We start from the raw sequence: 72,089 nt of genomic DNA on the forward strand, positions 1-72,089 counted from the left end.
CTATTAAATGTTAAATGTCTACCTAGCTTCATTAAGAAAAGGTCATACCAAAATAACTTCATTTCCTTTTGTGACAAAGTTTCTAAGCTTATAGATAAGAGCAGTGTCATGGATCTGGTAGCATGCCTAAATTTCAGCAAAATGTCTAAGTCTGAGAGAAAAGGTAGAGAAACATGAGCTAAATGACAGCACAAGATCAGAATGAAAAACAAGTAGTCATTAATGGTTTGATGTTAACTGGGAGAGAGGTCTCTGGCGAAGTACCCCAGGAATCTATAATTGACCCTATATTGTCTAATATTTTTATCAGTGACTTAGATTACAACATAGATGTCACAATTATCAAATTTACAGATTACATAAAACTCAGTGGCAGAGTCAGCATGACTGGTTTAAGTAATACCCCTACCACATCCTGGCTTTGTGATCTAGACAAGACACTTAAACTTTTATTGCCAAGGGCAAGGATAAATTGTAGGGAAGATGCCAGCCTGCATCAGTAGAGGGTATTTCCTTCATTGAAGTTCCCTATACCAAAGGAATCAATGGTCCATTTCCTAGCCCTATGAAACTGGGAGCAATAATTAACTCATTGAATTACATAGTCAGAATACAAAAGGGCCTTGACAGAGTAGATTGAAGGGCCAGATCTCAAAAGATGAAATTTAACAGTGATAAAAATAAAGTCTTAAACCTGAGTTCAATAAGTCACAAATATTAGATGAGAGAATTGTTGCTAGAAAATATTTCATGTGCAAAAGATCTGGGAGTTTTCTTGGATTTCAAGCTCCATATAAGTCAATAGTATGACATGGAATAGTATGACAAGAAAAAAAAATATCTAATAGTGTCCTGAGAAGCATTACAGAAATGTAGGGTCCAGACCTTTGGAGATTATAGCCCTACTATACTCTACCTTGGTCTGACAACATCTAGAATAATGTTTTCTATTTGGGGAAATGCATTTTAGGAAGGGCCTTAACATGCTAGAGTATGTCAATAGGTGACTAATTAGGATGATTAACGGACTAGAGATAATGTCATGTGAGAATACTTTCAAGAAGTAGGTGGTGTTATGCCTTACAGTCTAATAAGGGGTGAAGAAGGAAATAGGTAAGCATGGCCTTGGCCATATATCTGTGAGCATCACCAAGGAGATCAGGATGCTAGAACTGATACCTACTAGTTTGAGGCAGAAATATCCCAGCATTCTCTTCAATCCTGAGCCAATATGACTCATAGGACACCCTTTGGTTTTGCAAGAAGACAATTAGTTGAGAAGGCAAAATCTGGGGAGACATGGCTGACATGAAAATGGCAGAAAAGCTACAGTTATGAGATGAGAAATGCCAGACTCTGAGTCCATGGCAGTACAGGTGAATCATACACAAGAAAAACTGGGGCAAATCTTACCTTGCTAAAAACCCATTCTGGTTACAAACCAAAGTCAATGATCCTTCATTTCTCTTTTCTTTTCCTCTCTTTCTTCTGAGAGGATATGGACCTGATGTCTCCCACCCAGAGGTTGGAAGTCCCCGTTGTTGGAACAATAGTAAGCCAAGGAGGTTTTACTATATTCTATTCTACAGATGATAAGGAATCATGGAAGTTTTTTTAAGCCTAGGAGTTAAATGATCAAATCTATGCATTGGGAAGATTATTCTGGCTGCTCTGAGAAGTATGAATAAACGTGGAGAGAGACCAGTGAAAGAACAATTTGGAGGTTTCACTAATCTAGGGAAGAGGTTCTGAGGGCTTTAACTATGTTATTGTCTAGGTGAGTACAGTGGTAAGAGATATTGAGGAAGTATAAATATTAGAAGCTGCAACTAATTGAATAAAGGGGTAAAAGAAATCTCAAAGATTATTATGAGGTTTCAACCCTGGGTGACTGACAAGTTGGTGGTACTTGCAACAGAAATAAAAAAAAATAGGAAAAGGATCTAATGTTAGAGGGAGATAATGAGTTAAGTTTTGGATCTATTGAATTTGAAGTGGTAATGAGACATCTAGATGAAAATAAATATCCTACAGACATTTGGAAATGAGGACTGGAACTTATTGGAGAAATAGGGGCTCTATTTCTATTATCTCTCTCTCTCTCTCTCTCTCTACGTATACACACACACACACATATATCATCTATAGCTAAATTAATATGTTTATAGCTACAATTATACAGGGTGTCCCAAAAAGCCTTCATGCAGTTTTAAGCTTTAATGTAGCTTAAATAGCTTTAAATTGTACGAAAACATTTGGGACACCCTGGATATTGGGGAAAAACCTATATAAATGGCATAATTGGAACCATGGAAGTCGATAAGAACATCAAGGCAAAGAGTATAGAAAGAGAGAAGAGGCCTAAATTGTTATGACATGTTCCTCAAAGTAAGTGTTGATAGTAGAGGGTGTGGAAAGAGAAAGAAAATCTCACTAAACCCTTGAAGAAGCTGGAATTGTAACAGGAAAAGACCAAAAATCAATAGCCGGGGGGAACAGAAAATGAACTTTATTTATTATTTCAGTACTTGGAGTTGTCTACACCAGGTTTGAGAAAGCTTAGATTGAGGACGATTATGTTGGGAAAAGATCTGAGAGTGCCTTCAAATTGGTGCCATCCTATTACCTCCCAAATTGTACATGTCCCTGCAGATGCTGAGAACATCACAGATTTGAAATTTACTTCCTGGCCTAAAACACAGAGGCTGTATTTTGCATTTTCTAAAAGCCTATGTACTATGATCTTTTGAACATTTTCTGGTCCTTCCTTAGGGAGATCACTTAACTACTAAGTCTACTCAGATACTCTATTCTTCACACATGAGTGGGAGATGCCTTCTTCCTTTTGTGTTATAGCCATTAGCAAGTGAATTTCATAGAAAGTTCAGGAAGGTTCATGCTCTGGAAAGTCAGGAGAAGGGGCAGGTACTGGTAGGCAGGCTGCAGCCAGGACCTTTCACCCTATACCCTGTGACTCGGCCTTGTTCATCTAGTTTCTTCAAGTCTGTGTTCTATCTTGTGGTCTTGCAATCACAAGACATTCTTTGGAGTAAGTAATTGTTGACTTCCACTATGGGCCACTGCCTCACCTGTATAGATGACTCATGCACGTTATCCCATTCAGTCCTTCAGCCCAAGCAGTAAGTGAAAGTGCTTTGCGGCCTCTAAGCACTGCATCAATTTCAATACTATTCTTTTTCATCTCTCTTAATTATTTACAATAAATGGATGTGTAATACCACTAATCATGGTTTTTTTTCCTTTCCCTGAACAGTCACAAAACTTTGTTTCTACTTCTCACGTATTTAACAGGTCCTATTTTCTTTCCATCAACATTCATTTATTAAGCACCTACCATAACATAGTAAGGAATATATAAATGTTTATTATTATTTATTATTATTATTATTGTTATTTACCAGACTCTGTGCTGGGGATACAAATACAAGAATGAAATAATCCGTAGAAGCATTCACAATTATAACTATATAATGAATAAATGTAAAAAGAATAAACAGAAATAAATAGAAGGTAGTTATGGTAAATATCAAGTAAGGTATAAAAAACATTATCCCTACGACATCCTTATGAAGAGAAAGCATTATCATTATCATCATTATCATTTTATAGGTGAAGGAATTGAGGTGCTAAGAGGTTAAGTATCCTGCCTTGTGAGCACACAGCTAGAAGCATCTGAGGCAGGTTTCAAACCCAGACTCCAGGTCCTCCTCTCTTTCCATTATATGACACATTCAGATATTCATCCTTATGTATTTTGCCTTACTGGATTCAAAACAAGGTGAGCCAATGAATGAATTAACACATGAATAAATGAATGAAAAACATTTATTAAGTATCTACTTTGTGCTAGATTTCAGTATCATTTAGTATTGAAGATACAAATACCAAGTGAGCCAGTCACCCTCAGAGAGCTTTCATTCTAATAGAGGAAGACAAAGCATATAGCACAGTGATGGCTTGAACAGGGAGTTTTGTTCTGGGAAGTCACAGGAATGGTAAGTGGAACCACAGGGCAGTCAATCATCATTCCCTTTCCAGCAGTAGTAGGGATAAAGAACAGGGGATAAATCTACTGATATAGGGGACTCCAAATAAGGAAATTCCCTTTACCAGTAATGGTTGGCACTTTTTCTGTAACTTAGAGTCTTAGAGCATTACCCAGACTTCTGAGGGGTTAAGTAACTTGCCTACAGTTGCACAGCCAGTGCAGGTCAGAGGTAGAACTTGAACCCAGGTGTTTCTGACTTAAAGAAGACTCCTTCTACTATGCCATGCTTCCTCTTCCCTGGTGAATGGTAGCATTTTTTATTGTTCTTTCTCGGAGTAAAAGGTGAAAAGGGGAGGGAGAACAGGGGAGGGGGAACAGGATAAGACCATGGTAGGATAAATGGCATGATGTTTGGAAAGGATGGACATGAAACTTGGGCTAAGACCAGGGAGATATAGTGCATTAGATGAATTTGCACTTGCTCATCTATCAGGATGATAAAACCAGGTGCACTGTGCCCAGACTCAAGTGGATTAACTTCTACAGGAAGGGGGTATGATCTTTGGAGGTTTGGCCCAAAGGAAACTGTTCCAAGTGGAGAGATGGTAGTAACCCCATGAAAGATGGCTAAGGATTAGGGATGAGGTTCTGTCTGCATTCCCCCTCAGCCACCCAGTACAGTAATTTAGGTATATTAGGCACTTCCTATGTATTTGGTGAACTGAACTAAATTGAATTGAATTTGGTTTTTCTCTATTCTGCCCCTGAATACTGTTTTTCTATCAAAGAGCTAAAAGAAATAGTGGTACTTTATCATTTTCTTTCCTTTCCCTCCTGATGATTATAGGGCAGTATGGCCTGAGGAACCACCATTTCAGCTGAAGATTCCTTCCAGGCAGCTTTCTGCAGTCAGGGTCCTGGAATCAGTTGGAACAAGAGGAAGTGCAGATATCTGTCAGGACCACGGGTCAATATGACCCTGTTTGTGTCACATGTAGACAGGGAACATCGTCTGTGTGTGCTGCTGGTTGACATTCTGTCATGCTTCTGGCCCAGCTCTGCTACAAATCAGACAGCAGCACTGAGGGTATAACAAATGAACATAATGGATGGCTTGCTTAAAGAAATTGGTGAGCAGATGAATTTCATAAACAATACTGCTTTACATAGTGTCTATCATAAAAAAAAAAACTGTGTTGAATATAATTAGGAAGGAAGACCAAAGTAATATATTTAAATCCTTTGAATACACTTCCATCAAAATTTACCAACTCCAGCAATAATGAGCAAATAATTACCTGTCTTATGCTTTTGGCTAGGCCCAAGGAAGGGCAAAGGAGGAACAAAGATATGGGAAAGTGTTATATTTTGAACATGTGTTTCATCAGCTATTATTTAAAAAAAGAAAGAAAGAAAACGAAATGGTCCTGAAGAGCAACCTGTACCTGCAGGTGGCCTCCTAGAGTCAGAGAACTCTGGCTAGAGGTGTGGTGGCTACTTCTCTTCTTCAATTTGGAGGAAGAAATCACATGATGGTCTTTCTGAGGTAGCTCATAATGATTAATGTTCTCTGCGTTCAGGCTCTCTGAGGCGATTTTCAGTGAGAGGATGTTTCTTTCTTTGTCTCAAAGGCAAGGCTGCCAAGGCAACAGCCAAGAGCAAAATAAAAATGGCACAGGCAAGTAAATGGAAGTCTAAACTAATTAATTTCCTCTGCATCCATGATGCATTTAAATCAGAGAATCAGAGGTTGTCAAAAAGACCTCTGAGTTCAAAGTGATTAACCCAGCTCTGACTATATGTGTGTGTGTGTATATATCTGTGTGTGTGTATCAACTTACATACATAAATAAGGACCCACACATGTATATGTATGTGTACACACACACATCTATTCAGTCTATCAACCTGTAAAATATGCAATCCCACAAACTAATTGAAATACATGCTGGTTGGATCTACATAGTTAGAATCATTCAGTTGCTTCATGAAAATCCTCCTTACTGTTTTACACTTCCTTTTGCCTCCCACTCTCCCTCCTGTCCTTTATCATTCTTATGCTTATCCCTCTGATTCCTTCTGTCCAAATCCTTTCTTTTACTTCCTGACTCATCTTTGTTTATTTCCTCTGTTCCTTGCTTGCTTCTCTCCTACATACCTAAACTTTAAACCAGTACCTTTGCTGACTGTTTTTGGTTTCAGTTCCCTCCTGTACAAAGTAGAAAAAATAATAGATTCAACAATTTCAATATAATTCAATTCAACAATATTATATGTATAGGGATACATATACATATATATGCACATCACACACAATATACATATATGTGACACATCTATTACATGTAACATACTACTATAGGTATGAAGGATAAAAATTAAGCACTCAACTCCCTCAAGGATCTAGGGAGACAGAGCCTGTACAGAAATAAATAACCATAATGCAATTTGAAGAGATCAAGTGTACTTGCAAGTGTAGGAATCATGGGAGTTTTCTCAGAAGAGAAGGAACATGAATAAAACCTTCAAGGAAGAAAAGGATCAACAAAGGCAAAATTGAGGACAGTGTGCATGAGATATGGCTTGTGAGAATGCACTATTGTAGGACATGGGACTTAAATTCTATAAGCAGTTAGTAATCCAGTCTGTTTGGAAGCTACCATGCATAAAAAGAAGAAATGTGAATGAGGCTATAAAATAATATTGGAACCAGATGAAAAGGGCCATTGAATGCCAAGTTATATTATAGCCTGGGGAGTTCGTTTAGACTTTGGATAAGTATATCACTTCTCTATCCCAGGGGTTTTCCAAGTGTGGTCTGGGGGTCCCTAATGCCTTTTCATTTGAGTCCATGAGGTCAAAATTATTTTAATAATAATGCCAATATGTTTAATTTTTAACATGTTAAATATAAACAGAAATAACCAACATAAAATTATTTGGGGGGACCTTCAATAATTTTTAAGAATATAGGGGGGCAGCTAGATGGCACAGTGGATAGAACACCAGCCCTCAAGTCAGAAGGACCTGAGTTCAAATCCAGCCTCAGACACTTGATATTTACTAGCTGTGTGAACCTGGGTAAGTCATTTACCCATTGCCCAGCCCCCCAAAAAATAATATAAAGGAGTCTTAAGACCAGAGATTTTGCAATCCATCCTCCCAACCTAGCTTCAAACTTTTTGTAACAAATACTTTCTAAAAGGATAATTAGGTAATATGTTTGCCCTCAAATTATTTTTCCTAGCAAGATTTCATGATTTAAGTTATTTACTTTAAGGTGCTATTTTTTTTAAGTTAAGTTCTAAAAGGGGCAGAAATACAAGGTGTTATGATTCTTCTAGGTACATCTAACATCTTGATATGGGTCTGTAGCTCAGGACCAAATCAACTATGTGGACCATTTAGCACCAACTTCCTCATATCAGTTTGTGGGATACAAAAGAAAAAAGATGGCTTCACAACATTTTCTTTATATACATACCATGTCAGCTTTCTGACATGTGTGAGGGTTGCCTCACCAGTTTCTTTTGCTTTCCAGGAGTTCAGAAGAAATTATTGGTGGGAAGGAAAAGCATTACCTGCTGCCTTTGGTTCCAAATCTTTAAGATCTTTGAGCATTGTAATTTGATAAAGGGGCAAAAGAGGAAAAAAAGGAAAGAGGGGTCATGGGAGAGTCCAGTTTGCTCCATGGCTAACTTTGTGAAAATATTGGCCCATCTCTCAAGCCTGAGCTGGCATCTGTGAAACTTTCTTAATTGTTGATTTCTTGAGTCAAGGAGCCCAACCTTCAACACAGGTGACCATTATCTATAGAACTATAGCTCACTGAAAACTTGGATAAGAAGCCTCATGTTTGATTCAATGCAAAATCAGCAAATCATATATGTGTGTGTATGTATATATATATATATACATACACATATACATATACACATACACACATGTGTGCATGTGTATATTTTATGTGTGTGCATATGTGTGTATATATGTGTGTATGTGTGTGTGTGTGTGTGTGTGTGTATATATGAGAGAGAGAGAGAGATTGTTCAATCATCTGAAGTTGTCTTTCTCAGGCCAGCCTCTAAATGTTAAAATATGAAATATTTGTGTATAGCAGGCAGATTAACATTCATGTGGGCTTTTATTCAATTTTTAATATATTAATATATCATGCAGTTATAAGATGGATCAGCAGGCAAGGATAGGAGGCTACAAAAATATTCCAGAACACATGTTTAGAAAGTGTGAGATGTAGTCTTAATTTCACAGATACGGTTTTCTATAGGATTAGAATAACATATTTTTTCCAAATGACTTTCTAAACTTAGAGTAAACTATAGTAATTTTGTGAGTTAACAATTTGTTAATCTTGTTAAAAAAAAGAAAATGGCGTTAGTCTGCATGACTTGTACTTGATGAAAATGTATTGGCTTTTGGTGATCAGGACTTAATTTCCTAGCTGTTCACTAAACATCTTTCTAATAATCCATTCTAAAATTTTCCCAGAAATGGAAGTCAAGCCCACCAATCAAGGCCACTGGCCTATAATCTGCAGACTCCATTCTCTTCTTTTATAGTTTTTTTTTAAATCAAAGTATTTGTCCTTCTTTAGTCTTATGGCATCCCTGCTGTTCTCCACAACCTTTCTGGAATTATGTTTGGCAGGACTTTCAATAACCTAAGCAGGGATTTTAAAACTAGGATTGTTGAACTTTACTTTTAAAAACATGTTTTGATAACTGTCTTTCAATATGATTCCTTTGCAATTTTATGTATCTTATGAATTTAACAAATATTCTGAGAACTACGTGGGCTTCACCTAGGTAAACTTTTTCCACTCATGACCCCTTTAGCACTTCTTAAACTGTGGGTCACAGCCCCATATGGGGTCACACAGGTCCAGGACAAAAAAAGGGTTAAGGACCTCTACCTAGGGTTTCATTCACCTGGGCCTGATGACTTTAATCAAAGAATGTCTTCTTAGTACTTTTCTCCCTATATATCTCAGGTGTCCATTCCTATAATCCATTTTTTGTTTTGTTGTTTCCAGTTCAAAGAACATTATTTTTGACAAGCAAGAGAAGTAAAATAAGCAGTTATTAAGCAGATAGCCTGCTCCCCAGAGTTGGTAATCACCAGTCCATCTTCCCTGAGCAGCAGTCCAATTCCTTCTTTGATCCTTTTCTGTTTACTTGCATAGTAAAACAAAGCCTTTTTACTATTCTTAGCTTCTCTAACCAGCCTTAGCTGATGCTGAATTTTAGCATTTCTGACATTGTTCTAACTGAACTGTATCAACACATTTATATTCACCCAACTTGTCTTTGCTTCTTCTTCTGTCCATTTTTTTAAAAATTCTGAGTTGTTTAATGAGTTCCATATTTATCCACACCAGTCTCTTTTAAGTAACTCTCTGCTTTTTCTCCTCCTCTGATTTATTTTTCATTGTGTCTTTACAATTTCATATTTAGGAACTTCTCATCTTTCCTAGGCTGACTTTCTTTGTAATCAATGCATCAATAAATGTTTTATAAAAACTTGCAATATACAATACACTTTGTTACTTCCAAAGAATACAAATGCTAAAGGGGAAGCCGTCTCCACCATCAAGAAGCTTACATTCTAACAGAAGACACTACATATACATATATAGGTGCATCTAAGACACATAAAGTAAATTCAATGTAACCTTGAATGGGAAAGTACCAGCAGCTGGAGATGGGGGAAGACTAATAAAAGTATCATTAAGAAGACTGCATTTGAACTGTGTCTTGAAGAAAACCAAGGATTTCATGATGAAACGGTAAGGAGGGAGGGCCTGGGGGGGGTGGAGTTCCAAGAGGGAGGTGTGGAAAACCAGTGTAAAGGCATGGTCAGAAGAAGCTATGATATAATTCTAGAGGTAATAAGGAACCATGGAAATTATACGAATGAATGAATGAAAAGCATTTACTAAGTACTTATTATGTGTGTGCCAAGCATTGTGCTAAATCCTGGGGACTAAAATATATAAACAGACAGTTTGTGCCCTCAAGGCATTTACATTCTAGTAGGGGAAGACAACTCACATCTAGGAGTGTTGGCCAGGGAAGAGATTGTGCTTTGACAATTTACAGGGATGGTGAAGAAGACATAAGGAAGTAGACTGACAAGCTATTTTCAGGAATTATGACAACAGTGATTCGATTATGGTTCCAGAACTGGAGAGGAAGGAGCAAAGAGGGGGAAAAGTATGAGCTACAGCAAGGAGGACATGACTGGAGAATGGAATGAAGCATGGCTGGAGACATTGGATGACTATGGGAACCACCATTCAAAGCCCAGTATGTGAGTTCAAGGAATCAAAGAGTTAGGTTCTTCAGGACATGGTTTATCATCTGTGTAAAATGTGCTCCATCGCTGTCGAGGAGTCATCATTCCTCTATTTTAGACTGGGGTCCAAAACTCATTCTCAGACACCATCTACTCAACCAACTGTTCACTCTCCAGATCTTCCTTTCTCTTCTGAAGCCCTTGTCTTTGATCACCCACAGTAAGGAGAACATGAAACTAAGGTCTTCAATTTCAAGTTCAATACTTAATAATCTAGATTTCTTCTGGCATCATCATTTTTGCACAAACAATATGAATTACCTGATGGATGGATGCCTTAGGAGGTTCACTTTAGGTTCCTGGATATATTCATGGAAATAACAGAAGATCTTTTCTATTTTCTCAGGTCAACAAAAAGCTGCCTCAGTGCTCCTCACCAAAAAGTCACGAACCCCTACCACTGATCTCTTCATCACTAACCCTTTGATAAAATCATTTACTTCAAGACATTTATGGATCCATACTGTCATCCCTTAAAGGACAAGTAGATGCTTTCCCCTCTGAGTGTTCAACTTCTTCCCCTGAGACAAAAAAATTCTGCCTTTTAACTTTGTGTTCATTGTTTTTTTTTCCCACTTCCCCTCTTTGTCACATTATTCTGCCCTTAAACCTTTTGACATTTATTAAGCAACTACTCCATGTCAGGAACTATACTGGACTTTGAGATACAAACACCCAAATGCAAGGAACACGCATTTTCTTGTAGTAAACACGTGTACATGTGTAGGTATATACAAATTAAATGCAGAGTAGGTTAGGGAGATGGGAGACTAGATGGTGGGTACAGGAATCAAAAAGATGGAAAAGATGGTATCTGAGCTGAATTTTAAAGGAATAGGCCTAATGGGAATAAGGGGTAGAAGAGGTAGAACAACATTAGATTATAATAAACAAATGAATCCTCACACACAAACCACAAAAACAAACAAGCAAACAAAAATACCAACCCTAGCATTTTAAAATGTTTGTAATGTATTCTAATGCTTGTAAACCACTTTTCCAGCTAGAACACCACCTTTTCCAAGAAGCATTTCTGGGTCTCTCTTAATACTGGCACTTTGCCTCTGTTATTTATCTCCAGTTTATCCCACATATAGCATATTTGTACAAAAAAGTTGCATGTTATCTTTTTCATTAGACTATAAGCTTGAGAATAGGAGCTGTCTTTTACCATTCTTTTTGTATCCCCAATTCTTAACATGGTTCCTGGCAAATAGATGCTTAATAAATCCTAGTTAACTTGACACTTCATTTCAAGACTAATTTGAGCATCCCAGCAACACTACTCACAGTGTTGTGATTAGTACTACAGGTATTATTAGTACCTATTTTACAAATGAGAAAACTAAGACTCAGAGAGGTTAAATGAGTCTACCAATAGCATCAGAGGAGGGTTTTGTACCAAGGTCTTTCTGAATCTAAGTCCAGCACTCTCACTGCTACCCCACACTGTGTAGGTAGGGTAGTTCTGAGTGGTAGTTAGATACAAGGTTAAGCTTCATCAGTTGGTAGTGGAAGTGCAATTGAGATAGAGATCATTAGAATGGAAGTTTGAGGAACTAGGAAGAAGAGGATATTCAAAGTTTCAACAATATGATTAAAGTGGAATGATAGATGTAGAAGACTATGAGTCAGGAACTGAAAGTTCATAAGGAAGTTGGGAAATACTCCATGCCCCTGAAAGTCAAGATTCTCTGATTCTACACCCACTTAAATTTTATTCTAACTCAAGTCCTACCTTGCCAGGACATAAGATCATTCCAGTTTTGACCCATTCCAGTTTTGATCCATTTCATGTTGTGACCTTAAAGCTAGATGAAACCTTGAAGATTAAGAAGCCAGACTCTGAGGATTCACAATAATCAATGCTGGTTCTGAAGAATACATGGTAAAATTCAGCATAGTCATTTGGGTGAGATGTGGGGTACTGTGACTGAGGAATATTATTTACACTGTCAAATGCAGTCATTGCACTCATTGATTTGCTGAAATGTGTTTTCATTGTTAAAATGGAGAGTTCAAATAGGATGAGGGGGCAAATCCTGAAATCACTTATTTAAATATTAAAGGCATAAATAAAATTTATTTTTCATTAGTGAAATGAATGAGTGGAATTATCAAGTAGAAATTAAGTACATTTTGCAAATACAAAGGGTAAACATAAGCATAAAGAGGTACAAAGAAAAGTCAAGGAAGAAAATGAGAACAAAATAGGAAAGGAAAAATAGCAATGATGCTGGAGAATTACATTAGTCAATGTAACTGGAACAATTTGACTACTTTGGCTAAAGAAAAGTCAAGAAAGAAAGAGGTGGAAGAAAATATGTTGACCTATGAGGGAGTAAGCAGGTATTAAATTCTAGAAAACTCTTGAATTTTATACTATTCACTTGTCAAAGGTTGTAAAACAAAAGGAAGAGGTCATCATCTACAATTAGGGGATAAGAGGAAGAGGGCAGAGTCATTGGCTGAGGGGGGAAAGAGAGGAAAAAATATAAGGTTCTATGTAGCTATTGGTTGCTTCAAGTTGTTAGAAGATGCCCATGGTCACTGAAGCTTCCTTGGCTATGCTGTTCCAAATTATAAAGAAAGCTGCTTGATGCTGAAAAACTCAACATCTTATAGAGCAGTCAAGTTATTCTGTGGTCCCCAGAGCATGAAGGGAAGGGGACCTCAACTAACACATAAAATATCAGTCAATAACATTTGTTCAGTGCCTACTATGTGCTGGCATTTTGCTAAGTGCTGGAGGCACTGTGCTAAGCTCTGGCACTTGTCATTTGGTCTAGACAATCCTATGAAGCAGATGGTATCCTCATTTCATAGATTAAGAAACTGACTTGCCCAAGTTCATCTAGTAAATGACTGAGAGAGAATTCAAAGTTGAACCTTCTGATTCTAAATCCTGTATTTTTCCACTAGTTAAAGGTCTGAACCAGTCATACTCCAAAAGAACTCTCTAATCAAAGAAATTTGCAAGCTAAATGACAGCTATCCCTTTAAAGATTTGGATCCTTTTACTCATGCTAAATAAAGCCAGTTTCATGACAGCAAATATTTCTTTTAATATCTCTTTAAATCACTTGTTCACATAACACATGATGTTAAACAAAGAATAATGTCATATATCTGGTTGATACCTTAACATTTTCAAAGTTCATTCATACACATGAAGTCATATGATCCTTATAAGATATTTATCCCCAGAGATGTCAGTATTTGAAACACAGTAGTATGTTTTCCATTCCACATGGTCCCATCATGACTTTATACATTTTTTCTCATCAAATAGCCTCACTTTTAGTGATCTAGGGAACTAATCAGAGGTGATATCCCATCAGGAATTTATCATGTCAACTGGGCAAACTACTTGCTTGTTAACTGTCATTCATAGCTAGAGACAGAATGACGTAAATGTTTCGCTTTCTTCCTGGACTATTTGTGGAAATGAATAAGTTAATACTTCTAAGAACTTTTTGAACAGAAGTATTCTGTCAAGCATGACTTAATTACTGCTATCCCTTTTCTTCATGACTGTGGTACAAAGGACATGAAGAAATAAAAGAGCTAGACTAAAAGAAAGAGAGGCTAAGATTTTGTCGAAACGTAACACTAGGTTATTTTTTAGTGAACATTTCTTGAACTATTACACCTAGACTTCTAGGTGGTACAGTAGACAGGGTTCTGGGGCTGGACTCAAAAAGACCTGAGTTCAAATGTGGCTTTAGAAAATTACTAGCTGTGTGACTCTGGGCAAATCACTTGGCCCCTATTTCTTTCAAGTTCCTTAACTGTAGAATAATAATAATAATAATAATAATAATAATAATAATAATATGATAATGATGATGATGATGATGATGATGACAATGATAACAATACCTTCTTTGCAGGGTTGTTGTAAGAATCAAATGACATAATATTTTTAAACTACTTAGCACCATGCCTGGCACTTTCTTTTTACAATTTGTACGGAGGACAGTACTAGAAATATAAAATAGTATGCTTACCCTCAAGGAACTTAAAGTCTATGTTATGATAAAACATTTTGCATGAAGACCATTGACCCATTTCAGGAGTGTAAAATGGCTTGCAATTAATTGGTGAAAGAACATAGAAGCTGGGACACTTACGGAAAGTATCGAACAGAAAAGAGGCGCAAATAAAAATGTATTTGGCATAGATGGAGGGGCTATATAGAAAAGTTCTGGGTATTAGTTTGTTTTGTGTTTTGTTTCATTTTTCTACACTCAGTTGACTGGTTGTTTTGACATTCAGTACATAGTGTAATCCTGGTGCTTGAGGCACAATTTTGATATAGAATCATATAAGTTTTTCAAATTAATCTCTATGTGCAACTTGATGTAAGATTATAGTGAATCAATATTATATGGTTTCTCTTTCCCAAAGTTCCCATTTGGTACATCTCCCATTTGAATTACTTTTTCAATCATTTCTCTTACCCCTCCTGGATCATGGAAATCAAAGGAAAATATTCCAGCTTTCTAATTCTTTGTCTATCCCCCAATTTCCCCTAGGACTGTTGAATGAGGTGATTAAAATTACCTCCAAGGTTACTTCAGGAAAGAACTTCAGAAGAATGAGAGAAGGGACATATCACCTGCATCAAAAGCTGATTCCTTTTCTAAGGAAAAGGAGATTCTGTAGTCTCAGTGCTGTATCAATAAACAAAAAAAAAAAAAACTATAACAAGGTCAGTTAAAGAGAAGGAGAAGGAAAAGAGAATCATCCTGGAAACAAAAAATACATGGATTTTATGACTCAAGTGAAGAGGGAGAAAATTCCAGGCATGGGTGTTGACCTGTACAAAGGCACAAAAAAGGAAAAGTGGAATGTTATATATAGAAAACAGTAGTTTAGCACAACAGTAGTATGTGGGAGACAGCTCCTATAGGTTCTGGTTGAAGAATTTTCAATATGAACATTTATTTACATCTCAGAGATGAGAAAATCTGGGCTTGATTTATTTTTTGTTGGTTGTCTAGCCTTAAGAAAGTGATGGAGAAAATGTTATTAAAATGTGGTTTTTATCTTTTTTTCTTTCAGAAAACCAATTGTTAAATATTTACCAACACACCTTTGGTTAAGTAAATGGACATGAGTATTGAAAAACATATTCTTCAGCAAGATTCTAAAAGGTTTTAAATGATTTTTTAAAAATAGTTTTTATCAGAGAGGCATTAGGAAGCCACTATAGCTTTTCAAGCAAAGGAGTGAGGTATACCCAAATATAGACTTTAGAAATGGTATTTGGGCAGCTGTGTGCTAGACAAATTGAAGAGGGGATAGGTTAGAAGCAGAAAGCAGGAAATGGGAAAATGTTTCAATAGTCTAAATGTTTCAATAGTCTAGACAAATTGAAGAGGGGATAGATTAGAAGCAGAAAGCAGGAAACAGGAAAACGTTTCAATAGTCTAAATGAAAGGTAATGGGGTTCTGAATGAGGGTAGTGGTTGTGTGGGAAGCAGAGAATGGTTATGAGAAGTTGTAGAAGAAGAATAGAAAACACTTGGCAATAGATTGCATATGGAGGTGAGGGAGATAGAAGAGCTGTGGATAACTGAGATTATGAACCAGAGTTGCTTGGATGATTTTGAAGATTTCAAATATTTAGAATATTTGGAGGGGGTATAGATTTAGGTGGAAAGATAAGCTTAAACATGTTGAGTTTGAGATGCCTACGGACCTGCTGACTAGACACATCCAGCAGGCAGCTAGTATTGATGTACTGAAACTCAGGAGCAAGATGAACCTTGGACATGTAAATTTGGTAGTTCTATACTATGACAAATGAACCCATGACAATTGATGAGATCATCATGAGAGAAAGTGTATGGTTGTCCCATTGTGTGGCTAAGGTAGGAAATGTTACAGATCATGACAGGTGAGGAGTCTGAGGAACAGGCCAGGGTATTTGAAGGGGTTTCAACAGGGATATCAAACTCCCCAAATACAAGGACAGAGGTTGGAGTGGAAGCTACTGACAAGAAACTAGATTCCTTGAGAAGGGGGTTGGCAACTGGGGGACCATTAGACAGCATTAACGAGGATCTAGATCTTCTTATAGGCAGATTGAGTGAATCTCAGAGAAGAAGAGGTTGCTAAATAATGATGATAGAGGGAGGGTCTGAAAGCAGCAGTGAGCTAGAAGTATGTGTACCTCTCTCTTTGGCCCACTGTATTGAGGGATGTCAGATAAGGTTATTTTAAAGCTAGGAATAAAGACTAGGATGTAGTGATTTCTGGGAGAGTCAGGTTTCCATGATTCTAAGATTGAAGGAAGATGAAGAAGCAAAGAGGTTTCTATTAAGGAGAGAGTGAGGGTTCCAGAGATCATAATTGAAGGGAAGTGTAGAGCAGATAGGGATATAAGTCCAATGGGAATTAGGTGGATGGGGATGACAGATTAAGAGGTGGTAGCAGGGAAAGAGAGATTTTACCTAGGCAACTTAGGACTGATTCACAGGAAATGGGATAGAAAGAGGAGGCAGGTTGTCGGCCATGTCTAGCACCATTACTAAAAAGCAATCCCAGCTCCTCTGGAGGGCTGAATCCTTGCTGCTTTTCTCATCCTATCCTGTAGTTAAAGCTCTGATCCAGGGCTGGGCCTGGGTAACTAGAGGCCTGGATAGCCTCTTGATTCCTTCTTTTCCTTAATTCTTTCCAAAAGTATTTTTTTTTCTATTTTACCATACTCATTACCATACCATGCTCATTATCTTGATTCTGCTTAGTTCCAGGAAGCCAACAACAAAATTTCTTCCATCCTGTGGCCTGTTATTGAGAGAAGACTTAGAAGTATTTGTTCTATTATTTGTAGCACTTAGAAGGGAAATAAATGCCCCCCCCCCCCCCCCGGAACATTTCTGAAAACAAAAGACAGCAGAAAGATGTCTAAGATGTATTGTTCATGTTGGCTCTATTATGTGGGGGTCTTGAGAGCTTATGAGACATTCCATCTGCAGTATATCTGCAGTCCTCCGCTGTCTGGGGCCCTGTAAAACTGAAATCCTATTTAACCACAACAATTTTTGAAATGCTCTTTGCACTAAAATTAATACCTGGGAATTAGAGGTTCTTGGGGAGTGATTCCAAATCAGGTTATGCCCCTATACTTTAGATTGGCCGCATATTTTTCAGCATGGCAGAGTCAATAATCTCCAGCTGGCAACATGACCAACCAACAAGGCACCTCGTATATGAAATTAAATAGTGGTATTTCATGTGTTCGGCCAGGACTAGCAATGTCGTATGGTCTCAGCAAGGGTTTGCAGAACCAGTGGTGAATTGTGTCCACCTGTTTGCTATTTCCAACTGCATAGCAAACTAACCCTCCCCTCCTATTAAAGATAAGATAGCAGAATTAATGCATACAAATGAGAATATTAAAATAATAACCTGAGAAGGAAGGAAAATTAAATATGTTCTCAAAAAGGAAATTAAATTGCTTTGTATCTATATGCTGTACTATGACTGTTTTAGGATACAAGTTTAGGAGGACAGTACTGGCATGTTTCATATAACCAGAGCTGGGACTAGAAGTAAGACATACAACATTCTAAAGTGCACAACATACAGGAAAGGCATGATAGGAGATAACTTTTAATATGTCGTGTTTTAAATCAGCCTATTTTTAGCGGCAGAAAATCCCCACTCACCCTGGCATGCAGGTATTTATTCTGTGAGAAATTCAGTCATATTTGTTACAGTGAAGGCACACAGTCTTCAGAGGGTAACACACATTTGAGAGTGGGTGGGTAGAATTGTCATTCTTTGACTAGGCTACGCAAACACTTCCCAGACATTGCTTCATTTCTCTAAATAACTCTCAACATCCCTTGCAGTGCCACAAATAATCCCAAATAGCAAACAATCACCAATTCACTTTTTCCCCCTAGGAGGCCACGTTCTATACTTGTATTTGAAAATGGGGATAGTCTGATGTTCTAAAGATTCATGAAACTTCAAACAAAGTATGGTTCTGTGCAGATCTGATTCAGGAAGACAGGAGTGGGGCAGTTTCTTAGTCAGACTTCTCCACTTCACTCTGAGGATGGATGAAGGCTCCTTGACAGCTACAGTGTACCAGCCTAAACACAGTTCACTATTTCCCCCCTAAGCTTCCATACTGTCTACCTTATACCTTCACTGAGAGCAAAGGAGGGAGTTAACAAGCGATGAGAATCTCAAATATTTATCTTTTTCTACCTTGAAGCTCCAAGTGGTATTTCAAACTGCTTGCCAAGACGATGTGAGTTCTGACTCTGCCTGACACATACTAGGTCTGTGACCATGTGTAATTTCCTTAATCTCTCAGTGCCCCCAGGCAATGAATTGCCCAAGGGGTTTCCTAAACTGATGACCTCATAGGTTAAGACCACAAAAAAAGATCACAGACAAACAAATGTGGTATTAACATAAATGAAATAATTAAGTGGTGGAAATGATCATAGCTCAAGGAAGCTGAAATAAGATTTTATATACATTTCTACAATATGAATAATGCAAATGACTGACATGGGAGGAACCTTGGAAATCATCTAGTCCAATTTCACAGATGAGGAAACTAATTAGTGGCACACAACTGGTTAGTGGCAGAGTTAGGACTAAAACCCAGATACCCAAAACCACTGAATATTAACAATAATTGTTATTTTAATGATTATTGACCCCTTCCTTTCCTGTAAGTTGATTATGTCAAGTTATGATATTTTACATGAAATAATGTATTTTCTGCCTATATTTATCAAGTGTGGAACTGAACAATGGATGCTGGTACTCTAACCTTCCTCTTTCTCACCTACCTTTAGTATTTGGGCTGCCACAGTAGACCATACAATAGTGGTCAGCAGCTAGAGTACATCCCTGCTCCCATGTTCTGAAAGTCCTTATTTTTTCTTGTCCCCTGACTTTTGATCTGATCATTCTTATATTTCCTTGTACACAGCTGGTTGCCATGTTGCACAGTACAATCCCTTCCTTATCCATACAACTTTTCCTCCCATCCTTTGTTAGGAATTGGAGGCCTGCAAAGAAAATTAACCAGAAACTTATTGGGATATAGAACCACCTCTTCTATATTCTGCTTGCAAAAATTATGGTTGTGTGCATTGTTAAATCTTCCACAGAGCCTTTTACTGACCTTGAGCAAATTGCTTCATCATTCAGTGACTTTGAATTTCCCATCCAAAAAATGGGACTAAAATTTCTCTACCCTTATCATAGGATATTGTGATGGTTATTAATGAGACATAGTCTTTAGAACATTCCATTCCTCAGAGAAAGACTATAAATAGATCCTTTTATTCTCTACTCAGGCTTTTCCTCTTGCTTAGTAGACAGAGCTTCTAATTATGATTTGTCCTACAAAAGACCACAAAGATACAGCTGCTCACTCCTCTCACCCCAGCCCCCTTTTCCTCCTAATCATTTAAGTGGCCATCATGTTCTCTTTCTATAGCTCATCTGTGACTGCTTTAAGGTGAGGCCAGGGTCAGTCTCAGCAAGATGACGAAGTAGGGAGAAGCTCTTTCCTTGATCCTCCAACTCACCTTTCTAGAATATTTTCTGGAACATTAGCAATCTAACATGCTGCCACCAACAAATGCCCACTGCTAACATGGGTCCATTCTGACCTTGAAGAAAGAATTAGATAGAATAATTCAAACAACCTATTGTTGCCCCTACCAAGAGTATTTGTATTTTGAAAGTGCAACCAACCAAGAATATAATTAATTGCTAATAGTTACATTTCAGATTACATGGATTTTTGTAGAGAGGGGGTCATGGGGCTCAATAGAGGGGAGAGGCTGCTCAGGGATCAGTTGATGTTGTCTGGCTACGACTGGGGTGAGTTATGGGACTCATCCATTGAGGCATTATGACCTAAGACTATATAATTCCACAACAAACATTCAATTTAACAACTATCATCGTCATTGTCAAACTATATATTAGTAAGACATAATATATTCCTGCTCTACTCAAACTATCATCTCTACCTCCTCTCTACTTGTAACCCAGATTTTGCTCCTAGTGTCCTCAGCTCTTCTAGATGAGTTTCTGTCTTACTTTGTCAGAGGCCAGGTCTCCATGCCATTTCCTGGCCTACTCTCTGCCATGCAGCCATCTATATGTCTCCTTTCCCCCTTGCAGCTCTACTATATGGGTTAAAATGTAAGCTCCTTGAGGACAAGGACTGACTGGATTGTTTGTATTTGTATCCTTAATTCTTAGCATAGTGCCAAGTGCATGCATGATAAGTGCTTAATAAACGCTTTTTGATTTATCTAATAATTATTAATGAACCACCTCTTCTAGGTTAGTGATAATTCATATATACATGTAGGGAATAAATCAGGGAAGTTCCCTCATCAATTCAATCAGCATAAAGGGTGGTGAGCCTTTGGGACTTTATATAGTATTTTCTTATGAAAATTGTGGATATGTCCCCTGGCACCTAATGGATGATGAGGATACCTACCTAATGGTGTTACATTGAGGATGGCATAATTAGCTTGGGCTGTTTCAGGCTGTTTTAGATGGAGCCTCTTTTTCTCTATAAAAAGAGGGATAGATTAGAGAGGCTCCTGGGGTGGGGAACCTGTGGCCTCAAGGCCCTTAATAAAAGAATTTGTTCAGTGATGTTTAGATTCAATCAAAGGGTGGCACTTGAGGACCTAGAGGGCCACATGTGGCCTCAAGCCACAGGTTCCCCACCCCTTGTGCCTTTTGCCTGGATTTTGGAGAGAGCCAGAAAGAATTGACCACAGGTCAGAAACTTGAAAGCAGATGTTTATATACCCTTAGGGACATCTGTGCATTGGCACAACCTTCTCAGTGACCATAATAGCAATAGCTAGCATTTATACAACCCTACGAGGTTTGCAAAGTGCTTTATAAATATTATCTCATTTGACCCTCAAAACAACTCTGTGAGGTAGCTGCTATCATTAATCTCATTTGTAAAATGAAGAAACTAAGGGCAGGCAGAGGTTGTGACTTGCCCAGAGTAACACAGCCAGGCTTCTAAAGATGAATTTGAACTCAAGTCATCCTGACTCCAGATCCAGATTTCTATCCACTGTGCCACCTGCTGAATAGGACCATTCCTACCCTTTATTTTCACTGTAATTGGTTTCCTTTAGTCAATAACATTCATTAAGCATTGACTATGTTCCAGGCAAGAAAAACAGTCCCTTCCCTCAAGGAGCTTACAATCTAATTAGGGAACACAATAAGAATTGTATTCAAAAAGGAACATAAAACAGGAGGTAGGGGAAGGTGGCCAGAGGTTACCCAAAGAAGGCATGAATTTCCTGGAGTCAAACCAAGCAGAATAGTTGATGCTGGAAAATTCTGATATTTCTACAAAGGAAAATTTGGGGAGGGGTTTATTGCTCCATCCTCCAGCCCTCTGATCAGAGGGGAGAGGCAACTGAGGGTGCTGAGAAGGTGTTGAGCATCAAAGATGAATCAATCTCCATGATGACGAAATTTCATTTTCATGATGCTATAAGGTTCCTGAAGTTGAAACCAAGCAGAGCAGATGATGGAATTTTATTTTTGCATTTAAAGACATTATTCTGAGGGGTCCATAGCTTCCCCACTCTGCCAAATGATCCATGATGCATAAAAGCATAAGAACCTCTATATTCTGCTATGCTGATCACATAGCTAAGTAGATGTTCATATTGCCATCTGGACCTACATCTCCAGGCATTCTTCTAAGCACCCACCACATACAAAACACTGTGCCAGGCACTTGGAGAGGTAAAAAGTCTAAAAGAACCTAGGTTTTCTACTTTAAGGAGTTTATAGCCTGGGGGTGAGGGGGGATTGGAAAATATAGTCTTTAAATGTATTAAAAATAATTGTTGATAGTAAATAAAAGGTATATAAACTAGGTGCCATTCAATTCAATGGAGCATTGGTTAGGCACTTACTACCTACTAAGCACTGTAGGATACAAAGACAATAGTGAAACAGACCCTTTCCTTAAGGAGCTTAAATTCTAACAAGGAGCCACTGAAGTTTCTTCACACTTCTTAGAGGGACAGGTTTGGACTGTTGCTTTAGGAATATTAGTTGGGCAATTGTATAGAGGAAGGACTGGAGAGAGGAGAGATTTGAGGCAGGGAGACCCATTAGAGACTATGGCTACAATCCAGATAAGACTTGATGAGGGTCTGAAGTAGGATGGTGATCATGTGAGGAAAGAGAAGGGGACAGATGGGAGAGATATTGTGCAGATAGAATTCAATGATGTTAGCAATTAAGTGGCTGACTATGTAGAATGAGGGAGAATGAAGAGGAGAGAATGTCACCTAAGTTGCAAGTTTAATTGACTGAAGGAATGGTAGTACTATGAACACAAACAGGAAATTAGAAGGAATAGGATTAAGGGAAAAGATCAAGAGTTCTGGTTTTGATGTGTTAAGTTTATGGTGCCTATAAGACATCTAGGTAGAATGTCCAGCAAGCAGTTGGAGATGCACACCATGTGCTCAGGAAAGAGAAAGGCCTGATTCCTTGATTTGGGAGTTATTTGCATAGAGATAATAGTTGAATCCATGAAATACTGATGAGATTACTAAGAGAAAGAACGTAGAGAGGAAAGAAGAGAGTCCAAGACAGAGCCCAGGGTGATATCCCCACATGGTGAAAATATTAAAGGGAGAAATGTCATTTTTGACTTGGAGATCAGGGAAGTTTTTGTTGAAGAAATGACATTTGAGTTGTGACAAAGAATGGGGGAGCAGGTAGCTAGATAGCAGTTTGTATAGAAAAACTCCTGGGAGTTTAGTAGATTACAACCTCAAAATGAGTAACAGTGTGATATCAGGTGTATTGCAATCTCAGTCTACATTAAAAGAGACAAATAGAGGCACAGAATCCAAGATCAGGGAGGTGATTGCCCTGGTCAACTCATATTGAATTTCTGATATCTAGTTTGGAGGTCACTTTTTTTTTTTTTTGGAACAACCATTGATAAGCAGGAGAGCATAGAGAGGAGGGCTTCTAGAAGAGTTAATGACATCAAGATCACAGCTTCCAAGGGACCTACTGAAAGCAATGGGATGTTTAACCTAGAGAAGAGATTAGGGAGGGGGAGTTCATAACTGACTTCAAGTATTCCAAGGGCAGTCATATGGAAGAAGACTTATATGGGAGAAGATTTCTTCCAGAGGGCAGAAGTTGCACACAAGGCTATTTGGCCTTGGTGTATGGAAAGGCTTTCTGACCACTATATGCAGCCAAAAGCCTTCCATAGGAGGTAGTGCTTTTTCTTTCACAAAAGATCTTCAAGAAAAGACTGATTATATTGTTTCTTTGAGGTGATGATAAAAATCAATATTCTTGCTTCGACACAGGTTAAACTCAGTGGCCTCAGAAGTCCCTTCCAACTCTGGGATTCCATGATACCATGGAATAATTTAATTAGGTAAAAATCATCTAACTTCTTTGAGCCTCAGTTTTCTCATTTACTAAAATGAGAACCTTTATTATCTACTTCATGGACTTGTAAAGAAATATATATTGGTATTAAATATAATAGTATTAAAAACCTTAAAGTACTGTAGAAATATGTTATTATTTTCTTAGTGGCTTTGTCTGTTATGATGGTTTCATTTTCTGATAAGGTGGAATATGCTTTTCAATATGTTCTTTCATGAAAGAGTATTAAAGTGGGTTGAGAAAATGCATAATTTAGGAGAGCTCCCCCATCCTCATATACATTTAAAAGAGGAAGGGGTCTAGAGGGAAGGAAGAACAAACAAATACAAGTTTAAAAAAAGAAAAAGCTCCCCCCCCCATCCACATCCCATGAAGTCCCTCTGAAACTGAGGCAATGAAAGTCCAAAGGGGATATTTATTTCTATGTTTAACCATGAAAAGTTAGCCTTGGTACCTGTCCTCCTTCCAATCTGAATGTCTCATCTTGGGATTATAGCAATGGCCAGCTGTTCCCAGTTTTGCCATTTATTTTTACAGTTTGATTTTTCCTCCATTTAAACCATTGGCCAGAGAGAATGAAAAAAGCTTGAGGGTCATCCTTTCTTGTTAACTGTGACTTACAATTAAAGTAGAAGTTAAAGTTCATAGATCTCAATAAATATTATTCAGTTTAGGACTCAAGAGGATAGAATCAGAATTAGAAGCAGCCTTCTTTCCATCAAAGGGCTGCGGGCTATGAATCATCAAGAAAGACTTCTTTCCTCTTTTCTTTCCTATAACCAGCAAACAGGAGAGCATGGGAGCTGTGTTTAACTAAGGATTATGGGAGGATAGAAGAATCTGTGAAGCAATAAACAGCTTTGTGAGACTGGGGAAATGCCAAAGCTAGGGCTGAGGTGTTTGATTGTGGCAAAAATCATTTCCTGAAATGCCTCAAATCATATTCCTAGCAGGCAAGAAGATAGCAGATCACTATATAGATAGGGATAGCAAGAAATCATTGTTTGTGGATGGCATCCAAAAATTGATAGGTTTGGGGAAATATGCATCGGGATTTCAATGCCAACATTATCTTGGAGATTATGTTGGACTGAAAGAAAGCAGAAGTGTACCCAACCCCACGCCTGACGATGTGGTGTAATGTTGGGAGATATCTGGGTCTTATTTGTTCCCTCGATAGGTAAGTATGTGGAAAATAATATTCCATGCCTATAAACAATTTGGGGAACACTTACAATAACTTATTTTCACTGTACCATTGAATCTGCTCCCAGAGGCAATCTCACAGATCAGTGTAATGCCTGTTTCTCTCTGTTTTACAGGATTTCAGTGATCTGTTACTTTCCATTGAGCCTAATAATTTAATAAGTTTTGATTAAGCATCAATTATGCGCAAGACAGCCCTGACATCAGGTCCTGGCACTGACACTTACTGGCCATGTGGACCTAGGCAAATCGTTTAACCTCTTAGTGCTCTAAGCATTGGTAGAGGGAATTTCCCCTTCAGAGAGTTCCCTATGCTAATGAAACCAGTTTCAGTCCCTATTCCTGTGTGTTTAGGCCTGTGAGTTCATACTACCTGGAACTCTAAGCCTTAGGTCTCAACAAAAAGCTAAAGCTTCCACAAACGCTCTTTTATGCTGAATTCACAGCAAAGAAAACAAAGCACTAGGAAATGTTTGGGTTATGGGGCCTTTTACTCAAACTGTGCTATCTGTGTTTATAGGCTCAGTATTCTTAGCCAAGAAAGTGTGATCTGATGTAAGCCCTAAAGGCAGATATGCTTGCTCTTCTGCTCTGGATATTGATTAAACTCCTTGGACCATTCATTCCAATCCTTGCTGGCCCCATCTTCAGTCAGAAAAATGTTAAACATGTCAGGAGTTTTACTATGCTTGAGTGTCTTCTTCTTGCATAATTGTTTTTAACAGTCCAGGAAAGCTATTAATCTGCAACTGTGCTGTAGGATGAGATTTTTAAAAATAATAAAAAAAACTTTCTTTTTAAAGATCACAATTGAGGCTATGCAGAATATGATATTAAAAAAATCACTAAACACTGTTTGTTCTTATCTCAGTGTAATTCCAATGTGCCTCATCTCATATCCTGTACAATCCGGGAGGCTCAGCAGCCCCACTGCAATAATGAACTCTGGAGCACTGCAGAGCAGGAGGATATGATAATACCAGAAAGAATATGAAAAGACTGTCATTTGAGGATATTTCCAAAATCAGTACACGAACAAAGAAAGGGACTTCCAAGGCAGTTTTCCTTGTTAGGAATTTTGTTGATATTTCATGTGTGGCTTTTATTTTTCCTATTTGACAAAAAAGGTATACTTTCAAAACAAAATTGATGTCACATTTTTACATTTAAAACTCTTGAACAATAAGATTCCTGATGTGACAATTTCAAACTATACCACTCATTTTAGTATGGTCTAAGAGGTACTATGTATTTGAGAATATTCCTTCTAGGGCTCCTATATAGCAGATAAATTGTGATTATTCAAGCAATTATATGGAGAGACTAAGGAGATTTGAATTTTAAAATGTATTCAATAGTTCACTTCAACAAGAATATATTATACGTTCACTATGTGCTAGGCATCTGCTAGGTGCTAAAGATACCTAACAGACCTGTGAGCTCAACAATGTGGCTGCTCCCTACAACGATATACATTATACCTCCCCCTTCTGTGAAACTCTTTGCTCCATCATTCCTTAAAGCCTCCTTGAGAGTCTACCTGAAACATGGTGGGGTGGGGAGGTAGGGAAGGATGTCCATCAGCTAACTACCAGGTATCCCTCTGCATCATTATATCACCCTTTCATCATTTTCCCTCTGAGTATTCATTTCTATGATGACATACACCAACATCAGAAGATGAAGATTAAGTTTGGTCCAGCCCTGTCATTTCCTTCAAGTAGGTGGTATGGAAATGGCCTCCACTGCAGATCAACAGCTTGTCTGAAGCTCACAGTCTTAAGAGAACTACCAGAACGTGGAAAAGTTAAGTGACTTGCACAAGGTCACATGGCTGTTTTTTTTGTTTGTTTGTTTTGTTTTTTTTTTTCAGAAATAGCACTGAAACTCAGATCTTCCCACATCTAAGACTGATTTTCTATCCACGCCCCCCTCACTACTCTTTTGCTAGAAAAATGCTGGGCCTTTCTTTCAGGGAAGACGTTAAGGTCATTAAAAGAATTTCCCAGTTTCCCAAAAGTAAACCAGCTATTCTTTTCCTCCTCTTCAATACTGAACCGAACTCATTGGCTATTTTCAGTGTCTGCCCTGGATAGATGTACTGTTAGATATCAGCTCTAAAGATTTTCAATTTAATTGCATATCATAGTGAGGAAGCAAGGAGAAGGAGGAAGAAGGCATTCTTCACTGGCTTGGATTTTCCTGTGTGGATAATTAGACCAAAATCTTTTGAGATCAAATCTTGACTCTGCCTCTTACAACCTATGTGTTCATTGGTAACAAAGTCACTTAATCCCTGTGGACCTCAGTTTCCTCATTTGTAAAATGAGTAGATTGGACTCTACTGTCTTTTCCAGATTCAAATCTAGGATCTTATTTAAGAAGCAGTGCTTCCTGAGGTTTGCTACAATTAGCACATCATCAGCAAATATTAGCATCTCCATAGAATCCCTTCCTCAAATTGGACTCTGTGCTACATCTCCATGACTGTGGAAAACACCTGTAGCAAATCTACATCTCCTAGTTTTATGCTTTGCTTGATGTTAATGATCAGATGTTTGTTGAACAAAACTCTTTCTCATATCTTTTAAGGAATCTTGTATAATTTTTTACATACAAGGGTGATGTTTTGATGTGTTAATTCAAATTCTGTTTTTATAATCAACAATATACACGATGAAATTTTGTACTCCCTACATGATTCAGTCATCTTTTAGTGGTAAAGATTTGGTCTGCTATAGAATACTGCTTGTGAAAAGCCTTTTTTTTTTCTTTTAATCCACTCTCAGTAATGCATGTATAGAATATTCTCTTAAAATGTTTATGCTGTCAGGAAAGTAGGCATATGGAGTAATAGTTATTGACATTCTCTTTTTCATCTTTATTTGGTAAACATAAATTCAAGTTTTTTTTCTATGTCTTACTTGTAGATACTTTGAAAATTGATGCCTCAATTCCCATGAGGATGATGATACTGATAGCTAATATTTACATAGTACTTTAAGGTTTGCCAAGTGCTTTACAAAAACTATCTCATTTTATCCTTACAACTTTAGGAGGTAGGTACTATTATTATCCCCATCTTATAGATGAAGAAACTGAGGCAGATAGAAGTTAAACGCCTTGCCCAGGGCCACCCAGCTGGTGTCTCAGCAGGATTTGAACTCAGGGCTTCCTGACTCCAGGGCTAGCATTATGCAGAATGTGCCACCTAGGTGCCCTGCATTTGCTCAAAGTTTTCACCTGTGTTTTCATCACTGCCATTTCTACTTCCTCTCCCCCAACACATCTGGGAATGTGATGATAGAGTCCAAATGTGGTGGTTCCATTGTCTTTTACAGTGCAAAGCATTTGTTACAAAAATGTTGGCTGATGGGTTCCTCCATTTGCTGTCCTTCCAACTTCATCCTTTAATGCCCTCAGGATATCTTTGCTTAGTTTGATTCCTTGCCAAGTTTTCTGCAAAATGATTTTCTCTCCACTGAATCTTGATATCTCATAAGTCAATATTGTTCATTATCAACCATTATCCTTTTCCATCAGATATTACAAAAGAGCTTATATTCTAAATCAGTATAGCCCTTGATTGCCATATCTCTCTACCTGGCAAGTTGGTCAAGTGCTTACTAAGATAGTTTTTAGGTTAATTTGATTTCAGTTGTGGTTATTGATTAATAGACATTAAATTTCTCTAAGAAATAATCATAATTGGTCTTGATGTCCCTTCCTCCATGCACTACTCATTATTTCAGCACTAATAGCTTATTTAGCTTTATCTTGGAATTATTTTAATTGCTCATTATATCCTTTTATCAGTTTTATTTTTTCTTCCAGTCTTGCCTTTGTTCTTTGCACTAACAAGTGATTGATCTGATTGGGCACTGAAAAGTGATTCATAAATGATTCCCACACTAATAACAAGGTGTTTCTAGCCTATTAAAATATAGTCAATTTCATTTTTTTGTAATTATATTTGGCACTTACCACTTCCAGTCCCTTAAAACTCTTTACTTGAAGAAAGAATTCATGAGGTATCTGTGCACTTTACAAGTTTTGAGCCTGGAGGTATAAAGAAAAAAAAGTCAAGGAGCTAACATCCTACTGAGGGGGATTATAATTATGAATTATAACAATACCTTACATTTATATAGCAGTTTTTTATACATAAAGGTGCTGTCCTATAACAAAAATGCATTTGTATTGCATTATTTGTCTTATAAATATGCACATTGAGTGGAACCTAAAATTAGCAAATTAGGAAGGAAATTGAAAGAGAGGTAAAAGTGGAAAGGATTTTTTTTCCGTCTTGGGAAATGTTGTGATTTGGTGCTAATAGCTATTCCAGCTGAGAGAAATTTCTTTTTGTAATCAATATTTGGCAGGATTAATGATTTGAAAAGGGTTTCTGTAGCTCTAAGAGGAAGAAAGAGAGGCGGAGAAGATGATGCAAATTGCCTTCTTCCCACAATAGTACAATAAGTAGAGTGCACAATTAAGATTATTAGCATTCTTTTTTTTTAAGGATTGTTTTTTCTTGTGTTAGAATTGACAGTTTTCTTCCCTGATGAATTCACTATTTGGGAATAAAATAGAGGTCTTACCTACCTCAGGCTCCTGGGTTTTAAGAAGGCCAAAAAAAAAAAATCCCTTGGAGACAAAGTTTTTTAAGAACTCTCTTCCAAAGAGGGGCTTTTGAAGAAATCAGCTGCTTAATCACCACCTATTGTCTAATGGACAATGATAGATATTGATAGCATAGTGTAGCACTTAAGTATAGCATTTGGAGTCAGGAAGACCTGGGTTCAAATCTTGCCTCAGGTATTCCTGATGTGTGTGACTAAGTAAGTCATTTAATTTATGATCCGAAGATCCTATGAGCAAGTTTAGCATGTCTTAGAGGCTTAGAGGCAGTTGAGGTGACAAAGTCATTGAGCTGAAGGGGACTTTTAAGATCAAGTCAAATCCCCTTATTTTTTTCAAGAGATTCTAGCAGCCTCTCTGCTTTGACTAGAAAAAGCAATTTCTTACTCCTGTCCTTTGCTTGATTTTGTTGTTAACCTGGGCTCTTTATTTTCTTTCACATAGCAGGCTTATGGGCTGAGCAGGAAGAAGAGAACAGTTTGTATTGCTTTGGGAATCTGTGAGATTTTTTTAATTAGTCCAAGCTTCTCCTTGAAATAAAGGCCTGTATTTTTAATACCATTGTTCTTCCAGAACAATGTGGTATGGCTGTGCATCATGGAATTGTATGGTCTCTGAACAACTGAAAATAAGGCTCACTAGTGTGGATCTGAGTAGGTCATATTATATTATAAACAAGGAATTGGGGAGGTAAAGCAGTGTAAAAGAATGTCATTGTATAATTGGGGATGGGGAAATTGAATTGAGTTATTATTTTTAATAATAATAAATTTTATTGTTGTTGTTGTACAGCACCTGTGGTTTTCTTTCTATAAGGGGCTTTCCCTGAGGAAACCCCTCTACCAAATGTATAACAGCAAACACCTTGCAAATTTTTGTCTTAAAGCTTTGTGTGGGGCATTGAGAGGTTAAATGATTTGCCCATAGCCAGTATGTATCAGAAGCAGGTTGTCCTTACTCTAAGACCACCTGTCCATGCACTAGGTATTTAAGTACCATACTTCAAAATATGTGGGCTGGTCCCATGGCAAGAAGGAAGAATAACTGCTAGATCATTTCTGTGTTCCATTGATATCCTTATGACATCAAGAGAAAGTGAAGGACACCATCAGAACTTTGGATGGACTTCTGCTCCTGAGTTTATAGGAGGACATGGATAAGGGGTACCCAAGACGGGCATACAGAAATGGTTTTCATCTGCATCACTGGAGAGATTCCCTGCATTCAATTCAATTTGATAAGCATTTCTGAAGTACTCACTATGTGCCAGATATGATACTACATGTTAAATATGCAACTGTTCCAAAAATGGAACAATTCCTGCCCAAGAGTAGCTAGCACTAAAGGGGTAGAAAAAAAGTTTAAGAAGCCCTGTACCTAGATCACTATAGAAAAGTTAGCAAGTAAGATGCTTTTAGAAAAACCTGGGAAGACTTACATGAATTGATGCAAAGTGAAGTGAGCAGAACCAGGAGAACATTTTACACAGTAACAGCAATATTTTGCTATGGTCAACTGTGAATGACTTAGCTATTCTCAGCAATAAAATGATCTAAGACAATTCTGAAAGACTTATGATGAAAAATGCTATCCACCTCCAGAGAAAGAACTGATGGAGTCTGAATACAGATCAAAGGTTGTTTTTTTAAAACTTTATTTTTCTTGGGATTGTTTTTGGTATTTTCATTGACACTATGACTAATATGGAAATATTTTTGCATGACTATACATGTATGACCTAAATGAAATTGCTTGCCTTCTCAGTAAGGGGTGGAGGGGAAGTTGGGGAGATAATTTAGAACTGAAAAATTTTTTAAATGATTGTTAAAATTGTTTTTACATGTAATTGGAAAAAAATAAAATACTAATTTTTTTAAAGAAAGAAATGCTAGTAATTATGACCATTTTGGATCTTTTTTTTTGCCTCCTCTTAATAAGATTAGGAACTTGGGACCAGTAGAGAGAACACCAACTAATTGCAACCAGCTTTGAGTCATTTTAGCCTCAAACTCTGTTGGCGGGCCAAGACTCCTGGGATCTTTTAAGCTTTTTGTGGTCACATTGAGAAAAATAATTATTTCTCCCTTATATTAATGGCCAATTATTGAATTAGGACTAAGGTTTTTCCCCTTTCTATTTCCTCATCTGGAAATCAGCGGACGAAGGGCAGAGCTGATGATAAGATGAAATATTGGGCTAGATACACCCTACTGGGAAAACTCAGATCTAATCCAAAAGTACAGAAATTCTAGTCTAGGTGAACTGAGGAGTTCTGGCCCATTATGTTTCAGTCAGACAGGTCTAAGTGGAAGTGGCTTCCCCCTTTTGTCTAGATTGCACTAGACAAGGGGTAGTTTGGGCAGAGATAAGTGTCTTTGTCTGAGACTAAGTGATCAGAGTCACAACCCCCCCAATGGTGGGAAACATGCATCTTCAAGGCCACATGTGGCCCTCTAGTACTTGGTTGCGGCCTTTTGATTAAGTCCAAGTTTTACAAAACAAATCCTTTTATTAAGGGGATTTATTCTGTGAAGTTTGGATTCAGTCAAAGGGCCACGCTTGAGGATCTGGAGGGCTGCATGTGACCTCAAGGCCACAAGTTCCCTACCCCTGCCCCAGACCTTCATTAGAATAAGCCCAACTTTCATTATAATTGTTATTCTCTCATTACTTGTTGACCAATCAGAGTTGATTTCCATCCTCAGGAACACCCATTCTTCTACGGGCATGTAAGTGTTGATTAGATTCCATGAGTGGTCTTTGGCATATGAGAGACAGTCAAATGACCATCTTTTTATTAATTACTAGCTAGCCATAATTAATAAAATGATTAATTGCCCAGAAATTAACTTGCAAACTTTTCATACATCATGACATCAACAAAACTGCACCCACAAAACAACTATCCATGTTTGCTCTATAGAGAGGTGTTTGGTAGGGGCGATCAGAATATCAACCACATGTTTCTTCTACTCTTTTCTCTGCCTTCCCACTTTGAAAACTTGAATTTTTTTTCATTTTTTCATTTGTCTTTCTGAGATTGTTTTGCTTATATTTTCTACCTTTCTGTTCAGCTAATCTAGGTATTTCATATTTTTGTGAATATTCATCTATTCCCTTTAAAATTTCAGGCTTATTATTTTCACCCTTCTTTTGAGCTTCCTTACTGATGTCAAGGGTGCCACCATCCTTCCAATCTGCAGCGCCAGTGTCATCCTTGAATCCCACTCTGGCTCACCCCACCACCCACGTAGCATATATAATTTGTCTTTGGTCAGATTCAGTCATGCCTTTCACCACAGCATCTCTTACACAGGCTTTGCTTCCACACTTTACTCCAATCCATTCTCCTTCCCTCAGCTTTCAAAGTAACTTTCCTAAAATATATGCTACCCCTCTATTCAATAAGCTCCTTATTACCTGTGGGATCAAGTAAAAACTTCCCTATCTGTCGTATAAACCTCGTTACAACCTGGCCCCTCCCTATCTTTCCATTTTTTTTCCATGTTACTCCCCATCCAAACATTTAATGGTACAATCATACTGGTCTACTTACTGTACCCCCATATGATATTCCATCTCCAATCAATCACCAGACCATTACAATGACTATTCTTTCATATCTGAAATGTTATCTTTTCTCACTTCCATCTCTTATAATACTTAGTTTCCTTCAAAACTCAGATCAAGTACTACCTTTATCACGAAACCTTTCCTGATCACTACAGCTGCTAGCTCCCTTATTTTCCTTTTCTATCTGTTCTACACACACACACACACACACACACACACACAGAGTTCCATTTTTGTCTTTGTATCCCCAGCATTTAAGAAAAAGCCTGACACATAGCAGATGCTTAATAAATACTTGTTGATTGATTGATTGATACTGTGTGTTGATGATACTCTCCATATTTGCAAATCTTCCTCTATTTCAGTAAAGATAATTTTTGCAATTACATTCATGTATATCCTCAGTGTGTTTAGTGAATTGATCATCAGATATTTTGTGCATTCTGTGGTTATTTTCATGGAATATCACCATTACTGTATCCTAGGTTTTGTTAGTACTATATAGAAATGCTAATTATTCTGTGGGTTTATTTTATGTCCTCATACTTTATTAAATCTAATAATTGTCTCAATTAATTTATTCATGGATTCCCTGAAGGTTTTAATAGAATAATCATCTTATCAACAAGTAGGGATGATTTTATTTTCCCTGTGCTGATGTTTATACCTCTGATTTCTCTGTTACTTTATTGTTATCATTGATATTCTAGAATTACACTTAAGTGAAGTAAGGAGAAATACTTTGCTTTATTTTCTACTTATAGGAAAGCTTACAGTTTTTCACTATTGTAGGTAATATTAGCTCTTGTTCTTAAAAATCTTTTCTGATCCTATTAAAACCCTACATATTCTAAACCTATGCATTTTAGTGTTGGTTTCTTTCAAATTATAAAGGAATACTATGTTTTATCAGTGTTATGCTACATATATATGCATATATATGTATATTTATATTATATATGTAAATCTTCATAAATATGTGTTGGTGTTTTTTGTTGTTGATGGACTATTTTCCTAATGTTGAATTATCTTTACATTACTTATTCATAACAATTACATTTTTATATGTTGCAAGTCATTTTACCGGAATATTAATGAACTTGTTTTATATCTCTCTTTATTTTATTACTACCTGTTTTAGTGTTAAGATTATATTTGTCTCATACAAAGATCTTGTTAGAGCAAGTTATTTCTTTATTATTTAAATAATTTTTAAAATACAGGAACTGATTATTTGAAAATCTGAAAAAAATTTGATTAATCCATCTGGATTAAACTTTTTCTTTGGAAAAAATTAATATCCTTTGGAAATTCATATGTTGTTTACTTTATTTATCTTTCTGAGATTGCATTATGCAACATCTCTATAGTATGGCTGTTATTTGTCCTTTATATTTTTTGTAGACAGTCATAAAACACATAGTGTCTTGGTATTCATAATGCATATGTATGTAGTTCTGGATTCAACCACCAGGTGGCATTTATAATTACTATCCTAGTTTTATTTAACAAAAAAGGTCAAGAATAAAATCTATTGTCACCCAGGAAATTGGGTTTCTCCATTCCACTAAACAGAAAAGTCTTTTAAATGACAGGGGTAGAGCAACTGGCCTCTAGGCCTTTTCTGCTTCTTAAATCTATAATTCTTTTATCTATAATGTAGGTCCAAATCCCAAAAATCTCCCAGACCTACACAGGCACCAGATGATTCATAGGCTGCTCCAAGCACAGGAGTTCTAAGAACTAAATAACTATTTTCTTAGTCTCCACAGCCAGTCTTCTCTTCCCTTGTGTGGATAAAGGAGCACAGCACTTTCAACACAATTCACATCTTATGTTATGTGCAGATATCCAGTAGGATCAATCTATATATGAAGATTCAGGACTCTGTTCTAGCACAGGATGAGAACTTAAAATCTGGTGCAAATAGGAAATCCTAAAAGGCGGTAGATTTCTATTCAGTGTCCTGTTACTGGCGGCACCTCTAACAAATTATCTCTGTAACTAGGTTATTGCAGAACAATGGGAGCGACTTAGCTCTTGGCACCAGTAATGAGAGCCTGTCATTGCATTCTCACAGAGTTTCCTCATTCTGATCTTGAATCTTTTAATGTTGATTTTTTTTTTTTACTAACAGGGAGTTGGTACCCAAGACAAGTAAGGAAACATATAGTATTGTAAAGATAATTTCAAATTAGAATATCTAGTTTCCCTTGTTTTATCCAAGGCATTTGGCACAAATGAACTACATCTGTGGTTACAAAGAGGGGAAAAATAAACTCATACATTGTCAGTGGTATTTGAAAGATCATGAAGAGAGACATCACAACATCAGAAAAGGGAAATATGTTGCTCTTTTTAAAAAATTAAGCTAATTTAATTTTTAAAACTAAAATTAATTTTATTTTCAGCTCCAAATTCTCTCCTCTCTTTCCCTTCCCTCACTCATTGAAAAGGCACAAAAACAAAACTCATTATGAATATGAATAGTCATGTCCAAAAAAAATAAAGAAATGAAAAAAATGTTTAACTCTAAGTTCAATAGTTCTTTATCTCCAGCAGGTAGTATGGTTTATCATGAATCCGTTGGAATCATGGTTGGTCATTGTATTGATCAAAATTACTAAATCTTTTAAAGTTGATTATGTTTACGATATTGTGTTTTATTGTTTGAATTTTCCTCCTGATTCAGCTCACTTTATTTCGTATTAGTTCATACAGGTCTTCGTAGATTTTTTTTTTCTGAAATCATCTACTTCACCATTTCTTACAACACGAAAATATTCCATCATATTCATATACTATAATTTGTTTAGCCATTCCATGATTGATGGAAAGCTTCTCAGTTTCCAATTATTTTACACCACAAAAGGAGCTGCTATAAATGTTTTTTATAGATATAAGTACTTTTCCTCTTTCTTTGATCTCTTTGGGGTATGGACCTACTAGTGATATCACTGGGTTGGAAGGTATATGTGTTTTTATAGGGATATAGTTCCAAATTGCTTTCCAGAATAATTGGACCAATTCACAACTCCACCAACAAGGACCTGTTTTCACATAGCTCTCCCATCATTTTCCTTTTTAGTCATCTTAGCCAATCTGATGGGTATGAGTTGATACCTCAGAGTTGTTTAAATGTCAATTTCTCTAATTATTAGTGATTCAGAGCATTTTTTTTTCATATGGCTTGGATTTTATAATAGCTTGGATTGTTCTTCCTCTGAAAAGTGCCTAATCATATCCTTTGAGCATTTTTCAAATGGGGAATAATTTCATATTTATTCTTCTAAATTTGACTTAGTTGCCAATATATTTTTAGAAATCAGACCTTTATCAGAGAAACTTACAGGAAAGATCTTTTGCCAGTTTCTTGCTTCTCTTCTAATTATAGGTTACTTTTGTTTGTGCAAAAATTTTTTTTATTTTACTTTTTAGTGAGGCAATCAGGATTAAGTGACTTGCCCAGGGTCACACAGCTAGTAAGTGTCATGTGTCTGAGACCGGATTTGAACTCAGGTCCTCCTGACTCCAAGGCTGGAGCTCTATCTACTGCGCTACCTAGCTACCCCTGTACAAAAATATTCAAATTTTATGCAATAAAATTTGTCCAATTTACCTCTTGTGAACATTTCTATCTCTTGTTTGGACATGAACTCTTCCCCTACTCACGTATGTCACAGAAAATTTCTTTAATGCTCGATTAATTTGCTTATGATGTCATCTTTTATGTCTAAACCATGTATCTATTTGAGCTTATCTTTGTATATGGTGAAAGGTGTTGATCTGTCTCTTGTTTCTGCCAGACTATTTTCCAGTTTTGCTAACATTTTTCGTCAAATACTGAATTCTTGCCCCAATAGCTTCTATTTGGGGGTTTAACAAGCACTAAATTACTGGGCTCATGTGTTTCTTTATATCATGTGTGTTTATATTTCTTGTGTGTTTGCAGGTAGACTCCAAAGTATTTTATACTGTCTAGTTATTTTAAATGGAATTTCTCTTCCTATTTCTTTCTCTTGAGTTTTGTTGAAAATATGCAGAATTGCGGATGATTTATGTGGGTTTGTTTTATATCCTGCAACTTTACCAAGTATTAATTCTTTAGATTTTTATTTGATTCTGTAGGGTTTTCTAACTAAATCATCATATCACATACAAAAAAGTATAGTTTTGTTTTCCTCTTTACCCATACTTATTCTTTTATAATGATGATAATGGACATTATTGTTTCATCTTTGTTCTTTTGTTTTTGGTTTTTTTTTTGTTTGTTTGTTTGTTTGTTTTTTTGGTTAGGCAATGGGGTTAAGTGACTTGCCCATGGTCACACAGCTGGTAAGTGTTATGTGTCTGAGACCAGATTTGAACTCAGGTCCTCCTGAATCCAGGCTCTATCCACTGCGCCACCTAGCTGCCCCATCTCTGTTCTTTTGGAAAGACATTTAGCTTACCCCCATTACAGATAACACTGGCTCTTAATTTCAGATAGATACTACATATCAATTTTTTAAAGCTCAATTTGTTTCTATGCTTTTTAGTGTTTTTAATAAAAATGAATGTTTTATTTTGTCAAAAGATTTTTCTTTGTTTATTGAAACAACAATACAATTTTTGTTGTTTTTGCTATTAATACGGTCAGTTATGTTTACAGGTTTCCTAATTCTGAACCAGGCTATATTCCTGGTATAAATCCAGCTTGGTCACCATGTATATTCTTTTTCATATAGTGCTATAGACTTCTTGTTAATATTTCATTTTTTACATTAATATTTATTAGGAAAATTCATTTGTAGTTTCTTTATCTGTTTTGACCCTACCTAGTTTGTCCGTATTCTAGAAGAAATTTGTCAAGAGTCCATCTTTACCTATGTTTTTAAACAATTTATGCAGTATTGGAATGAACTATTCTTTAACTGGTAAAATTCACTTGTAAATCCATCTGGTTATAAGTGTCTGCATACACACATATACATACACATACATATATACATACATATACATATATACATACATACACATATACATGTATTTAGATTGTCAATTTCATTGCCATATAAATGGGTGAAAAGGGGGATAATAATTGCTATTATCTCTTCAATTGTTTTTAATTCAGTTTTCATTTTTGAGGCTGGTGATTTGGTTACAAACGGCTTATAAACTTTATTGTGTTTTTTTATACAGCTTGTAGTTGTATTTTTCAGTTTATTTTTTTAACTTTAAAATTTGTTAATCTCTCTGGTTTTCAGGATTTCTCTTTTGTTTAATTGCTTTTTTATTTAAAATTATTTAAATTAAAAATATTTCAAAAAATAAAATTTTAGTTGTCTTTCCAATTCACAGATCTGCTCTTTTTTTTCTTTTATTGATGAAAGTATTTGGAGATATACATTTTCCCCTAAGTACTCATCTGTCTGCATCCCACAAATTGTTATTATGTTGTCTTATTGTTGTCGTTATCTTTACTTAAAATTTTATTCTTTCTATGATTTTTATCTTTGGCCTACCAAGTCTTTACAATTAAGTTATTTAGTTTCCAAACAATTGTTTAATATTTAAACCAAAAGCCATTTATTGAATGTAATTTTTATTGTATCATGGTCAGTTAAAGATGTATTTAACATTTCTCATTTTCTGCATTTGTTTGTGAGGTTGTTGTGTTCTAATGCATGGTAAGATTTGTTAAAGTGTCATATAGAACTGAGAAATAGGTATATTTCTTTCTATTCTCATTCAATATTCTGCAAGAATCAATCATATCCAGCTATTTAAAAATTCTATTCAGATACCTAATTTCAGTTTTGTCTATTTTATTCATTAGATGTATCTAGCTCTAAGAGAGGGAAATTTTGATCTATCCTCCTGCTTATCCTTTCCCTTAACATTTTTACTATTTCCCTATTAGGTAAGATGTATTTTTATTCCTAGGTGTGTATGTATGTGTATTCTCCCCTCCATTAAGAATTTCAGATGAGAATGAGGTTCAAGTATCATTGGTCCCCTTCCCTTGTCCCATTCCCTTTTTAGTTGTTATAAAATCCTCTTTGTGCATTCCATTTATGTAAGATAATGTTCCCCATTTTTCCTTTTTCTATATTACTTTTCTCTTCTGCAATTTCAAATAGGTCCAAAATAATATTGTATTAACCAATTTCCTTTTTTTTATATTTCAATGCCTTTCACTGACTACTTAAAGAATTTGTTATTTGTCATTGGAATTGTTAAATTTAACTATCAAATGCCTTGGAGTTTGAAACATAAGCACTGAGATCTAGGCTTGGATTCAGAAAGACCTGAAGTCAAATCAGGCCTCATACACTTATAAGCTCAGTGACCTTGGTCAAGTTTTTTTAATGTTTGCCTCAATTTCTTCAACTGTAAAATGAAGATAATAATAGCACTTATTTCTCAAGGTTGTTGTAAGGATCAAATTGGATAATATTTGTAAAGCACTTAGCACAGAGCCTAGTACATAGTGGGTATTGTGTAAATATTATTATTATTATTATTCCTCCCTCCCTTCTCATTCCCCCAGTCCTCAAGGGGATGTATGGGTTATTTCAATTAGTGCTTTGTTTTATGGGTTCTTTCAATTAGTGCTTTGTTTTCTATATTCAAACATTTAAGGTTGTTTTCTTATCTTATTTCTTTTGTTATGGTGTTCAGGTTTTTCAACCTCTCATGTTTCTTCTAGAGGTACCAAAGTCATGGTATTCTGAGAGCAGCCCACACCAGATTAAAATGTATTTGGAAAATGATTAACCAAATAAATAAAAAATACAATACAGCACAGATTATATTAATTTGTTATTTTTTAAGTCAATTTGTGTCAAGGATCTGCTTCTATTTGTGTTTTATCTAGCATTTAAGTTGTTTCTATATCTATCTTTGAGATCAATGATTTTTGCTTTTATAAAGACCCTATGCTCTTTAGTGTTATTGACTTTTGCTCCTCTACCTCCAGATTATCAGTAACTTTAGTATATTTGCATTCCAAATCTACTATTCTCTCACTTCTTTAGAGAAATCTAGCACTGTATAGTCAAGGCTTTGTGTTATTCTAATTATTTATGATGTACAATTCATAATTTCTCACCTTTGTTGTCTTTGAACTTCATGGCTTATGATTTCTCATCTTTTGAACTATTAAGGAACATTCTTTTGTGATTCTATATTCTTATCAGATTACCAAGTGTTCTGTGTTTTGTTGGATATTGGATTAATTTCCTTTGTGTTGAAATATTTATTTAAATTATTTTATAAACTTTCTGAGGTTTTAGTACTTAGCATTCTTTGAAATTTTCATATCATCTCTAATTTATCTGATTGAGTTTCCTTAATATAGAAATCTTTGGTATTTTCACCTTTTAAAAAATATTCTACTTCCACTTACTTTTCAAATCCTCCCCTACTGATGGTGAATAAACCCCTAAAGTTAAACTGAAACTCTTGCTTGACTTCTTTCCATGTTAGGTAATATAACTTTCACCTGGCTTATGTCTTTCCTCAAGTAGCATCTGTGGGAAAGAGACTGGACTTCTTTGAATTTCAGTTCTGTTTCCTTCATTCTTGGTGCAGCCATACACGTTGACGAGTTCCATTAACTCTTTTATTCTCTGGTTTGCCTGAATTAGTATTTGCCAGTTTTTACTAAGTTTTGGGAGGACATGGAAGGTGTTATGGCCAGAATGCCTTCAGCTTTGGGTTCCCTAAGTTCAGGGCCTACCTAAGCAGGGGAAAGTCTCCCCTCTTTTTTCATGAGGCAGGGCAGAGTCCATAAAAGCAGCTTGTTATAATGAGGTGGGACACCAGCAGAGTCTTTAAATTAGGAGGGGAATCCCTATGTGAACTCCAAAGCAAATTTGTGAGTCACTTCATGTACCCTGTAAGAGCACAGAGGCTGGTGGACGAGGAATGCTGAGTGTCTTAAGAATTAAAGATATCATGTGTTGATTTGAAAAGCTATTATCTTTTTGGCCTTCTTGCTTCCTTATTCTGTGGATGGATTCAATTGAAATGATTCTACCAATGGCCCAAGAGTCTTCTTTTTAGGTTTTATTTAGAGCTGATGAGAACTAGAAAAAAATGTCTAATTCCCTACTTGTTTGGTCATATGATAAAAAATTCTATTTAACTTTTTTAAAAAACATGTTCTGTGGAAATCACATTTAATTTTTTTTCTTATTATTATGACTTTGCCAAAAATTCCCAAACAAAAAAAAATTATTTATAAAGAACAAGAAAAGAGAGGTTTACATATAAACTATGGGTGTGCATTATATATAGCCTTTAAAAAAATAAAATGTATTACATTTTAAGGGCAGCTAGGTTGCAGAGTGGATAGAGTATTGGTCCTGGAGTCAGGAAGACCTGAGTTCAAATTCAGCCTCAGACACTTACTATCTGTGTAACCCTGGGTAAGTAACTTAACCATGTTTACCTCAGTTTCCTCATCTATAAAATGAGCTGAAAAAGGAAATGAGAAACCACTCCAGAATTTTTGCCAAGAAAACCCCAAATGGGGTCATGAAGGGTCAAATATGAATGAAAGCAGAAGACTGAACAACAATTAAATTTTAATATCTCCCTGATTGTTCATTTACCTTTTTGAACTTCCTTCTCTGAGAATTATTTTGCAAGAACTACTTTCCTTTTGATTGCTATTCGTTTATTTCATTTTGTATATTTCTTACTTTTTTGAGAAGCCAAGGAGACCTGGTTTTGTCCAGAATTCTTTGCTCACACATGTTTATAAAAGTTTTTAAGTTAACTTTTTTTTTCAAACATACACATTTGAAGCATAATTAGATTTTTGAAATGATAACATAGTTATGATTCTGTCTCTACTCTGGAACAAAACATCATAATTTGAGAGCAAGGGCTCCAAATTTGCCCTCATTCATGAAGCAGAACATTATAATTGAAAACTAGGTTTCTTTTGTCAGGAATTACATAAACAGACAAACAAGGTCAAAGACCCTTGGCAAACATAAAGGCAATTACATTGAATTATTATACAAGTTAGTGACTTATTCAGGATGAGGGAAAGAAGCATTTCAAACATTCACGGGTAGAAGGTAGTATTTTTGAGAGAAAATCCCCAATGGAATCTAGAGTCAATCATCATTTGGGGCTGCATTGTATTCCCTACACTCCTTTGTTTGAATATAGGCACTGTGGCAGTGGGAAACTAAACAAACGTAACAGTGGTTTTTCCCTAGAATCCCTGGGCTTACAGTGACTTGGGAACTGTCCGGAGGCTACCCAAGCCTAGAACATGATTCAGGTGTGCTCTCTCATAGTATTTATTTTGCTACATGCTGTTTTGTTAATTTAATTGCTTCTAAAATAAGACTAAAATGACATATATTATTAGCCATATTCTATCCATTCCTTAGAGAGAGGGGGAATCACTTCCATTATGCTAAGTTAACATGACCAAGGTTCAGTGAAATAGTCCATGGGGCCAAGGCCAGTATTGGGAGGAGAGGACTTAGAGCAAACCTCATTGGGTAAATCCACAGTTCCATGGTACCTAATCTGATAGAATCCAGAAGGAAACTGAACTGGAATATCATTCTGTCACAAGAAACCAGAGACCTTGGCATTTCCTTCAGCACTTCCATTTAAGAGGTTGGAGCAGTAGATATATTCTGGCAGTGAATATGTGACTTCCCTAGGTCTTGATCTTTCCTATTGAAGAGAATCATGATAGTAGTTAGAAATATCATCTAACAGTTAAAAAAACCCATGCTAACACTGTACTTTTAGTTGTTGTTGCTTTCAATTACTTAAAAAAAATGTGTGTGTGTAGAGCAAAATGCCATCTTAGAAAGTTCTTTATCTGCACCAGAGTGCACGTATCATAGCTACCCTTATCTAGAGGTATCATCCTACATAGTGTACTTCCCATTAGAATGTAATTTTTTTTAGAGCAGGAATTGTATCTTATCTCTATTGATTCTCTTAGAACCCAGCACATTGTTCCTTGCATATAATAAGTAATTGATAACTGATAGTCATAATCAATGATGCAGAGAAAAAAATTGTTCAAATATTATTTTATTGGGTTTTTTTCCCTCTTCCAGGAGAATGATCTTTGGCTTAGAAAGAACAGAATAAAAGTTAGTACCTCAGATTAAGAGGAAGATAGTAATACAGTACCTAATTGCTTTGTGGGGAGGGGGCAACTAGGTGATACAATGGATAGAGTGCCAGCCTTGGAATCAGGAGGACCTGAGTTCAAATCTGACTTTAGGCACTTACTAGCTATGTAACTCCAAGCAAATCATTTAACCTTGTTTGCCTAGTTTCCTCATCTGTAAAATGAGCTGGAGAACGAAATGGCAAACCATTTCAGTATATTTGCCAAGAAAACCATAAATGAAGTCACAAAAAGTTGGATACCACTAATAGACAAAAAAAGAATTATTTTTGATTTAAAGTCATCACACTCAAACTAACTCTACCTCTAAGTACTGAAAGAACTGATAGTTGATATTACTGAACCACTTTCTTTTTTATGTTGCATTGTATTTTTATTTATTTTGTTAAACATTTCCCAATTACATTTTAATCTGGTTCCTACCATATATGAAGTGTACCACAATCCACCCAAAAGGGATCTCTGGTCTTAAAAAACAGAGATGGATGCCCAGAAAACTCATTTGCCAACATAGATTTTTAAAAGACATGCACCAAAAAATGGAAAAAAGGGCAAATAACAGACAAAAAAAAGAGAGCACAAAAGAATTTCAAGAGTACTAAAGCTCAGGGTAAGAATAGTGAGGAAGCAATGCTGAAAAAAAAATCCATGGGATTTAGTGAGCAGCAAGGTCAACAAAGGTTAATAGCACGACATAAAAATAAAAGAAAAAGTTAATTTGAGCTTTGGGTGCATTGAATGATGCATGGGATCCAGAACAAGGGCAGTGATTCCTTTTGCATTTTACCCTTGTTACTGAACCACTTTCCACGAGCTTTCCAAGGCCAAGAAGAGAGAGAGCAGTATCACTGGACCGAAGAAGAACAAATGTTTTCCCAATTATTTTTAAAGGGAAGAGAATAGAGTCTGCAACCCACAAGTTAGTAAACTTGCTTTTGATTGCTGGAAAAATTATAGCTCAAAATATTAAAGAGCTGATTAATGAATACTTAGAAAAGAAAACGGAGATCAAAAAAAGAAAAGCTAGTATGACCTAATCAAGAACAGGTCATGCCTAATTAATTTCTTCCTTTGACAAGGTTATGATACTGGTAGATTAGTGGTATCTTATAGATAGAATAACCTAGATATTAGGATATAATTTAACAAAGTATTTCATGCTGTTTTGTGGGAAAATATGAAATAATGTGGGATAAGCCATAGTATAGTTAAAGGTACTTGGAAATAATTAACTGGCCATACCCACAGATGAGTCATTAATGATTTGATATCCCTCTGCAAGGAGTTCTCTGGTCTAGTGCCCTAGGAAGCTATGTTTGCTTATATGCCTGCTCTTTAATATTTTCTAATCAATGATTTGGATAAAGGCCTAGTCAGTCAATAAGCATTTATTAACATCCTACTATTTGTCAGACATTGTTCTAAGCACTAGGAATACAAAGAAAGACAAAAACAACTCTTGCCCTTGAGGAGCTCCCAGTCTAACGGGGGAGACAACAAACAACAAATACATAAAAAAAAGTGGTATGCAATATTAATTACACATTATCAACAGAGGGAGGGAACTAGAATTAAGAGAGATCATGAAAGGCTTTCTGTACAAGGTGGAATTTTACCTAAGACTCAAAGGAAGCTAGGGAAAAGAGGAAGCAGAGATGAGGAAAGAGAGAATTCCAGGCAAGAGGGATAGAAATGCCAGTGTCACTGGACCAAAGAGGACATGGAGGGAAGGTGGAACAGTCATGTTATAAACAGCTTTGAACACCAGAGGATTCTGTACTTGATCCTGGAGGAGATAAAGAATCACTGGAGTTTACTGAATTGGGGAATGACAGGGTAGTACCTGAACTTTGGAAAATCCCTTTGGCAGCTGACTGGAGGGTAGGCTGGAATAGGGAGAGAGCTGTGGCAAGCTCACCAAACAAAGGCTGTTGCTGTAGCCTTTGTGAGGAGATAAGGTCCTGCATCAAGACAGGCTTGTAAAATCTGCAGATAACAAAGCTGGAAGGGATGGCTAACATGTTGGATGACGGAGATAAGATCCAAAAATCCTAGGTTGTTGGGCTACACCAAATGATATAGCATTTAATAGGGACAAATCAATTTCACTAATACATGACTGAGGAGATGTGGCTAGATATCAATCCATCTAAAAAAAATCCCATATCTTAGTGGATCATAAACTCAATATGAATATAACTTGTGATAATGGCAGACTCCAAAGCTAGACCAATCTTAGGTGGCATTAAGAAAGGGTCACTGTCTAGGACTATGGAGGTGATAATCCCACTATACTCTGCCTTGAACAAATCACATTTGGATTACTGTATTGAGTTCCAGTTGTTATATTTTGGGAAAGACATTAGTAAGAAGATGTATCCAGAGGAAAGTAATCTTTAATAATGAATGGCTTTGAGGTCATGACACTTACAGGACTGAAGATGTTTCACCTGAAGAGGAGAAGTTCTAGGTAGCACAGGGCAACTGTCTTCAAGTATTTGAAGGGATGTTACACGGAAGAAGAAGCATGCATGTTCGTATGTTTGCCACAGGACAGAACTTGAACCAGAGTCAAGGTTGTACATAACTTCAGGATGCAGTAAAATGAGGGGAATATTTTAGCACTGGTCCTCTAGAGAGGCTGCTCTTAAAAATGACTCACTAGGATTCCATACAGCCCTCTATCTCTCGCTCCTTTGATCTGTTATGATAGTTACAGCTTTTTCTCCTTCACAATGGGGCATCCCATTGCTCCATCGTAGTCATGTCTTCTAATAGAGATGAGAAATTGCATTGCTTTAGATTTTACAGATTAATGAGGGGTCAATAAATGTCTGTTGCCCATCTCTGATCTCATGATTGAGGAATTGTTTCTAGTAAGTCAGTAAAATTAGCTAGATGAGAGAGGTGCTTACAAAGGAAAGTGTTTGTAGTATGTTTCTAAAGGCTATACAAGAGGACGGGGGTAGAGGACCTGATTTTCTTGTCCTAGATAATTTTTAACTACTGCAGTCCAGATTCTTCACGTGGGTTATACAAAGGCACAGGGTTCAAGGAATTTATAGTTTCCTCAATCCTTTATTCCATTCCCAAAGTACAAATCATGATGGGGGAATGTACTGAAGCCTACTCCTACCCATCATGAATTTTCTCATTCGCCTTTGAGTCACCAGCAATTCTGATTCCTTAAAGATCATAGTTTTCCAAGATTCACAGACTGGTGTGTCATCAACAGAAAAATGTCTGCATTTAAAATACGTGTGTATGTGCATGCGTGTATGTGTGTGTGTGTGTGTGTGTGTGGTGTATATACAGCAAGAATTATATATACACATATATACACACATGTATATGTGTATGTATACATACTTGCATAGGATATCCCAAATGATAGTGCAGTTTTGCAGTTTTAAGCTTTAACATTTAAAAACTGCACTAAGATTTTTGGAATTATACATAGACATAGATATATACATATATAGTATTTGGAATATTATATATTTGGAATTATATATACATATATAATATATTTAATAATACTTGTATATACACATACATATAATATATATATATATATATATACATACATATGTGTGTGTGTGTGTATACACATTCCCTCTTATTCCACTCTGAGCCCAGATTATGGCTGATCTATAATGCATATCTGAGGCACTGATTTATTGAAATGACCAAAAGGACTGTCTATAAAACTGTTTGTCATAATCTGAACAGCAGGAATTTTTCATCCACTTTGGTTTTTCCTTAATGAATTATCAACCCATTATCTTTTATGTGGCCACAGACTTCAAGAAGTCTAGGATTCTTAATTTTTTTTAATTTTTTAGGATTCTTAATTTTGTAGTAATTATCCCAGTCACCCACAATTAGGTACAATTAAAGAATTCAAAAGCTATAGGGGCCCCAAAGAAAAGGAGGCAGGGCTTTTCTACAGCTTTTAATGCATCATCTTTGTGATGTCATTGGTCCTCTTTGGAAATGAAGACCAACAACAACAACTACAGAAGGCTGTGAGGAAAGTTCTTTTTAGCTCCATCACCTGACGCAGTCAGGGGTCAACCTCTAGTCAAGAGTACACCTGAGGTCCAATCAGGAGTTGATGCAGCATCTTAGTTAAGTGAAGTGTTTATCCCTTAGCAAGAGGCCAAGGTAGATGACCATACCCAGGGAGCAAGAGAACAAGCTCCATGGGATCTCCAGGTGTTTATTTTTCTGGTTGTCCTACACACCTGGAATGCTCTCCCTCCTGTGCTCTGACTACTGACCTCTCTGGCTTCCTTTAATTCTCAACTAAAATCCCACCTTCTATAGGAAGCCTTCTCCAACTCCTCACAATTCCAGTGCCTTCCTTCTTTTAACTATTTACTTTTATATATACATATACACATGTGTGTGTGTATATATATATGTATGTGTATATATATATACACACATATATAAACCTATTGGCATATTGTCAACAGGTAGGAACTGTCTTTTGCCTCTTTTTGTATCCCCACCAACGCCTGGCTAATAGTAGGCACTCATTAAATGTTCATTGATTGATTACTCCAGTCAAACAAATGAAGGGGTTCTTCTAATCACCCCACCACATTAACAAACAATAAACAGAATAGAACCTCACAATCTCTACACCTTGTAATCACTTATGCACTTATTAAAATGTTTCTGCTGTAAAAAAAATCTTTTGAAAAGTCTACCTTTTTTCATATTTTCTCATTATGTATGTTGATTGTTCCCATAAAGATTTTTCTAAAGATAAGAAAGGAGGCATGTAGGTCAGGATGTATCAACTGCATTTTAAAAATAGTAATACGGTTTGTGATTTTAGCCAGTCTTTGGTGTATTCTTCTTCCCTGATATATCTTATAAAATATTTTCTCAATGCTTTTAAAATGGTGTGGCCTCCAGCATGGATTATTTCTATTTGCTTTTCATGGTAGCATAGTGTAGTGATAGTAAGCTGGCTTTTAAAGTCTCAGACACTAGCTCTGTGTCCCTGGACACTTAACCTCTCTGTACCTCAATTTTCAAATATATAAAAAGAAAATAGTAATAATACCTATCTCAGAGGGCAGATGTGAGGATCTAGTGCAAGGGTGGGGGACCTGGAGCATCGAGGCCACATGTGGCCCTCTAGGAACTCAAGTGCAGCCCTTTGACTGAATCCAAATTTCACAAAACAAATTTGGGATGATGTTTATTAAAGGCTTTGCAAAACTTAAAGTACTGTATAAATGTCAGTGTTTCTTCATTATTATTATTCTTATTATTATCTCATTCTTTCATCTTTTTGATGCAAGTCAAATAGAAATGGTATGATGTTAATTCTTTATCGTACTAGTGTTCTTTTTACATTTAATATTTTAAGCTCCAATTTTTAATTATTTCTGAAAACTCCCCCACTTTGTTCTATTGTTCCAATTATTTTCTAATTTGAGAATCTGGCCTCTCATATTAAACAACTCAAATATTTCTATTTAATTCTTTTTTTTTACATTCATATTAAACGTATTTTCACATTAGTGTTGTTGTAAGTAGAAATTAAAACCAATAGGAAGAACCATCAGAAAGAGGAAACAAAACTCAACAGAAGAGAAAAAAATAACAATTCGGCTTCCATAGTTCTTTCTTTGGGTGTGGATAGCATTTTCCATCACAAGGCCTCTGGAGATGTCTTAGATTCTTGTATCGCCAGGAAGGGTTAAGTTTATCAATATTAGTCATCACACAACGTGGCTGTTATTGTGTACAACATTCTCTTGGTTCTGCTCACTTCACTCAGCATCAGACCATACAAGTCTTTCCAGGTTTTTCTGAAGTCAGACTGTCCATCATTTCTTGTAGCACAATAGTATTCCATCACATTCATATACCACAACTTGCTCAGCCATTCCCCAATTGATGGGCATCCTCTCAATTTCCAATTCTTTGCCACCACAAAAAGAGCTGCTATAAATATTTTTATACCTGTAGGCCATTTTCCCATTAGTGTGTTCTCCTTGGGATACAGCCCTAGAAGTACTATTGCTGGGTCAAAGGGTATGCACATTTTTTTATAGCCCTTTGGGCACAGTTCCAAATTGCTCTCCAAAATGGTTGGGTCATTTCACAACTCCACCAACAATTAGCATTCCAATTTTGCCACATCTTCTCCAACATTTATTATTTTCTTGTATTGTCATGTTGGCCATTCTGATAGGTGTGATGTGGTACCTCAGAGTTGTTTTGATTTGGATTTTTCTAATCAATAGTGATTTAGAGCATTTTTTCATATGACTATAGATGGCTTTAATTTCTTCATCTGGGAACTGTCTGTTCATATCTTTTGACCATTTATAAATTGGGGAATGGCTTGTATTCTTATAAATTTGACTTAATTCTCTATATATTTTAGAAATGAGGCCCTTATCAGAGACACTGGTTGTAAAAATTCTTTCCCAATTTTCTACCTTTCTTCTAATCTTAGTTGCATTGGCTTTGTTTGTGCAAAAACTTTTCAATTTAATGTAATCAAAATTATCTATTTTGCTTTTCATAATGTTCTCTATCTCCTGTTTGGTCATGAATTCTTCTGTTCTCCATAGATCTGACAGGTAAACTATTCCTTGTTCTCTCAGTTTGCTTTTAGTATCAGCCTTTATATCTAAATCACGTACCCATGTTGACTTTATTTTGGTATATGGTGTGAGATTTTGGTCTATGCCTAGTTTCTGCCATACTCTTTTCTAGTTTTCCCAGCAGTTTTTTTCAAAGAGTAGGTTCTTATTCCAGAAGCTGGGGTCTTTGGGTTTATCAAATAATAGATTACTATAGTCATTGACTACTGTGTCTTGCATACTTAACCTATTCCACCGATCCACCACTCTATTTCTTAGCCAGTACCAAGCAGTTTTGATGATTGCTGCTTTATAATACAATTTAAGATCTGGAGTGGCTAGGCCATCTTCCCCTGCATTTCTTTTCATTAGTTCTCCTGATATTCTGGACCTTTTGTTCTTCCAAATGAATCTTCTTATTATTTTTTCTAACTCTATAAAATAAATTTTGGTAGTTTGATTGGTATGGCGCTGAATAAGTAAATTAGCTTAGGTAAAATTGTCATTTTTATTATATTAGCTCAGCTTACCCATGAGCAACTGATGTTTTTCCAATTATTTAGATCTGACTTTATTTGCATGAAAAGTGTTTTGTAATTGTGTTCATAGAGTTTCTAGGTTTGTTTCAGGAGGTAGACTCCGAAATATTTTATAATGTCTACAGTAAGTTTAAATGGAATTTCTCTTTCTATCTCTTGCTGTTGGGCTTTGTTGGTAATATATGGAAATGCCAATGATTTATGTGGGTTTATTTTATAGTCTGCAACTTTGCTAAAGTTGTTCATTATTGCAAGTATTTTTTTACTTGATTCTCGGGGATTCTCTAAGCATAACATCATGTTATCTGCAAAGAGTGATAGCTTTGTTTCTTCTTTGCCTATTCTAATGCCTTCAATGTCTTTTTCTTCTCTTATTGCTAAAGCTAACGTTTCCAGTACATTGTTGAATAACAGTGGTGAAAAAGGACAGCATTGTTTCACCCCAGATTTTATTGGAAATGCTTCTAGCTTGTCCCCATTACATATTATGCTTGCTGAAGGTTTTAGATAGATGCTATTTATTATTTTAAGGAAGGCTCCATTTATACTTACACTCTCTAGTGTTTTTAATAGGAATGGGTGTTGTATTTTGTCAAAAGGTTTTTCTGCACCTATTGAGATGATCATGTGGTTGCTGTTAGTTTTGGTGTTGATGTGATGGATTATGCTGATCGTTTTCCTTATATTGACCCAGGCCTGCATTCCTGGTATAAATCCTACCTGGTCATAGTGTGTTATTCATGTGATAATTTGCTGTAATCTATATGCTAATATTTTGTTTAAAATTTTTGCATCTATATTCATTAGAGAAATTGGTCTATAATTTTCTTTCTCTGTTTTGACTCTTCCTGGTTTAGGTATCAGCACCATATTTGTATCATAAAAAGAATTTGCTAAGATTCCTTCTTTACCTATTTTACCAAACAGTCTATATAGTATTGGAATTAATTGTTCTTTAAAAGTTTGATAGAATTCGCGTGTAAATCCATCTGACCCTGGAGATTTTTTCCTAGGGAGTTCATCAATGACTTGTTCAACTTCTTTTTCTGAGAAGGGGTTATTTAAGTATTTTACTTCCTCTTCTGTTAATCTGGGCAATTTATATTTTTGTAAATATATACCCATTTCACTAAGATTGTCAAATTTGTTGGCATATAGTTGGGCAAAACAATTCCTAATTGCTGTCTTAATTTCCTCTTCCTTGGTGGTAGTTTCACTCTTTTCATTCTTGATACTAGTAATTTGGTTTTCTTCTTTCTTTTTTTTTAATTAGATTAACCAAAAGTTTATCTATTTTATTGTTTTTTTTTCATAAAACCAGCTCTTAGTTTTATTTATTAGTTCAATAGTTTTCTTAATTTCAATTTTATTAATTTTTCCTTTGGTTTTCAATATTTCTAATTTGATGTTTAATTGAGGATTTTTAATTTGTTCTTTTTCTAGTTTTTTTAGTTGTATGCCCAATTCATTGATCTCCTCTTTTTCTGTTTTATTTATGTAAGCATTTAGAGATATAAAACTTCCCCTAAGAACTGCTTTTGCTGCATCCCATAAGTTTTGGTATATTGTCTCATTATTATCATTCTCTTGAATGAAATTATTGATTGTTTCCATGATTTGTTGTTTGACCCAATCATTTTTTAGGATTAGATTATTTAGTTTCCAATTACTTTTTAGTCTATCTTTCCATGGCTTTTTATTACATATAATTTTTATTGCATCATGATCTGAAAAGGATGCATTTAATATTTCTGCCTTACTGCATTGGATTGTGAGGTTTTTATGCCGTATTACATGGTAAATTTTTGTGTATGTGCCATGTACCGCCGAGAAAAAGTATATTCCTTTCTATCCCCATTCAGTTTTCTCCACAGGTTTATCATACCTAACTTTTCTAATGTTCTATTCACCTCCTTAACTTCCTTCTTGTTTATTTTGTGGTTAGATTTATCTAGTTCAGGGAGGGGGAGGTTGAGGTCCCCCACTAGTATAGTTTTGCTGTCTATTTCTTCCTGTAACTCCCTGAACTTCTCCTCTAAGAATCTGGATGCTATACCATTTGGTGCATATATGTTTAGTAATGATATTACTTTATTGTCTATGGTGCCTTTTAGTTGGATGTAGTTTCCTTCTTTATCTCTTTTGATAAGATCTATTTTTGCTTTTGCTTTGTCTGAGATCAGGATTACTACCCCCCTTTTTTTTACTTCAGCTGAAATATAATATATTTTGCTCCAGCCTTTTACCTTTACCCTGTATGTGTCTCTCTTTTTCAAATGTGTTTCCTGTAAACAACATATTGTAGGATTATGGTTTTTAATCCAATCTGCTATACACTTCCATTTTATGGGAGAGTTTATTCCACTCACATTTACAGTTATGATTACTATCTGTGTCTTTTTCTCCATCCTTCCCCCCCGTTTATGCTTTTCTTTCTCCTTTCTCCTTTCCCCCCCTCACTAGTGTTTTGCTTTTGACTAGCACCTCCTTAGGTCCCACCTCCCTTCTATTACCCCTTTCCCTTTTCTTCCCCTTTACCCTTACTGATTCTTCCCTCTCTTCTATCTCCCCTCCCTTTTCTTTCCACTTTCCCCTCCTACTACCTAGTGCAAGTTAGATTTCTATACCTGATTATGTTATTCCCTTCTTGAGCCAAATCTGATGAGAGTAAGGCTCAAACAATGCTCATCCCCCTCCCTTCTTTAACTCTGCTCTAATAGATTTTTGTGTCTTTTTCTGTAATGTAGTTTACCCTTGTCTGCCTCCTCCTTTCTCAGTACATTTTCTTAGCTCAGACTAATCCATTTACTTGGATCCATTTAACCCACTTGATTAAATTTTTTTTTTATCATTACATCAAAGTCAACTTATATCCACCCCCTTTATGTATACTCCTTTAACATGGTATAATAACAATACAGTTCTCAAAAGTTGCAAGTGTCATCCTCCCTTTTAGGGATGTAAACATTTTGCCTTTATTAACAGCATATTGTATCTTTCTGTCCCATTTACCTTTTTATGTCTCTCTTGAATCTTGTACTTGAAGATCAATTTTTTTGTTGAGCTCTGGTCTTTTTATCAGGAACATTTGGAAGTCCCCTATTTAGTTGAATATCCATCTCCTTCCCTGAAAAATCACACTCATTTTCGCTGGGTAGTTAATCCTTGGCTGTATTCCAAGCTCCTTTGCCTTATGGAATATCATGTTCCAGGCCCTACGGTCTTTTAATGTAGAGGCTGCAAGATCCTGTGTAATAATGACTGTGGTTCCATGATATTTAAATTGTTTCTTTCTGGCTGCTTGCAGTAATTTCTCTTTAATCTGGTAATTTTGGAATTTAGCTATTATATTCCTTGGTGTTTTCAATTTGGGATCTCTTTCAGGCAGGGAGCAGTGGATTCTTTCCATAGTTATTTTACCTTAAGGTTCTAGGACTTCAGGGCAGTTTTCCTTCATGATTTCCTGAAGGATATTGTCCAGGCTCTTTTATCATCATGACTTCCAGGTAGGCCTATAATTTTTAAATTGTCTCTCCTGGATCGATTTTCCAGGTCAGCTGTTTTATCCATGAGATATTTTACGTTTTCATCTATTTTTTAATTTTTTTGTTTCTGTTTGACTGATTCTTGCTCTCTCATAGAGTCATTAGTTTCCATTTGTTCAATTCTAATTTTTAACATATTGTTTTCTTCTGTTATATTTTGTACTTTCTTCTCCAATTGGTCAATTGTATTTTTAAGGGATTTATTTTCTTCAGTGTACTTTTTTTCAAGTTGGCCGATTGTGTGTTTTAGGGACTTGTTTTCTTCAGTGTACTTTTTTTCCAATTGGCCAATTGTACTTTTTAAGGACTCTTATACCTCTCTCATTTGAATTTTAAAATCCTTCTTAAGTTCTCCTAAGAAGGTTTTTTGGGCTTCAGACCAGTTCATATTCTCTTTTGATGTTTCAGATGTGGGTCTGATGATAATGTTGTCCTCTTCAGAATTTCTGTCTTGATCTTTACTCTTCTCATAATATGAATCTATCGTACATTTCTTTTTACTCATGGTGTTTCTTTATTCCCTGGTCTTTAAAGAGATTAAGCTCTCCTGCTGGGGAGCAGAGGGCACTGACCCAAGCTTCTTGTGTTGGGAGCCTAGGTCTTGGTCACTGGCTTTGTGTGCTAGGGCCTCTTATGTTGGCAATTGGAGACTGTAGGGTTCTGGCAGCTTATCTGGTGTTGGGCTGGAATCAGCAAGGCTGGGACTTTCAGGCAAATCTAGGTTGCCTGCTTTTCCTTTCCTTTAGCTTTGTTCAGCTCCTTTTAGATGGGTTAAGCAGGGTGTTTATCTGCCTGGGGCCCCTTGCAGTGCTGCCTCTCTTACTTCTGTTGAGGCACTGGGAGACTTCTTTGCTGTAGAATGCCAAGGCACCTGGTGGTTTTCTGAGCTGGTTTCCACCAGTTACCCCGCCCTCACTGAGACACTTGGAGGTCCAGCTGTTGGTGTTTGCCTGCTCGACTACCTGGCCTTCAGCATCTCCTTCTGGTTGGCAGTTGGAGGCTGTAGGGTTCTGACAGCTTACCTGGTGTTGGGCTGGAATCAATAAGGTTGGAACTTTCAGGCAACTCTAGTTTGATTTGTTCAGCTCCTTTTAGATGGGTGCTGCAGGGTGCTTATCTGCCTGGGGCCCTTTGTAGTGCTGCTTCCCTTATTTGCTAAGGCACTGGGAGAACCCTTTGCTGTAGAATGCCAAGGCACCAGAATCTCCTCCTGGTGTGCTAAAGTGGGTCTTTCCACTAGCTGGCTGGGTGACTCCTGTTTCGTATTGCTCCCCTACCCCCAGGGTAAGAGGGGCCTTTCCTGTTAATCCCTCTAGCTACTTGGACTACTGCACTGCTGCACCCCGACTTTCTTCTGGTTCAGCTGTTCCAGGGATTTTTCTGGGGTGATATTTTCTGGGTTTTCAGAGGTTGATAGGAGAGAGTGGGAGTGACTACCTTTTTACCCCTCCATCTTAGCTCCTGGAAGCAGAAGTCAACATTTAATATGCTTAAATTGCACAAATGGATAAAATGACTGGACTGTATTTTTAAAAGAGTATTATTATTTACTTTCTGTAACTAATTGAAAGAATGCTTTATTTGGCCTTTCAAGACTTGAGTTAAAGAAAATAGGGTTGGAGAATTTCTTGAAAACTGGTATTCAGGGAAATGATGCAATCACAAAATTTATTGTTATGTAACTCAGAAAGCAAGCAAACAAAGCATGCAAGTGCATACACACACACACACACACACACATGTGCGCGTGCATGCACCCACACACTAATGTAATATATGGCAATGTAAAACATAAAAGACAGAGGTTTATTCCCATGGATGCAAGAAGCAAAGAAGAAACACTCTCAAGTTGACGTTCAGGTGGCAAGATTAAGTATCCTAAAAATGGGCTTGGTTGAGAAAAGTTAATCAGTGCCCTATTTGAATCATTCCTATTGAGATCAGATGTGATGGAAAGTTCACAGGCTCCTTTAATGATACTGAGCTTGAGTGAATCTTGGGTAAGGAGAGTTGTTTTTTTGTTTTTTGTTTTTTTTGTTTGTTTTTTTGTTCTTATTGGGATCACAAACTGGTGCGAGGATACATCAATCATCTGAGGGAGCTGAAGGAGAATGATTCAAGGTCCCTGAAGTAGTTCAAGAACTCATCCAATCAAAAAGCTGTAAGTCTTATCTGCCTGACAAAAAATTAACAGCAGAAAAGTATAACCTTCTGTTTTGCCTCCGTGTTTCTATGGACATTAGAACCACTTAGCCTAAATGACCCCTTACTGGAGTTTTATCATCAAAATATGACATATGACATCAAATTATAAAGTTTGTAATGATCACAAAGTATCTTTGGAATAATTCTTATAACAGACATGATAACAGATTTAGAATTGGTCTGATGGCAGATTCCTATCCCATTTTTATTCTTTAACAGTTGAGGTTCTAGGGACTGTCTTATAGATTGATAAAATGATTGTATTTTATAATTAAATGTGAGTGCTGGGATGCAAGCTCATCTTGCACAGATTCACTAGAATTATCTTTGGATTAATTCTGGTAGCAGACATGATAATCATTGAAATGTTCCTCATCCCTTCCACATAGTATTAATTTATTTTGCTGTGTCTTGGTTCAAAAGCTTTTAATTTCATGTAGTTTGTAGAGTATGAGTGCTTAGTATGGCAACACATTTAACATGTTCTTAAGATTTTATGGATCAACATTTTATGAATTATTGCAGGCAGCAGTTCTGTCTGTGATGATATTCTGGGTCCAATACATTTTATTTGTTGAATTCTCATGAATATTTTGAGATTTGTATTTGTAAAAAACCCAGAAAATGTTGCCTCAGGAAAATCCCTGAACAGCTAAACCAGCAGAAAGATGGCATGTAGCAATCTTGTAGTCCAGGAAACTTGAGAGATTAATGGGAAAGGCCCCTCTCGCCCTGGAGGAGAGGGAGCAGTACAGAATGGCAGGCATCCCAGCAAGCTCCACCTCAGCGTACCAGAGGAAGATCCTGAGCCCCAGAGCAGTGGAGCAGGCAAGTGCCAACACCAGGACCCCTGAGTGCTTCAGTACATGCAAGGGAACCTGTAGACACCAGCTTGGACAACCACCATGTGCAACAGCATTCTGCAGCAGTCAAATCTCCTGGTGCCTCAGCACATCTCCAGGAAGCACAACTTCAAGAGGTAAAACTCCAAGCAGCCAAACATACAAGTGCAAGGCCCAGGTGAGAAGGAGCCAAACATTCCAGTGAAAGATCCAGGTGATCAGGAGCCAAACAATCAAGTGAAAAGCCCTGGTGAGCAGATATCTCCCAGGGGCCAGACTCCCCACCCCCACCCCAAGAGCTCCATTGTTGGTTATCCCAGCCCAGTACCAGGTAAGCTGCCAGAACCCTACAGCCTCCAACTGCCAGCACCTGAGGCCCCAGCACACAAAGCCAGTGACTCCTTGTGCTCCCAGCACAAGAAGCCTGGGTCAGTGCCCCCTGCACTCCAGAAGGAGAGATCAACCTTTTTTTTAAAGTCAGGAAATAGGCAAACACCACAAGCAAAAAGCAGAAATAGACAATGACCATAGAGTCTTATTATGGGGAGATGGAAGATCAAGGCACAAATTCAGAAGAGGACAGCATTGTTAATATACTCATGTCTGAAAGCTCAAAGGGTAATATCAACTGATCTCAAGCCCAAAAAACCTTCTTAGAAGAGCTCCAGAAGGATTTTAAAAGTCAAATAAAAGAGGTGGAAGAAAAACTGGGAAAAGAAATGAGAGGTATGCAAGATAGTCAATAGCTTAGAGAAGTAACGACAAAAATTAACTATAGAAAACAAGTCCTTAAAAAATACAGTTGGCCAACTGAAAAAGGAGGCACAAAAATTCACTAAAGGAAAGAATTCCTTAAAAAGCAAAATGGGTCAAATGGATAAGGAGGTACAAAATCTAATAGAAGAAAACAATTTGTTAAAAATTAGAATTGGGCAAGTGGAAGCTAATGACTCTATGAAAGATCAAGAATCAGTGAAACAGAAACAAAAGAATGAAAATAAAAGAAAATGTGAAATACCTCATTGGTAAAACAACTGACCTGGAAAATAGATCCAGGAGAGACAATTTAAAAATTACTGGTCTAACTGAAAACCATAATGAAAAAAAAGCCTGGATAGCATCTTTCAGAAAATCATCAAAGAAAACTGCCCTGAGGTCCTAGAACCAGAGGGTAAAATAGTTATCAAAAGAATCCAACTACCACCTCCTGAAAGAGACCCCAAATTGAAAACACCACAGAATATTGTAGCCAAATTCCAAAATTGCCAGGTCAAAGAGAAAATACTGAAAGTGGCCAGTAAGAAACAATTTAAATATCATGAAGCCACAATCAGGATTACGCAGGACATTGCAGCTACTACATTAAAGATCAGAGGGTGTGGAATATGATATTCTGAAAGGCAAAGGAGCTTGGGTTACGACCAAGGATCAACTACCCCGTGAAAATGAGCATAATCCTTCAGGGGAGGAGATGGATATTTAATAAAACAGGGGACTTCCAAAGATTCTTGATGAAAAGACCAGAGCTCAACAGAAAATTTGATCTTCAAATACAAGACTCAAGAGAGGCATAAAAAGTTAAACAGGAAAGAAAACAACAACAACATATTATTAATAAGGTCCAATTGTTTACATCCCTACAATGGAAGATGATACTTGCATTTCTTGAGAACTGTAATGTTATTATAACATTTAAAAAGGGGGTATACTTAAACAGAGAGCATGGGTTTAAGTTGACTTTGATGTGATGGTAAAAAATCTAATTAAGTGGATTAAGTGGATTTAATTAAAGAATTGTACTGGGATAAAAAGCAAACCAGTGTAAATTACATCTCATGAAAAGGCACAAAAACCTATTGTGGTAGAGGGAAAGAAGAGAGGGAGATGAGAATTGTTTGAGCCTTACTCTCATCAGATTTGGTTCAAAAACACAATAACATAACCAGTTAGGTATAAAAATCTAACTTACCCTATAGAAAGGAGGGGAAAGGGGAGTGGGTGAATTGAAGGGAGGGAAGAAGTAGTAAGGGTAAAAAAGGAAAAAAAGGGAGGGAATTAATAGAAGGGAGCACAAACTGAGGGAGGTGGTGGTCAAAACTAGTGAGGAGGGAAAGAGAGAAAAGAGAAATAAAAGCATAAAAGGGGGGGATAGGACAGAGAGAAAGACAGAGATTGCAGTCATAACTGTGAATGTGAATGGGATGAACTCTGCCATAAAACAGAAGGGGATAGCAGAGTGGATTAAAAACCATAACCCTAAAATATGTTGTTTACAAAAATCACATTTGAAGCAAAGGGATATACACAGAGTAAGGATAAAAGGCTGGAACAGAATATAGTATGCATCAGCTGAAGTAATAAAAAAGCAGGGATAGCAATCCTGATCTCAGACAAAGCAAAAGTCAAAATAGAGCTAATTAAAAGAGATAAGGAAAGAAACTGCATCCTCCTAAAAGGTACCTTAGACAATGAAATAATATCATTACTAAACATATAAGAACCAAGTGATATAGCATTCAAATTCTTAGAAAAGTTAAGGGAGTTACAGGAAGAAATAGATAACAAAACTATACTGGTGGGAGACTTCAATCTCTCCCTCTCAGTAATAGATAAATCTGACCACAAAATAAACAAGAAAGAAGCTAAGAAGATGAAGAGGATTTTACAAAAGTTAGATATGGTTGATCTCTGGAGAAAATTGAATGGGGATAGAAAGGAATATACCTTTTTCTCAGTGATGTATGGCACCTACACAAAAACTGACCTCAGACTAGGGCATAAAAACATCATGATTCAATGAAGAAAGGCAGAAACATTAAATGCATTCTTTTCAGATCATGATACAATAAAAATTACATGTAATAAAGGGCCATGGAAAGGTAGACTAAAAATTAATTGGAAACTAAATAATCTAATCCTAAAGAATGAGTGGGTCAAATGGCAGGTGAGGAAACTGAGGCAAACAGGGTGAAGTGACTTGCCCAAGGTCACATAGTTAGTAAGTGTCTGAGGCTGGATTTGAATTCATAAAGGTGATTTTTCCTAATTCCAGGCCCAGAACTCTATCCACTGCACCACCTTGCTACTCTCAACAATATTATAGAGGAAAAAAAGGTCTTTTTTTCTCAATAATATTATAGAGAAAAACAACTTTGAAAGACTTTAAAATTCTGATTAATGCAATGAAAAACTCTGGGTCCAGAGGACTGAAGATGAATCATCCTACCTACCTCCTGCCAGAAAGGGAATTGACTTAAAATCCAGAATGAGATGAATATTTTTTAACCTGGCCAATGTGGGAATTTGTTTTTCTGGACTATTCTTATGAGTGTTTCGTTTTTCATTTTTTAAAATTGTATTTTAAAAATACATAAATAAAATTGTAAAATAGTATTTTAAAATACTATCCCTTTCCCTATTGGCCCTCTTGGAAACTCTAGCTTCCTTCAAGGTTCATGTCAAGTGCCACTTCCCTAAAAACACTGTTTCCGTTTCTCCCATGTGTTAGTGTCTGCCTATTTACTTTTTATATATCTGCATATGTTTAACATTTACTTACCTAAGCATATTTTGTCCCCTACATCTCCTTTATAGAATGATAATTTCTTAAGGAAACAAGAGTAGTTTTTTTTTCTTCTGCTTTGTAACCCCAATCTTGATTTATACAATAGATCCTTTCAGAAATGAGCAGAACCAAGAGAACATTGTATACAGTAACAACAATATTGTTTTAGGAACAACTTTGAGTGACTAAGTCATTTTGAGTATAATAAATACACAAATTAACTACAAAGGAGTAAGAGAAAGAACTGATAAATGGAAGTATGATAAATGGAAGTATACATATGTACATATTTGCATCTAACATAGCCATCTCTAGGAGGGGAAGAAAAAAAATTACATGATATATTTATTATATATTTAAAAGAATAGTAAGTTGTACATAATATATTTCCAGTTATATGTGAAATAACCTTTTTATTATTCTACTATGTTATGGAAATGCTTATTTTATTTCATAAGTTAAAAATAAAATAAATAAAAATTTTAAAATGATGAAAAAAATTGTTCAGCTGGAGAGATCACTGGGAGAGAGATAATAAATTGTTGTAAAAGAAAAAGAAAGAAATGTCTATTTGTAATAGAGGAATTTGTCATCTTTTAATTTTTAAAGGGTATGAACTCCTGGGGTTGAATTCTAGTCACAGGCTCACATCTTTCTAGGTATTTGATAAATACTAAAATTGGAAACCTAAAGTTATACACTGCACAGTTTCCACCATTTTATTGCAACATACACATCAATCAGTAACTTCAGGCTCCATAAGGATAACTTTTTAATATCATTTCTAGTGTCAATGACTATATCCTGAATTGCTATCATAAGACTTTCTATTTCTATCCATATGACTAAACCAATTTTTCAGGATTTCCTTGACAAAATATTGTTGGTTGAATTCTTCTGGATATCACCCATTAACTACTTTTATTTCTACTCTTGGATTTTATCCATTTCATAGACTTGGTCCAGAGAAAAATACTTTTGGTTATATTAAAAAAATCCAGTTTTGTATTCTTGTTGTCAGACCTTATTATTGCTTTGTTGTATGAGTTATCATAAGTTCTGAGAATAACTATCAATTCTCCTCATCCTTTTCGTTAAGGAAGTATTCATCTTTCCAAAGATACCTGGGTTTCATGAATCCAAGGTCTCACTAATGTTACACTACTTGTGTTTGGATGCTTTCAAGAGCTACCATCTTTCATTTTATCATGCCAAAAAGTACAGATACCTGTTAAGACTGATATTATGTAGGAATTAATTGCTTTAAATGTATTATTCTAAGCTTTGATTTCAGTAGGTCAGCCAATCTTCTAACACACCAACCCTTAGCTTTCTTCTTGTTCACCTTGCACTGTATGTTTTGCCTAAAGAAGAAAAAGGTAGTCTTATCCATTGGTTCAGTAAAGTCTCTGGATGCAAGGTCAAAGCCTTCCAGTCCTTGCTCCTCCTTGAATCACATTTAGAATTTTACACTAAAAGTGAATTCAAATGACATTTTTATGTCAATGGAAAAAGTTTCCATTGAGATGAAATAATTATTTAATGTGTTTTGCAATGTAAACATAACTTGCTGTCATCCAGGTATATTAAATGATTAATACATTGTTTTTGGTATAAATCTCTTTATTGTTGTTGTTACTACAGGAGAAACACAATCATATTTTATGGAAGATTTATGGGAGACCTATACAATAAAGGATTGGTAGATATTCTATCCAGTCTCTCTGGATACATTTTGATACATTTTCTATAGATGGGTAAAACGAATTGAACATAGTTTACATTGAAATTTCTTTAACCATATTTTTCTCATCTATAACCGAGCTAGAGATCCTCAGTGACATGTTTTCCTATTATTGGGAATTCTGTGTGAGAATGATAACAGAATTGATTCTAGAGTCTTTGAATATCCTGAATATTCATATTAGTTTTACAGACTTGGGCTAACCATGAGCCTTGGCTTGTGACAGATATGGATCCAAACTTCAACTCCCTTAACACCTTCCTTGTTGGGCCTTGAAACTGTTTTGTCATGTTCTACAATGCTGGCCCTCAGAATATATAACTTGATTAGGGTTAAGTATGGAGTTTGATTTGATTCTTATTTAATTTGGAACTGGGAATAATAAAGTCTAGCCTTGACACTATGTTTTGTTTGACATACATAGAAATTAATAGGAGAAAAATCATGACTGTAAGCCATTTTAGCATTTTACGGGTACAAATTAGGAACAACACTTTACAAATGAAAAATGCAGAACTCACATATAGAATCTTTGGGTTAGAAAGAACTTTGAGAGATTATCTTATACAGATCCCTGAAGACAAGTAGATCAATCTTTACATCACCAAAATAATTGTACTTTCCCAATAACCCTCCCCTAATGTTTTTTACCTCTGCTTTACTCTTTCTCTGTGGATGATGGGCATTTCCACAAAATCTTAATTTTAAACCAGAAAGAGAAACAGTGGTGTGTTTTATAAAAGCAGTCAGTCATACGCTATTATTTCTATTCTCAGCTATTCAATTTCTTAAATAGCCCTCCTCTTCCCTGAATACGTTGAAAACACTCTGAGCATTGGGATGGACTTTCTAAGTTCTTAATATTCTCAGTGAACCTTTTCCCCTGTCAAGCATATACGAGAAAGAGAGTTAATGTAAGACATTAGCTACTTTGATGATTATTAAACCAATTATATGTTAACAAATATGCTTGAATAAGCATATTGAATAGATCTCTTGGCTCTTTTTTTTTCTTACAGTTTTCTCATATTGATTATATTCAGCCTTCACTAAAATCATTCTGTGATGTCACATCACTGTGTGAATTTGAGCCAGAGCCTCAGTGACTGTATCTCCCACAAACACAAGCTGGAAATGCATCAGGCATAGCTGGGTGATGGACCCTTGTTCAAGGATCAGACTAGCTCAATTTGTTTCCTATTAACAAAAATTGAGAATTTTCACAAAGCTTTCAGGAAGCAGAAATAGAATTTTTAAATCACAAGAGGCTGTGAAACAGGAAATTCAAGCTTTTGAATTGCCTTATTTAATTCCACTCTAGAAGTACTTTCATTGCATACTGGATACATGGCAATGGAAGCTTCCTGGTAGGGGAAAAATTCATGAATATTAAAGTCATAAAAATAAATGTATAGAAGGAACTTAAAATTAGCATTTTAAAATTGCATTGGCTTTTTAATGCTACAGCCTAGAGTGGATCAGTTGCTCCCTGGATTATATTGCTATTATATTGCTCACCCCTAATGGGCAAGTTAATGCTTTGTGGGCATTAAAGTGTCAATTAGTAAACTATACACTTTCAAAGTGGCTAAGCTGAAAGCAGGATGGTAAAAACAGCCTGAAGAACAGTGGCTGACAGGAACAGACCCTTGAGAGCCAGAAAGTTCAGGAGGAAACTGACCTTCATATTTGTGAACCCTGCCACAAGATAATGAAAGAAATGGCTGACTCCTCATTTTTCACTGGAAGTGCCCCAAACATACTCAAGTTCAGAGAAAAGAAGCCAGGTTATATTTGTCTGAGTTTTCTTAATTTTCAAATATACCCCAACAACTAAAAAAAATAAAAACATCCCCTTCTGCTTCTCACTCTCTGGACTTCAACTGCTTGCCTCAGCTGCCTTCTTACCTTAACACCTTGAGCCTCTCACCTCAGAACATTCTGCTGGCCTCTAATCCTTTTCTCAGGTTGTTAAATTACATCTGGGCCTCCATTTTGGGAAAGAACTCACACTGGCCTCTCTCCCAGTTCTATTTCTGACTCTCTGTCTTTGTTACCATGCCAGCTTCTGTAACTTGTCCTCCCATCTCTGTTTTTCAGGCTTTTCTCTATCTTCCCTTCTGTGTCACCCCTCTCCCCCGGCAAACTCTTTGAGAACAGAGAAAGTCTTTTATACTACTTGTAATTGTATCCCAGTGCTTGCACAGGGCCTGCTATGTAGTAAGTGCTTAATTAATGCTTGTTGCCTGCATTCCTGCAACTTTATCTTTCTATTTATCTATCTCCATTCATTCATTCATTCATTCATTCATTTATATGATTTTTCTGCATTTTTGACAACGGAATCTAGTACGTGTAATTCCTTTTGGCAAAGTTTCCTCCTAAAGTTTTGAATACTTTTGAAAAAATGTAAATCTGTATATTTGTAAAATACATGATTGTTTCTGAGATAGATCTTCTAAATGTGTCTGATAATATCTTCTTCTGTGCCTTTCCATAAAGCACTCCAAAAACAGACATTCGTATAGTTAGGTGTAGGTTTTAGCTCAACATAAGGAAAATATCATTTCAATTGAAGGTGCTCAAAAGTGGAATGTGCTGCTTCCAAGGATGTGCTGGTGAATGTTTAACAATCTGCTTCCTGGGAGAAAAAAAAAGTAGGTTTGACATATTTTAAGTTTAATCTGCATTATTACATTTTCTTTATCTCTTAAGTCTAGACAAACAACAAAACAATAAATCAAACCCTGGTATGTAATACCTGCCAGTATCCAAGGTGTAAATGCTCACACTCAAAATTTAACAATCAGTTCTCACAAGCTGGCTCCAGCACAGCACTGGTTGTCTCACAAGGTCATGAGTTCCCCTTCACTGATGATCTTCAAGTGGAAGCCAGATGTCCACTTGTCAGGGATCCTTGGATAAACATAGGGCTAGGTGACCACTCAGGTTCCTTTGCACTTTGTGATTTTGAGTCTAAAAGCTTTGATGAAACTTTCCAGTTGCTTGTCTGAAAGCTAGCACGGCCATCATCTTTCTCTTTCATCAGATTTATTTATCATAGAATTGAGAGCAGATATTAGGGATATCTAGTTGACTTCCTTTATTTTACAGGTGAGGAAACTGAGCAAAAGGAAAAGTGATTTGCTCACAACCACTTACTTAGTAAGTAGCAGAAGAGCTGGAATTTGAACCTAGGTCTTCTGACTCCAAATAAAGTTGTTCGTTTCACTTCATTACATGTTAGCAGAGTTGAACAGACAACCGGATAGCTTGTGGCCAATCAGGGTCACCCTTTTTCTCATAGCAGCCATTCTTTCCTTGTTTCCTGGTGTTCTTCAGATAAAATACTCCTTGGAAGTTTCCAACAGTTATTTTTTTTTATTTCAAGCAGAAAACTCATCTGTTAGAGTAGTCTGTTTCTTCAGGTAACAATAATAATTATCAAAGATGCCTTTCTAACCCCTTGGCCATGTGAGGTGACCAATAAGGCCCCAAGTAAGACTGCCAATTAGTGCCAGCTTGTGCAGTGACAATCATACACTTGTCTGGGACTCTGGGATTCCACTCATCAGTTGATAACAGGCCAAGGACCCCATATAAAAAGAAGCCATGATTATTTTCCCTCTATATGTGCTATTTTATTGCTCTTTAATCCAGAATCCTTGCTTAAAGCTATTTTTTTTTCTTTCTGGAACCCATGTTCAAGATAAAAAGCATATCTGAATGTATGCAATTGCTGGGTTGAGGAGTTAATTTTTAAAGAAATGCTATCAGCATAAATAATTACTTGATACTTTGAGGTCTGTAAAAGAGGGATAAAGTAGTTGGTTAGTGGCAGGATAATGCATGAGAATTAGCCCTTCTGAGCTTTCTAAATTTATTATTGCATAGTTAAATCATTTAAACTTACAATGTTTTACTGCTTCAAATATTCTCTGACTGAATTGTGGCCAGCTTTGTGCTTTAGAGAAGTTGGTTGTATTTCTGTCCTTTATCTTGTTAACAAAGGTAAGAGAATACAGCCCAAGGGAAGCTAATAAATGTCCCTGACTGAAATTATTCTCTACATTCTTGAAGGAAAAGGAATAGCTACATATCTGTCAGTATGCCCACCCTGAAATATGACTAAACTACAGAGCTTAAGTGAAAATCTTAAGAGACTGTTGGGTAATGGGATGTGTAGAAAGATAGAATCCAGTCTCCAAACTTAAGCCACAGAAAGAAATGATGCACCAAAGACCTCCAAAAAGTAGCTGGCTGTAGAGTGTTCTTTTACTGAAAACCTGTACTTATAAATAATAACAGTGCTATATGATAGAAAAGTACAGTTTCTTCATTGAGGTTAACTATATTCTGAAGAGAAAAAGTTCTTCAATTAAAGAGAAACTTACTGAATCCAGAATAAATATCTGTAAACCTGATTTTTGGTTCAGAAGCCTTGAGACTATCATTATTTCATTACCTCAAGTCATGGCTATGTGTGGAAATAAAATGTTACTGAGACTGTTTCTTTCCTTGACTTATTCCCCTAAACCCACATTACCTCTGCCGTTCTTCACCAAAATTAACCATCACTCAGCCTTCCATATCCATTACCCCTAAGTTCCCAAAGTTTTGACCTTTGGAAGAGATAGACATAAAAGGGACAATAGAGAGAAAAAGGAGGAAAAAGTGAGGGAAGAAGATAATATGTATATGATATAAAATAATATTTTTTATTTTGTTTTTACTCCACAGTAATTGAAATCATCTCACATTAAACACTCTCCTGTAAAACACACACACACACACACACACACACAAATTAAGTAAAACTATCAAATATAACTGTCTGATGGCATAGACTATACCCTTAACATCCAGTCACCTCCCTCTCTCCTGAGAGGAAAGTAGTGTGTTTTATACCAGGTTCTCCTAGGAGGAAGTTCGATCATTATAATTGCAAAAATACTTTGACCACCTTTTAGTGTTGAAATCAATTACATTATTTTAGTGTTTTTGCACTTTCTTCCACTATTTCTATTTGCCTTTCCACCATTTCATATGAATATTCCCACGTTAAATTTCTCATATTCATGATTTCTTAATGCATAATATTACTTCACCACATTCCTATATCACAATTTGTTCAGTCAGTCCCCTACCAATGTACACCCGCTTTCTTTGCTTCTCCTCCTACTATTACAAAAAGTACTGATATGTCTCTTTTGGCATAGATGGGACCTTTCTGTTCTAGACTTCCTTTGAGTAAAATGAAATGATAGATCATCTGAGTCAAAGGATATGGTCCTTTTAGTCACCTTTTTTGCATATGTAATTCTGAATTGCTTTGCATGATAGGTTGGATCAATTCTAAGTTCTATGCCAACAGTGTATTTGTCTCCTTGTCTTCCTGTAACCACTATAACTATTTCTATGTTTTGCTCTCTTTGTCAATTTACTGGCTTTGAAGCAAAACCCCAGAATTATTTTAAATTGCATTTCTCTTGTTGCTAGTGATTTGGAGCAATCTTTCATATACTTTTTGATAGTTTGCAGTGCTTCTTTTGAAAATCATTAATATGCTTTTTCACATTTTTCCACTGAATCATGGTTATTTTTTATATATTTGTGTCATTTCCATATACAGTGCAAATGACAGATTTTAATAGCACAATTTGATATAAAGATTTTTTACTATTCTACCATTTCTCTTTTTATACTTAATTTTGTTTTTTTAAAAGCTTTTAAATATTATGTTATCAAAATAATCTATTTTGACTTTTGATACTTTCTTTATCTCTTGTTTGGTTACATATTTTCTCCTTAGTCATACTTGTGAAAAGAATATTCTTCTTTATTTCTTTTTAATGCTGTGATAATATATTCATTTTGGAGCTCATTGTATTATATGTGTAATGTGCTCATCTAAAACTAATTTCTGCCAAACTGTATTTTTTTATTTCTGAAGAAGTCCTTGCCAAGTAGAGAGCCCTTCAAGAGAAATTTGTGCTTTTGTGGTTATTGAACACTGTTCTCCTGCAGTCTATTGCTTCTGAATCTTGATTGTCTAAGTGTCTTCTACTGATATACTTTTTTTTCTGTTTTTGGAATAATCCAAAATAATTTTCATTTCTTTATAACATAATTTGAGATATAGTGGCAGAAGTCAATTTTAGGCTTATTTTTTTCATTATTTCTCATGAGTTTCCAATTTTTTTTTCCTTCAAATGACTTTTTAAAAAATTTTATATCATATAAAATAGCAACTTAGTAGTTTGATTGGCATAGCACTAAATGTGTAAATTAATGTGGATAGTATAGTTGTTTTCATCGTAGTGTGTATGTGTGTATCTGACAATCATGAACAACGAAACACTCCAAATGTTATATTAATCTTTTCCTTTATTTCTATAAAGATACTTTGTAGTGTCTTGAATGTGTCTTGCTAAGTTATCTCCCAGATATTATTTCAGTGTCTCAGTAGGTTAACTGCCAGATAGTATCTCTGTTTCACTGCTTTTTTTTTTTTTTGTAAAACTGTTTAGAAATGTTGATTGTTTCCTTGATTTGATTCTTTCGTGGTTAGCTAAGGTTATTTTTTTAAATAAACTATCATAACTTCTAAAAAAAAAGAATAATTTGATCCTGTTTGGCTAGTATTTGTAATTGTAATATGTCTCTTTAGGTCTAGCCCTTTTAGAACTCTACCCAATGGTAGTGTGGGAGAAGGTATCTTTTTTTTTATTCCTATACTTATTTGAAACCTTCCAGTGATTCACCATACAGATGTTAACTCTTTGAGATAAATCTTTTTGATCACATTAAATAAATGTTCTTCTATACCTATGATTTTAGGTTTAACTATAAATAAGTGATATATTTTACTAAAAAATTATGCTATAAATCTTGATATGATAATGTGGATTTTGTTTTCATATTAATTATTTACCTAATATTCAACTAAATTTGCATCCCCAGTATAAATACAGTTGGTCATAATGAGTAATTTTTTATTTAAATTGCTGTAGGCACTTTGTCAAGGTTCTTATTTAAAATTCTTATATCAACATTCATTAGAGAGATTTTTTTCCCTCTGATTTAGCTTTCTATAGTTGAGGTGTCAGGACTACATTTGTCTTAAAAACAGGGTTTGTGAATAGAATACATTATTTTTAATTATTTAGAATATTTGTGTAACTTAGGTATTAATTACTATTTAAATATTTAATGGAATTTGTGAATCTGTCTGACCCAGAGATTTGTTAATTAATTTATAACATTAATCTATTTCTTTTCCAATTATTGAGCTAAGATCCCTATTTCTTGATTATAAATTTATTTTTATTTTTAATAATCCTCAGTTTCTGTTAAATTCTCATAGGATATAATTTGCATATTAGTTTCTATTCATTCTTAATATTTTTCCTCTATTGATCATGAACAAATTTTTCTCTCCTGCTTTGTGAAAAATAATTTTTGGTTTATTGAATTTGTTAGTCTTTTAGAAACAGCTGTTTGCTTATGATATTTTATTATTTCTATTTTTCCTCCAATCTGTAAGACTTGTTTCTTATGTGCTTCTTTTGGCCAAGCTAACTTTCTAATTTTCCAGTTTTTTTAAATTACATTGTCCATTTATTCTCTAATTTTCTATTCTTTAACTATGTGCGTTTAGTGTTATATTTTCTTTGCTAACTGAACTGAAATAGTTCATTATTCCTATAAGGTTTTCTTTGACTCACTTATTGTTCAGGATGTTATTACTGATTTTTCTATTAGTTTTGTGTCTTTTGCTTGTGATCCCTGTATTAATCACTACTTGTTTTGTGCTATATTCTACAAAGAATATATTCAATATTTCTGCCTTTTTATATTTATGATTGCCATACATCTAGCAAATAATCAGTTTTTTTTTTACAAATGTTACAGGTGATATTGGAGATGTATGTATATTATTTGATGTGCATGTAACATGTATATTACATTCCCATTCAAATATGCCATTAGTATTGATTAATAGAATCTATAGATCACTAAGAGAGAAAAATCCAAAACTATATTCACCAAGAGATATAGTGGTTAAACTTTATAATTTAAAAGTCAGACAACAAATATTGCAAGCAATTAAAGGAAAGGTTTTTATCTACCAATTTTTTTTAAAGATAGCTCTTTGTACATGAGAGATCAAAGAAGATATTATAAAATAATATTCTGAAAATAAAAAATTTATAAAGAAATATTTTCTCAGGGGCAGCTAGGTGGTGCAATACACAGAGCTCAAGCCTTGGAGTCAAGAGTACCTGAATGCAAATCCATCCTCAGACACTTGACACTTACTAGCTGTGTGACCCTGGGCAAGTCACCCCCGATTGCCTTAACAAAAAGGAAAAAAATAAACATTCTCAAAGATGAATCTATTCATCAGTGCAGGATGGGGTTGGGGGAGGTCAGGCCTTGGGAACAGGTACTTTATTCAGAATTCTTCTGTTATCATAGAAGGCTTTATACTATGTGGAAGAATTTATTTTCTCTTCTTGCTGCAATTTTGGTTACTATACAACTGGCATATTATTTGTTACTCTTTGGAAGTTATACCAAAAACTGTCTCACTCTACTAGTTTGCTAGTAATATCTCAATAATGTTGTTTCCTAAAATGTTTCTTTACAGATATAGAAAGCAAAACAAAGATAATGAGGGAAAAGAGTACTTAAATTGGCTTGCAACAGTGTCTTCTGGTTTGAAAGGGCAAATACTTCTAAAAGTTTCAAATATTAATTGAATACAAAAAATAAAATCATTCTAAAGTAATGTTTTGTTTTGTTTTGTTTTTCCCTCTCTGCCCTTAAACTCTACGGACTCTGTTGCTGACATTATTAATGGTGTGAGAAGCATGAAGTCTAACTGCAGCCACCATTATAGCACAGCTTCTGTTCTAATCTCCTATCATTCTTTGTTGTTCTTTTTTTTAATGACAACTACTGCAAAAAATAATTCTTCAGAAAATATAGACTATTAGCATTTCAGGGGCATTAAATCCTTCATGGGATTCACTCATCAAGCTTATTACATAAGAGATACCTGGGAAGACTTGGAAAGTCAGGGTTATCACTGTTGCCCATAGCTCACTTTTGTTTTGATTGACAAAAGTGTCTGTGTTATCTGCAGTTTTTCATTAACTTCCTATCACATATAATGCATACTTCTGATGTCTGGAAGCATGAAGCCAAGGATCTGCATCATGAAAATGCAATGTGGGTTTCCGGGAGCCAAGATGGCGGAGTAAAAAGGTAGTTGCTCTCACCCTCCCCGATCAACCTCTGAAAACCCGGAAAATATCACCCCAGAAAAACCCCTGGAACAGCTGAACCAGAAGAAAGATGGGGTGCAGCAGTGCAGTAGCCCAGGTAGCTAGTGGGATTAATGGGAAAGGACACTTTTACCCTGGGGGAAGGGGAGCAGTACGGAACAGGGAGTTGCCCAGCCAGCTAGTGGAAAGACCCACTTCAGCACACCATGAGGAGATTCTAGTGCCTTGGCATTCTACAGCAAAGGATTCTCCCAGTGCCTCAGCAAAAATAAGGGAAGCAGCACTACAAAGGGC

Source organism: Vombatus ursinus, unplaced genomic scaffold (genome assembly GCF_900497805.2).
Source record: "Vombatus ursinus unplaced genomic scaffold, bare-nosed wombat genome assembly UNPS02014791.1, whole genome shotgun sequence".
NCBI lineage: Eukaryota > Metazoa > Chordata > Mammalia > Diprotodontia > Vombatidae > Vombatus > Vombatus ursinus.